Source organism: Hoplias malabaricus, chromosome 16, assembly GCF_029633855.1.
Source record: "Hoplias malabaricus isolate fHopMal1 chromosome 16, fHopMal1.hap1, whole genome shotgun sequence".
Lineage (NCBI taxonomy): Eukaryota > Metazoa > Chordata > Actinopteri > Characiformes > Erythrinidae > Hoplias > Hoplias malabaricus.
Window position 1 is genome coordinate 18,077,736 of NC_089815.1, and position 67,743 is coordinate 18,145,478.

The window sequence follows — 67,743 nt, forward strand, 5'->3', positions numbered from 1 at the left end:
AAGTGTAAAAACACAAATCAGAAATAGTTTTATTATCATTATTAGGGCTGTTAAGTTAATCCCTTTAATAGCATGTCACTAATGTTTAACTGAAATAATTGAACAGTTTTGTAATTCGACCTTTTGAACCATGAGTGCAGGATAAAACCAAGCTACTCAAATGCTGCATGTTGCTAAGATAGTCCACGTTTTAGTAGACTTTGCTGAACAGAGCTCATGGGAGACATAAGCAGCAGATCCCCAGTAAAATTCCTCTTAAAACCCTCATGGTAATAAGAGTACACAAACTGTTGGAATGAGATGGCACACCACTTAGAGCTGTAAGCAGATGAGACAAATGATGAGTGGTTTGCTATGCTAGATGTGAATATGTGAAATGTAAATATTTGAATAGACTTTTATTTATTTATTTTTAAGTCCATTACTTACTTTAGTTTCTTCTTCACTCCTTCAGGTTTCCAGATGACTACTAACACAGATACAAGAAAAAGCCTAACGTTGAGGAATCTAGTGCAGCCTGCAATCTCTGAACATTGATCTTTTTATTTTTATTTGTTTTTTTTTTGTTTTTTTTTCCATTTTCTTTTTGCTTGAGTGTAAATGTCTTGAGAAATCGACTGGTCTCCTTTCCTTTTTCACTTTCCCAGTATTCCTATCAGTTTTTAAACATTGGGTTTTGGGGAGGGAATTGCATGATTGTATTCTTGCTGTAGAAGTGTATTAGTGAAACCCTTTTTAAATGTGGGAATTAACAATTGGTGAATTCTTTAATGATGGCTTCCTCCACTGCCCCCCATAAGTCTGGCCATGATACCAAACTGTTCACAGATCAGCCACCTCTATTGTGCTTGCTTTCAGCTTGTAGACCAGACAAGTCACCCATCCATGTGTGCTAGTTCTCATGGTCACGTCTCTGGTCTCTAAGTGATCTCTCATTTTGTTTTTATCAAAATTCCTGAGCCTTGGTTTATTAAAGCAGTTGAAGGCTCTTGTGGGTTCACCTTTATAATTAATAGTTTTTCAACAATATATTTTAATGTTGCAGTTTGATATCCAGGCTGTTGTAATATTGCTTCTTTTTCTAAAACTTTCAAAAGCCTCAGATGTATTTCACATTTTGCAGCATGGTAAGTTTAAATATTGTTGATGTCTAACTGCATTAAAGCAGTGATTCTTTTTTATGTTTGGCAAAAAAACTTTAGATTCACTTGGCAATTTTTTTTTTTCTGTAAGCCTTAATGTTACTCTACTTCACTATATGCTTACGTTTTAGTAGAAATGTTAAGTTAATTATTAACTCTTGCACATACACTGTCATCCCAGTCATTTTTGCAGCGTATTGCACTGTTTTAATTAAGATGGCCGCCTTTGTTTTTCGCAGTTCTGGACAAAGACAAGTGTATGTCTTGTACTAGGCTAGCAGTTTAATCAGTTTGACTGGGTTTAGGTAGGAAACTTATCTTTTTGAGACTGTTCTGGTGGAAGGCTTCTAAGAGCACGTTTGGCTTTTGAATTCTAGCAGTAACAGTAATATCCGTTTGAGGACCAAGTGCAAAGTACGTGCCATTTGCCGCTCAGATATAAATCTAAATTACTTTTCCAGTACTATTACATAGGACCTAACTTTATGTAACATTTTAATGATTAAATAAAGGTGACATTGGAGGATTTTGTCTTGTGTATTGAAGCTCTATAAACAATTCAGCAGTCATACTTTACACAGTTTAGTATTGTGACTGAATATGTGCCATTTTTGTTAAGAGGCATGTTGACTATTAAAAACTTGTTAGAATATTTTAAGTTATTTTGCCTTAGAAACATAGAAAATCTAAAACTGACTGTACTGACTTGCACACTCTGAATAAAGATATTTGGTTTGATTTTAACATCAACTTGGTTTGAGTGCTGTTTTTTAGCTAGTTTTTTTTTTTTTTTTTTTTTTTTTTTTTTTTTTGGGGGGGGGGGGGTCATATTCATGTTTCTTCATGTTTTCAGTGAGAGTGTATGTTAAAGTACTACATTAAGATAATGCATATTTTTCACACTGAGGCCACTTTAGACCTGCAAACTCTCTACAGACTAGAAGACTTTCTCAGCTCTGGTCTTGGAGGCACATTGTCCTACACTTCTTTTTGCCTTTTCTTTCTCCCAATACACTTGCTTTAACCAATCAGTTAAGTCCCAAGTCCTTGCAGTGTTGTGGATAAGTTAATACAGGGAAATTGCTCACATGTGCAGGGCTCGGTGCCTCCAGGCCCAAGGTTGAGAAACGTGTCTAAAATTTACACAGTAGTGCCCTAACACTCCAAACCTCCAGTCAGCATTTTTTTGAGAGGCTTGTTTGTGAGATGTGTCCAAGGAGATACGACTTGTTTGAGTGGCTAGGAATACTAAAATAACATTTATATGGAGAGTGTCAAACCAGCAGCAGCAGCTTCTGATTTCTGCTGCAACATGCGGTCAACGTACACTGCCTAGTTCCAAAAGTCACTGATAATCTACACCCATTGTCTGCTTTATCAACTCCACCTCAATCTCATTGGCCACTCTACAAACCCTCCCTTGTTAGTCCACATTTTTAAATGCAAAATCAGAGACTAGCTCATCTGTTGCTGCAAGTTTAGTCAACCTGCTGCCCTTTTAATTAGGACCAACGAGCTACCATCATATTCAGCAAGTAGTTACTCCCATGCCATGGTTGGATTTGGTGGTATTTCTGTCATCATGTGTAATGGAGGAAAGTGACTTAATCTGTGGACTGAAAGTAGTAGGAAAACATCACAAAATGGAGGCAGAACTGTAGATGATCCAGTGAGAAATTCCCAACAGATCTGGCTGAATATCAGCATATACACAATCCCATAACCTTTGTAAGTGTGAGCTGCTTTGGCTCATTATTATAGATGTCAGGACCCCCATTACTCTTTAATATGAATGAATGCTCAAGTGTGAATAGGAGCATTATAAATTTGGTTTTGAAAAGAAGTGTCCGGGGGGGTGGCCTTCAGCCTTAAGAAATATCAACGAGGTCAGGTACTGATGTAGGATGAGAAGTGGTGTAACTACAGTGAATGGGGCCTGTTTAGCAAAGCAGGATAAATGATTTACTTAGATAAGCCCGAAGTTGACCACTGTCCAACAGGAAATTTTCTCTAAGCTCTGTTTCCGTTGGACTGGATTGAGTCAGGTCTTAAGTTAAACCTAAGACGTTTAGAACTAAGACGTTCTGTGTGGAATACCCAAATAACTAGTGGTCTCTGCAACTCCCTATTGAACCACACGATGGCGCCATTAACCCATTGTAGCTGGGTGGAGCTGTTTAGCATCGCACGTCAGCCCTGCTGCAAAATTAACACAACAATTAGCATTAAAAACCGATGGTTGTGTTTGCTAATAGAAATATACTTAAAACCTTAGTTTAATTCATTAGGATCCTTTTAAACTGTGATATCAGCAACCTGCCAAGAAAAAAAAAATCAGTAATAGTATTTTGGGCTATTTTGGAAACGTTTTTCGGTTTCTAGATAAATGGATGCATCGATGAATATGGGCACACCACTGTATTTCCTTTTGCTCTGCATACTTTATTAGACACCTTTCATCCAGTTCCACTGTGGTCAGGACCACCACAGGACTAGGTATTATTTGGGTGGGGGATCATAGTCAGCATTGTTAATGGGTGGCATGAGTGGTAATGTGATAGTGTGTGTTTCGCTGCTAAGAGTGGACCGGGAGTGCTGCTGGAGTTTTTAAACACCTCAGTGAGTCACTGCTGGGCTAGTCTTGTAAATGCCTGACAACCATTCGCCATTTAACGTGGCCAAGAACCGCTTACTAATGAAGGAGATATAATGACTGACATCCAAAAGACCAATCACAAGTCCGCCATTTTGTCATGACGTGTAGAAGGAGGCATATCAGTATGTAATTGATAGAATCTTGACAGAGATGCCAACTTGTCGACTTATGGGCGGAGCCTCTGTGGCTGAGATTTCTGCTGGACTGACAATTGTCCTGTGGGCAGCATTCTGTGACCACTGATGGGACTAGAGGATGGCTAACACAACCAGCAACATATGACCTACTGCCTCTGAGGTTTAAAAAAACGTTATTACGATCCTTACTCTTGTTGCAATTGCTAGCACTAATAAAGATAAACCATTTTGAGTAACACGAGCATGTTCATGAAAGTTGAGCATCGCGGTGTGTGACTGTGGATTCCAAGACGTCGTTAACCTTGCAGCCTGCTCTATGTCACCCACTCGTACCAAAGCAACACCACACGAATCAAACCTGCTCTGTGATGGTCTTTGCCTTTGAAGAGCTAGGGTGGAAGAGGACAAACAAAGTACGCAGAGCAACAGATGGACTACTGTCTTTAATGCTCCTTTATGGTTAGTGGAGCAGAGAGAATGGACAGTAAATATACAAGGAGGTGGTCATAGTGAGATTATAACAATAAAAACAATAGTCTTCAAAGTTAAAGTTTATGCTGCTTTAAAGCGGGCGAGGAGGGAACAGCTGTTGCTGCTATGGCAACGCGATAGCTGTGCGGCGGGAGTGGTGACAATGTAAAGAACAGCTAGGCTCAACCCGTATTCAGGAAGCCACGCCCTCTGGCACTATGATTGGCCAGTAGTTCATGGTTCTGACTGGGTTCTGATCATCTCAAGCGGACTCCCGTTCTAGAAACGGAACTGTCGAACTCCAAGCCAATCACAGAGCAGGGGGCGGAGGCTATGAAGAATGTATATTTTACCAAAATATTTTAGGACCTGCCATTAAGCAGGCAATTTAAATACAAAATAATGCTGGCAGGAATGTTTTGAAGAAGGCGAGGACAACATAGTAATAACAGTACCTCACCACAGTAATACTCTTATGTTTGTTCCAGTAAAACCCTTATGTTTGTTCCAGTAAAAAGCACCTTTTCACTTTCCCTAGCATAAGAGATTGAGAGGCATGTTAAATCTCAGCAGGTTCTTCAGAATCCAACCAAATAAGCTGCATTGTTATCTAATGGTGTTATTCCACTGCATGGTACATGCACTACACCACTCTACTCAGCTTTTTTGGTTTTCCTTTATGCAGGAAACTTAACTTGAGTACGTGATACATAGAAGCGGGTACATTTGAAAACCTGCTCACTCATGGTTCCAAGTCAGCCGAGTAGGGACTAAAATGTGATGTTTAAATCTTGCAGATCGCTGATTGGCCATTTCCATGCCACTCGTGGGAATTGAGACAAACACCTTCCATCAGCCCCTCTTTTACTTAACCATTAGGCCATGGCTACCCCCAATAAATACTGATTTATCTGAACGGATGCACTGCTAAGTCCCAGAAAAACAACAGCACGTGGATACATGAAGTGGAAGCAACGCATAACATCACCGCCGCTGTTGCTGTTTCCAAAGCCTGCGGTTCCCATTACACATTTGGTAGTGGAAACAGCTACCAAAAAGGGAGTATATTTGAGTTGTGTAGGAACCATGCAGTGGAAAAGCACCATAAGACTCTTTGAGGAGCAGTATTAAGTGCCCTAACGGGGACTTTAGATATGAATGCTGAGGGAGGAGAAACCATTGTTCCTTCACCACCTATCCAGAAACTTCCTGCAGGTAAAACGAATGAACCTTTGGTCTCAAACTTGCTTCTCTAATCTTTAGGCTAAGGCTGCACCCACAGACCTCAGTCAGCACATTTTCCTGACCAGGAATTGCACCGCCTATTGGGACGGTCAGTTTACTGAAACCTAGCCCTAGCAGAATTTACGTGTTATAAAGCGTAGTAAATACAAAGACCCTTGACTTGAAAAAATGGCGCCCACACCTGGAATTATCCAAGCATCCAATCAGGACCAGTGGGCGTGGCTGCAGCCCTTCAGAACGTGAGTTTAGCTCAGAGGAGGCGTGGCTTGGCGGAATACGGGTGCGGGGGAAACCATAACACAACACAATAACGTCAAGCAGCTCTGTATGTGTTTGAGTGTGAGTGTACACGAGTGTGTGAGAGCGTGTGTGTGGGTGGGTGAGTGGGTGTGAACGAGTGTGTGTATGCGTGTGCGCGCGCCTACGTGCGTGCCTGCGTCTCGTCTCCAAAAGCGTTTTTCCCCCCCATCCCGTTATGGATGAAGGGGAGGATGGGGAGGAAGACCACGGACTCCGCGGGATGAAGAATTTAGCGCCAGGAGGGGGAGCAGCGGCGGCGGCAGCGACAGGCAAGACCCCAAGCTGTGGCGTCGTCAACGGCGGCGACCACGAGCCAGAGCCCAGCTCTGGCTCCGCCTCAGGTGACCGGGACGCAGGCGAAGACGAGGCCGGCATGCGGCGCGTCCTGAACGGTGACTGCAGGAGAGACGCCCCCTGCTCCAATACCTCCACGACCTCCAGGCAACAGCAGCAACAGCACACCCCTGACCACGACCCCAACCACTACCCAGACATGGATGCTGAACCTGTGCCCACAACCACTACAATTACAACCCAGGGCGTCCCCGACAAGAAGGACCCTCGCGTGTCCTTCTCCAACGCGCCCAGCCGCAAAGCGTCCGGCCCGGTCAAGGCGCCCGAGGACCCGCCGATCGCTGCCGAAGACGGAGAAATTCGCGATGGCCAGACTTACATTCACCGGCAGTTTAGCTCCATGCTCCAGCCCGGAGTCAACAAGTTTTCCCTGCGTATGTTTGGCAGCCAGAAGGCGGTGGAGAAAGAGCAGGAGCGCGTCAAGAGCGCGGGCAACTGGATCATCCACCCGTACAGCGACTTCAGGTACCTTAATGGGGGCTCTTCACATCGACAGTGGGTTCTTTCTTTGCCCTCATGGGGGTCAGAAAGAAGAGGCAAAGGGGTGCTCAGACTGATATAGGTTAAGATTCCTGCAAAAATGGCATGAGTTGTTCAGCTTTATCTTTTTCTGCAAAAACACACTCACACACAAAAATATATGGGATAAAACTTATGGAGGGTATGAAATCTCAAAGTACCCTACTACAAATGACACTCGCATTCAAACACACACAGAGCTGCTTGACGTTGTTGTGTTATGGTTTTTCGAAAGTATACAGACTGACATAAGAGTAATTCAACTTTTGCACACCAGCTGAGACACAGACTGTCAAATGACGTATGTTTTTTTTAGTTTTAGTACAAAAATAAAAGAAGTTAAAGTAAAAAACTGACGTGAGCTATTTATGCAAGAGCTCCATATTATGCACCAAAAACTCATTCAGACACTTCGGAGTTGCTGAGATTTTGGGCAGAGGATTTTGAAGAAAGCAGATAATAGGAGTGTTCTGATTATGCATAGCCTTTTCAAACAGCTGAGCATCAAAGTTGCCTACGAAATGCTTGTTCACATGCAGGGAGTGGGCAGAGAAAAGTTTTTAATCACAGAGAAAGATGCACATTGTGTGGATAAATCCCCAAAAGTGACTTTCCATCCCTATGTCCAATTGTTCCTCAGTGCCTTTTAAGTCTGGCTCTGTTCTGTCTGAGATTTCATCACGTTGCGGTTACTGGCTTCAGCTCACAAATTGTTTTCAAGGAACACTTTCTCTGCGTTATTCTCCGCAAACCTGTCTCTGCCACATGAACTATATAAAATTATAAAATTCAAATGTAGTATCTTATAATTATGACATATATAATGATATATATATATATATATACAGCTCCACTGTGGTTCTGTCTTGATCCTTGTTTATCTGCCTTTGGCCAAATGGGAAGACACACCAGTGTTGCCCCCCAAAATAATAACAATAAAAAGACATACTAGTCATAAATTATAGCATAGTACGAGCATCCCCACATCCTTAAATGACTCCTGTCAAGCTCTGGGACGAGTCTTTTCAATTGGAGTAGGTTTCCATGCAAGCTTTTCTTAGAACCCATACACAAAATACATTTCAATTGAAGCTGATAGCCACTCTCTGAGGATTTTGCCAGCTTTCAAGCCTTTAAATAAAAGGCTTGGCTGTTTTGTCGTTTTGGCTTTTTTGCATTGCATACTGAGACTGTTTTAAAGCAGAGCAGCCAGGGAAGTGGCAGGCAAGTGAACGCACATATGGAGGTGAGTTTTGAGCGTCAACGTTCATTCCAGGACCGTGGAGAGCTCAATCATACTCAGTCATACTCAGGGGAAAAGAAACAGGGATTGGCTGATAACTGATAATTCCTTCACTGTGGAAGTGTGTCCTTGTGGTGACCTTGCACAAGAGGAGGACTCTCCACAGGACACGCCATGGAATATAGGCATCCCCCTCAAACACATAGCGTTTCACAGCAACATGCATTTTTACACAGGCTCTGTGTGGCCTCACTGCCACTGTGTGTGTGTGTGTTTGTACGCACTCAGGTTATTTATGGGGTGTAACCCTAGCTGTCTCGCCGAATGCCAAGGAACGTGAGCAAAACCTTCCCACTATCATTAAACCTCTGCATTGCTAAAAGCACAAAAGTACAAAATATACAGTTCTATAAATCCTTTTCAAAACACAAGCATGTAGTGTAAAAATGTGGGGTGATACAGTTTTACTGTACAGTTACATTTAAAGTTATGTTTAAGCCAGTGAGTTTGCAGCCAATCAAATTCATTGACCACTTCATTCATCAAATTTATTTATGACTACTTCATGCTTTTCATTTTACAGTAATTAATGTGTAAATGACTGCCATCTACAACTGACAGTACTGATAATCACCATTTTGTGTGGCTGTGTGGCTTTAAAATATATCTGTGTAGCCAACTGTGATAGCAGTAATCTACTGGAATTGTGCAAATGAAAAATTTTGCACTTCTTTTTTATTACCTATATTACGATATGAATTGGCGGCATGGTGGTGCAGCAGGTAGTGTTGCAGTCACACAGCTCCAGGGACCTGGAGATTGTGTGTTCAAGTCCCACTTTGGGTGACTGTCTGTGAGGGGTTTGGTGTGTTCTTTCCGTGTCCGCGTGGGTTTCTTCCGGGTGCTCCGGTTTCCTCCCACAGTCCAAAAACACACATATTGGTAGGTGGATTGGCAACTGAAAAGTGTCCCAAGGTGTAAGTGTGTATATCACCCTGTGATGGACTGGTGCCCCCTCCAGGGTGTGTTCCCGCCTTGCGCCCAGTGACTCCAAGTAGGCTCCGGACCCACCGCAAATCTGAATTGGATAAGCAGTTTCAGACAATGACTGAATGAATTGTATTAATTTTGATCAAATAATAATAATAATAATAATAATATTTCTTCAAATATGTTTTGTTACATTTGTGTCCACTGGCTTGTGTTCTCTGTTATTTGCAACTTCAGACAAGCATAAGCACAATACCAAGGCTAAACCAGTAATATTTGGCAAGTCTCATGATTGTTTAAATATTCTTTATATTATCAGTGAATTTAGATATTTCACTGTGTACACATTGTAGACAAAATGGCCAAACATTGACCGGAGGGGTATAAATCCCTCCAGCACTGGGTTATGTAGTAATATAATTGTGATCTTTGTCACCATGGTGCAACTAATACCTTTAGGTTTAAAGGTATACCTTCTGGATTTTAGGATCTAGAACTAACCAACCTTCATCAGTACCCAGCATCACAATCACTCTTGTGGATGGCTGCCATCAAATCCCCACAGCCAGTGTAAAAGCATCACAGAAAAGTTTGTCTTTCCCTCTCTGCCCTGTAGGTTCTACTGGGACTTCACGATGCTGATGTTTATGGTTGGCAACCTTATTATCATTCCAGTGGGCATCACCTTCTTCAAAGACGAGACCACCACGCCCTGGATTATCTTCAACGTGGTGTCGGACACTTTCTTCCTCATGGACCTGGTGCTGAACTTCCGCACGGGCATCGTCTTCGAGGACAACACAGAAATCATTCTGGACCCCAAAAAGATCAAGAAGAAGTACTTGCGGACCTGGTTTGTAGTAGACTTCATCTCATCCATCCCGGTGGATTATATTTTTCTCATCGTGGAGAAAGGGATCGACTCTGAGGTTTACAAGACAGCGAGAGCGCTGCGAATCGTACGCTTCACAAAAATACTGAGTCTTTTACGACTCCTCAGACTCTCCAGACTTATCCGTTACATTCATCAGTGGGAGGAGGTAAGAGAAACCACACTTACACACCACTCGTTAACACACGCGAAAATGTTTAAGGCACCACGGCCAATGCGTCAGTCACGAACGATCGGTCAATCACACCGTGCACTTTAGTAAATTGCCCCATAATGATGTTTGCATTACATAAAACAGGCTATGAAATTGCATCACTTTCTTACTGCCTGTGGTGGCAGGCAGGTCTCTGCGATTGACTGATGTGAAATGTAGCCACTGTGTGTGTAAGACTGCATAAGTATCCAGCAACCAAAATGAGGCTTCAATATTCAGGGAATTCAGGGAACAAAAAGTAGTAAACAGTCCAAGGTCAAAGCACAGAAGAAAACATAGGCAAACAAGTATAATTGGTAAATAGAAAAGGCAGAGACAAAATATGTCGGTACACAAGAAAAGAACAAAAAATGCTCAGCATGCATCTAGAGATAGTCAATACTTTGCAAACAGCTTGTAAAGGCTAAAACATGTAAAATTCGAGTGCTGAAGAGTTCTCTGATTGGGCGGTGAGCATGTGGTACAGAGGGGATTTTTGAGAGTAGGAGTTTTCTCAGTTTAGTGTGTTTTTCTTAAATTAAATAATTAATGGTGGTGTAGCAGGTAGTATTGCAGTCACACAGCTCTAGGGACCTGGGGTTGTGGGTTCAAGCCCTGCTCCAGGTGACTATCTATGAGGATTTTGGTGTGTTTTCCCTGTGTCTGCATGGATTTCCTCCAGGTGCTCCGGTTTCCTCCCACAGTCTAAAAACACACGTTGGTAGGTGGATTGGCGACTCAAGTGTCCCATTGTGTGAGTGTGTGAGTGAATGTGTGAGTGTATGTCACCCTGCGAAGGACTGGTGCCCCCTCCAGGGTGTGTTCCCACCTTGCGCCCAGTGATTCAAGGTATCCTCTGGACCCACTGAGACTCTGAACTGGATAATTGGTTACAAACAATGAATGAATTAATTAATTAATGTTTTCCCTGTAATACAGATATCAATATACACTACTGATTTTTTATAATGTAGATCACAATGAAAGGTCCATTGGAAAAGCAGATCTCAAGCCAAAAAACCCCATGGGGACACCTGGTTTAAGGCATGTTGAACTAACACACATTAAAAGATTTAAGTAGCCTTTTAACATTTAACTTGTGGATCATAGGTCTAGAAGCAAAGCTTATCTTGCCCTTTCTACTAGTGCCTTTCATACTTGATCTGTGCTTCAGAGGCTTTGTAGTCTTAATATCATCTTAAATGGCAGAGAGAGTGTTTAATGTAATACTCACTTTACCATCCAGCAATGATTGTAATGCCACGACACCTAAACCTATCCCAGACCCATGATCCTTTATGTGGGGCCACAGTCCTATACATCAGCTAAGGTGCAGGAAAACCTAATGCATGGTAGGACATATTAATGTAACCAATATAAATTATGGTAAAAAATGTTGCATTATTTATTTACATTATTAGTGAATTCAGTTACGTTAAGGTAAATTCACTATGGACTCAGAGACTCATCTGTGTGTGCAGAGCTTGTATAATCTGCAGAGAACACAAATTAAATGACTGGCTCTGGAGCAGTTGCCCATGACCCTATGGTCACAAAGCTTAATGCTAACTGTCAACTGCAGTAGAAGGGTTTAAAGCTGTGCATTCTCTGGAAAGATTGAGCCATATCCAATACCTCAGGGATAAATTGGTGTTTGTCATTCGAGGGTGGCACAGTGGTAGGAGTAGTGTTGCTGTCACACAGCTGCAGGGTCCCAGGGTTGTGGGTTTGGTTTGTGTCGCACCTCGGGTGACTGTCTGTGAGGAGATGTTCTCCCTGTGTCTGTGTGGGTTTCCTCTGGGCGCTCCAGTTTCCTCCAACAGTCTAAAACATCTCCACACGGTTGTAGGTGGTTTGACCATAAAAAAGTATCTGTAACTGTGGGTGTGTGAGTGGTGCCCTGTGATGGATTGGTGGCCCGTCGAGTGTGTGTCCCTGCCTTGTGCCCGGGGATTCCAGGTAGGCTCTGGACCCACCGTGCCCCTGACCTGCAAAATTGGTGACAATGAATGAAGGAACGATTGTCGTCCAGAAATAATGCTTCCCCCCAGACATGTAAATCTAGCCACTGCATCTTTGTAAACCGCTGTTAACACAACATTATTCGTCATCTCAGCATCCTTGGGGGAGAATACTAACTGTGCAGTTTTATTGTGTACGATAACAGATGCACGTATAGGTTGTCATTTCTTTTAGATAGGGGATGGAGGAAAAAAGTTGCATTATCCCAAAGATAACACTTAGACAAACACTAGTTTGGAATTTTAAATGATATTTATCCTAGGGGTGGGTGAAATGGCCCTAAAATAATATCACAATACTTTTTTTTCTGTATTTGAATATTTTACATATTTTTCTGATAACTATATTCTTGGACAAAAACTGAAAATGTATTTTAGTATAAATATCGCAGTAGAATAAAAATAGAAACAAAAAAATCTGTAAAGATTTGTTTATTTTGTAAAAAAAAAAGTAACTTTCCAAGATTAAAATTTTGTATAGGGGCGGCAGCAGGTAGTGTCACACAGCTGCCGCCCCTATACTGACTGTCTGTGATGTGTGTACTCCCTGTGCCTGTGTTGGTTTTCTCTGGGTACTCCGGTTTCTTCCCACAGTCCAAAAACACATGTTGGTAGTCCATAAAAGTGAGTGTGTGAGTGTGTGTCGCCCTGTGAAGGACTGGCGCCCCCTCCAGGGTCCAGTGCATATAAACAGCAACCCTGAATAATTATGCAAAAAAAAAAATCCTTAAAATGTCACAGTAAATATTAAAACAAATACAAAATAGATTATGCTGAGACAGTGTGGTCTGTCTGCTTGGGTTAGAGCTCACATTGGCTGCTGAGCTCTCCTCGCGGCAGTTTTTTATTACTTTCCTCATACTCAGCTGGGTGGTTCAGCCCGATTGTGAAACAGATTACTTGTGTTCCTCTTTTGTTGTTAAGAGCTTCTAGAGTATCTTACATAGGCCATTAATGTGGTTTATTGTACATCTGATATTTTGTAACCATACCACTTGCGCATGATTGAATTCATTCCCATTTTTGGAAAGGCCACTTTTGCCATACATGTTGTTGTGCCTAAATGACTCACATAATGAACGTATGCCATATTATGGGCACCTGCATGACATCATTACATAAACAAGTCAGAAAATTTCTATTATCACAATATAGATTTTTTTTTATCATTTTAAACTATACTGATATTATTGCAAAAGATATATGGCACAGCCCTCTGTAACACAATTTGTCAAACAATTTAATACAATTTCATACATAGCAAGGAAAATATGTTCATATGATGTGGACACTGTAAGTCTAATTCTCTGAAATCTGGTTGTCTGTTATTTGCCCAACTACTTTGACTGCCCACCCTTGATGCACAAACATAGTAGTGGAATGCAATACTCAGTAAATTGCTGGAGCAAGTTTGTTTGTGTCGTGCAGAAAACCTCTGTCTGAGTTTTACTATTAGAAATGACACTAATAGCTCGCTGCGCTGGGCAGGACATGGACATTAGCCTTCAGCCTACCAGTACAGACGCTGAATAAGCAGTAGGAATAACTCATCAGTGTGTCTCCTCACAGTTTATGACAGCGTCAATCCAGGAACTAAACGGTGGGGTGATGTTGCTTACAGGGTAAGCCTGGGAACATTTTTTTGAACTGGGACAAAATATTAGACCTTACCTTTACCTTTACTATTTTGAAAATAGGATTTATAGATTTAACACTGAAATGTACACAGATGAGCCAAAATATTAAAACCACACAAATGAATTTTATGTTATTCATGACTTTATTTAACCAGGAAGTCTCATAGAGATCATAAAATCTCTTTAACAAGGGAGACCTGGACAAAACAACATTCGTACAGACTCACATCACATCAAATACACCATATATAACAATAAAAAAAACATAGCTAACACATTACAAATCAGCTACTTAAATTTATGTTAATACTGATTATCTCAAGGTTTAGTAATATAGTACTGTATACTCTCTGTTCTTGTAGTTGGTGTGATATACATAGGCGCTAGACCTGCACCACCCTGACAGGGGCCGCATCGTTATGTCTAGTCGGTTTGGCTCTTGGCATGAGGAATGCTTCTGGTCAGCAGCAGTGTGTTTATGCTAACAGTGGTCAGATAAGGGACAAACTATAAACTGAACACATTAACATCTGTTTATCCTGCCTAGAGCAGTGTAGCGTGGTCATTAATAGTTATAAGGAGGGATTCAGCGTGGATTGTTTTTTGAATGAGCCATATCGCATGGTGCACTAACCAAATAAAAAATGGGCACCCTGGCCAAGAAGGCAGCAAACAACAGTTTTGACAGGACAAGGATAACAACATTCAGCAGAGTATTGAATAAACTCATCTTGGTAATGTAATACCATTTGTAACATGTGCAGATATATTGCTACAATTCTTTAACCTTTAATTTAAAATCTGTCAAAGAGATGAACTGCTCCTGTTTGAAGAATTTCTTCAAATTATCTCTAGTTCAAGGGGCACTGTAAATAAAAGCTGCTTTACCACAATCAGTTCTCACCACTTGAACATCAAATTTAATATATTCATTAGAACGTACATCAAACTGGGAAAAAAAAAATCAAGGAATATCAAGGAAGCCAATGAAAGATTTGTACACAAATCTAATGTTTGTCTTTGCACTCACTCAAACTGGAGGCCAACACTTTTCATAAGATTCAAAGAGACTAGCTAAATTTCAAACTCATGTTATAATTTTTTAAGGCTGAATGGATCCAATAATTGCAAAGCTGTTTTTGTGACATACACATGGAAGATACTGACATATTCTAAAACAGCAGAGAAACAGCATCTGGAGATGTTTAAACAGTGAAGAGACCTCCAAACTTTAAAAAGCATGAACTGAGATGAGGATATTGCTTTATTCCTGCACCATAGGTAGGTAATATTAACTTATTAATATTGGTTGTAAAAAGTAAACACAGATGGAAAGTACTGCAAAAATAAACAATTCAAGTTACAGATGAGCTTCTGTGGTAGTCGAAAATTTAAACTTCAGCCAGTAAAAGAAGCAGGGGCAGTAAACCTGGGATAAAATGAGTTGTTATGATTTTTTGCTACAAACTACGTAGAGTAAAAGCACTTTAGAATTGTCCAGAGTATCACCATACACAGCACTGGACCTGTGTTTCTGTGAGAGTGCTAAGATTAAATTGAGCAAAACATACACACAGTATTGAATATGGTGAAAACGAGAACACAGAAAGAAAAACTGAGCAAAAATGTATATCTCCTTTTAAAAAGCTGTACATTCACTTTATGTTGTACATTCACAAATACCTGCATTCATTCATTCATTGTCTGAAACTACTTATCCAGTTCAGGGGCACCAGTCCTTCACAGGGTCACTCACACATTCACTCATGGACACTTATGGACTACCAACGTGTGTTTTTGGACCATGGGAGGAAACCGGAGCACCCGGAGGAAAGCCACGCAGACATGAGGAGAACATTTCAAACTCCTCACAGACAAATACATTCAATGCATTTAAAAGAGCCTCTGCTGGTGTTGGTGCAAAACAATTTATATCATTTCAAATAAACAGATGTTGTGATATTCTTTGTCCTTTTGTTTCTTGTCTTTATGTTGATCATTTTTAACCTAGCTGGCCAGAGTACTGCTTGCAGGTCGCTTCATTGTCAGCAGCCTCCACACAAAGTGACACAGTGGGACAAAATGGCTGAATTGCCAGCTCCTTTTTCCACTTTCTCTTCTCCAATAGGCCCCATTCTGTAAAATCAGTGTGTCCAGAACAAAACTCTTGATCTGTCTGAGTGCTTCTGTGGAAAAGAAAGAAGCCTTCTGCCCATGGAGCTGCGAGCCTTCACCTTTCCCCACCTTTATAATGTTCCACAGTGCAGTTTTAATGGGAAATTCTACTTATTGCAGCAGCCCCGTTTTGCATTACAAAAGCAAGTCCACCGTTAGTCTTAGATGAAAAAGGAAGGTCATTTTCTGAAGCCCCTGAGCCTTTTTTGACTGGCAGCCCAGCCATGTCCCTTTGAGAGTAGCAAAACCCTTTGCTTTGTCTGCACTAAAGCAGCTCAGGAAGTTCCAGAACGGTCACCAAAGCTGGATTTTGCACATTAAAAAACATTAATAAGAAATAAGATAATGAAACAGAAGATAATGAAACAAACCCCAGAGGTGATTGTAGGATTACTGTTCTTAAACTAATCCTGTCAGCCTTGAAGTTCCTACTAGAAACAGCTCAATTGTTATTTGAAGCTAAAGTCTGTACCATTGCAGTAATAAAAACTGGCCTCACTGGTGCCTTTGGTGTTTCACTGTATGGCTAAAGCAAAGTAGTGAGTGGTGATTTAAACACTCCAATGTTAAAGCTTTCTTCCTTTATTTGTAGACTTCCCTCTCAGGAGATGCTGTTTGATTAGTAAAAATATTCATGTTTTTTTTTTCTTTTTCGTTTTCATGGCTGTCTAATTGGAACTTTGTATTCAGGTGGCTAATTAGGATTTTGGGCTAATTAGCATAGATTAGAATAACTGCTCGTCTTAAGTAGTAAAAACACAAAGCAAAAGCATCTTAAAGCAGATATCTGGGGAAAAAAACAGGGTCTTAGCCTTTTCATTCATTCATTTATTCATACATTCTTTGTAACCACTTTTTTTGTTGAGGGCTTGAGGGTTGTGCTGGGTCTGGAGCCCACCCTGAATCATTGGGCAGAATACATACGGGACAGGATGCCAGCCCATTACTGGGAAGGTCTCAGCAACTGAAAACATTAATTGTAATACTCTAATGGTTGGAATTTGCCTTTAATAGGATTATGAAGTTTTGGGTGCTTTTATATTTCTGAAGAATGCTGTCCTGAATTCAGAGTGCCACATCAGGTCAGACCCTGCATTTAAAACTCATATCTTGTCCAATAGACTGGTCTCATTTTGCTATACTATTACAATGCATTTTTTGTATCATATTTATTTGTGTTTTTATCTGTGTGTTTTCTTAATAAATTATATATCTGACTTGTTTCCGCAAACCCCCCCAAAAACTACATCCAATAGTTAATAGTTATTTACACAATTAACTGCATTTACATTTAGTTCATTTTATACATTGGCAGATTGGAAAAACTGTGCAGCATTGAAACGACCTTTTCTGGAGTCATGGAGCACCATTCTCTACTTTTGGAATGAGTTGGAGTAGGGCTAGTCATTCATTCATTTTCCATATATATCGCAATATAAAATGTTTCAATAACAATGACATAATCTTTTAACATATTTTAAATAATAATCTTTCCCCAAACTGGATAAGCGGTTACAGACAATGAATTAATGAAGGAATGAATATTAATATTGATAAAGCCAAGAGGTTTATGTGTCACAGTTATGTCATGTTTCTTGTTTGTTCTTGACATTTTATCTGTGGTTTTATATTATTCATATCAATTTTGGAATTATATTTTATTTAGGTCTCATGGCTGAATGCTATCAACTGCTCACAGAAATTGTGAAACCTTTAATTTGCAGTCAGCTGACATGAACTAAATGACTAAATAAATAAGAACTAAACTGGGGCGGCACGGTGGCGCAGCAGGTAGTGTCACAGTCACACAGCTCCAGGGACCTGGAGGTTGTGGGTTTGATTCCCGCTCCGGGTGACTGTCAGTTGTTGGTAGGAGTTGGTATGTTCTCCCAGTGTCTGTGTGGGTTTGCTCCGGTTTCCTCCCACAGTCCAAAAACACATGTTGGTAGGTGGATTAAAAGTGGCGACTCAAAAGTGCCTGAGTGTGTGAGTGAGTGTGTGTTGCCCTGTGAAGAACTGGCACCCCCTCCAGGGTGTATTCCCGCCTTGCACCCAATGATTCCAGGTAGGCTCTGGACCCATTGTGACCCTGAATTGGATAAGCGGTTACAGATAATGGATGGAAGGATAAGAACTAAACTGACATCAACTAAATAATTTCAATAAATGTGTTCATATTATGTAGGACTAAGAACACCAGTTTTTCTGCAACAAATGTGGCTTGTAAGGGTTAAATTATTGTATGTATGGCATAATATGCTTGCTCAAATATCAGTAATTCATATATATTTAATATACTTGCCCTGGTCCATGGTTGTGGTCTACTATGGTCTAATAATAAATGGGCAGAATTGGTGGATCCTCCAGGCCCTTTATATACAGATTCCTCAGGTTCATTACTCTTAACAATGGTTTGGACAGTGGTTCTGAGGATTTGAAGTGTTTCAAAGTAGCTGTCAGACCATTGACCCTTTTCTCACAGGGTTGTGGTAGTAGTGGGAGAAATGAGACAATCAGAGTGAAGCGGCTCCACACCCCCTATATAGCTGTTAATGGTAAATGACAGCATATATGTGTGCTGTAGGGGAGATGCGTTTATGAAGTGACAGAAAAGTGAATGTGCAGAGAAATTTTTTTTATCCTGTCTTCAAGAGGAAATCCCTACCCGAGGCTAATTGTTAAAAATAAAAGCAGTCCTTTCACCCTTTACCCTCACTCTGTTATATTCAGTGACACAGCATCAGAATGAAGCTTGTGAGAAATTCTACTGTACACACTATACACAGACAGTATATTTCCCATAATTTAAATATATTTTCTTAATCTCCACAATGTCAGCTTTACAAGCAAAAGCAAAAGGCAAAAAGTTACCTTCTCTCTAGTGAAAGTTAATAATAAGAAAAAGAGATTCTTAGCCATTTTGAAGCAGTTTGTTTGTTTGTTTGATTTTTTGAGAATTTCATACAATTTAAAGAAAAATAGTTCAAATTATCAAATAGATTTTTTAATATAATTTATAAATACCATATTGATTTGTACACACTAGCATGTCAACATTGGCCAATCCTTAAAAAAATATAAATATTTTTATTGAAACATGCTGGTGCTCTAAAGAGACTCCCCTCCAGCTTGACCCACCATCACAACTTCATGACTCCATGTGGTGGCACTAATCATATTAATTGGGTAAACCTGTGGTGAATACAAAGAAATTCAGGCAAACAAATCCTCTTTCACAAGAATGAAGGCACAAATGAAATCGACAAAGACAACTTTGTGATTGGCAACTTTACTGTTAAAATAGAGTACACAGGCAAGGCAAAGAACCAACATAACCACTACAGAACTGTTCTGCTTTTTGGCAGTTTAAGGCTGCTTTCATTGGAATGATGACCCACTTAGATATGGACAAGTATACGGCAGAGGCATGAAGCTAAGCTGTGCACTTTGTTGTACATTGTCTCATATTAGTTGTCAGATGCTGTGAAATCGAAACTTATAAATACATAATCCCTGCTATTTGCATATTTACAAGTATTTTAACTTCTTCAGCTACATGTGTCATAGGGGATTGTCTTGTAATATATTGAGTATCACAGAATTGCAGTATTGTGATATCATTTTGCTTGTCCCAGTTTTTGAAACTATATAAAGCAGGAAAAATTCAATTTGTTTATTCTTATTTTCACTTAGAATATCATCCTATCTTAGAACATGATGAGTGTTCAAACATCTGCTTACAACTCCTTGACAGCTTTACTTGTAAATGTATCTTTCCAATTAAAAAAAAAAAAAGTCTTCCATTTACAGCAAAACCATGACCTTGTCTCTATTTGAGGCCTTTCTGGGCCAACTGCTATGTGGGGCACTTTAGATTTTCTGAGGTGTGACAGTGCCCTTTTCTGACATTATAGGGAAGTGTCCACAAACGACGCAAGGCAAGTGATCCTGAACCTTAGCCAGAACACTCAGAGATAGGAACCTTCTCTACTTTGTAACCACAAACAAACTGCATACACACATACGCTGCAGTCTCCTAGATACCGTCACTAGGCTCCTCACCACTTTCTTCCTTAACTCTTAAAATTAAAGACCACTGGAGACTGTATGCACCCCTGTATGCTTGATTTTTATGTTTTCCTTTTCTCAGTAAAGTCTTCTTGGCAGCTGCACCTAATTTCAGACCCTCGCAGTGATAGAAGTGGATTGGTTTTGTTTGTATATATATATATATATATATATATATATATATATATATATATATATATATATATATATATATATATATATATATATATATATATTTTTTTTTTTTTTTTTTTTTTTTTTTTTGATTTGTATAATTTTGTATTTCTTTATGTGATTTGTCAGAGTTGTCTCTGATTTGTGCACATTATTATTATTGTAAACTGTATTTACACAAATCAGCCAAAATATTTAAACCTCCTTGTTCCTACACTCATTCTACAAGCCCCATATCCAGAAATGTTGGGATGCTGTGCAAAATGTAAATAAAAACAGAATGCAATAATGCATTTGCAGAATGCAAATAATTAAACCCAACATTAAATTGAAAATATAGCAATAACAATAATAAGAACACTGAAATTATTCATTTTTAAAAGATATATGCCCATTTATATTTGATGCCTGCAACACATTTAACATTGGGATGGGACAACAAAAGACTGGGAAAGTGTGTAATGCTGCAAAAATAAAATGAGGTAATTTGGCAAAAGGTCAATGACATGATTCCGTTTGAAAACGAGGATCTTCTGAAAGAAGTAAGGATAGTGTGGTTTGGACCACAAATTTTGCTTGAGCAAATAATGCACATCCACATGTACCAAAGCAAGTTGACTAACACACCAGCACCACATCAGTGTCACTGCAGGGCTAAAATGTACAACTAGCCAAATAATACCTGCTCTGTGGTGGTCCTCTGACGGCCTTAAACATTAAATTATGGGGCAAAGAGTGACTGAAGTATACAGACCATCAGGTTATACAGGATTACATTCTGTAAATATAGAACTGCAAAGTGTTCCTAAAGAGTCAGTGAAGCTGATAAAAATGACAGTGAAATACAAGGAGGTCATTATAAAGTAATGGCTGGATCAGAGTATATGAAAATTATGCATAGATTGTTCACTTGTAACAATCAGAAACGGTTGTTTTCAGGCTTTTAATAATATGGCAGATGCCATACTGGAAATGCATAAGGCCTTTTGCTGTTTACAGATATGACTTGTATTAAACATAATAGCTCTCTATTCAAAGAGCTCTCAGATTGGACTCATTTGGACTTCTCTGGGTTTTTTAATAGATCTTTCACATGACCTATGACCTGGCCAGTGCTGTGATGAGGATTTTTAACCTGATTGGGATGATGCTGCTGCTGTGCCATTGGGATGGATGCCTGCAGTTCCTGGTGCCCATGTTACAGGACTTCCCCTCTGACTGCTGGGTGTCCCTCAACAAGATGGTGGTAAGGTCTACCAACTTCTAACATAGCATTGAATGTATATGATTCGTAAAACTGGACGCAAACTGGCTGTGCTTGTTTCCTCAACGTTCAGTTTTTGTAAACAGGTTTTCACCTCTTCCCTTTCAACCCACATTGCTCATTAGAAGCTCAACATTAACACAGCATTTCACACACAGAGCCAGCATTATATATATTACTTTCTTTTCTGAAATATGGCAGTGTTAAAATTCTGAACCAACAATTAGTACTACGATGTGTACATTATTAGTCAAAATCGACCATATTTTCCAACCTGTACGAGTGTACTGATTTTATCTGCTGCTACTGAAATGCACTCTTAAATATACATTGCATAAATGGAATCTTAGCAACTTAGCGTCTAAAAATGTAGTCAATATATCTAATCACTCCATTGTGAGATTGTTGTAAGATTTTTGTAAGAATATTTATAATCTTTATAATATTCATAATCTATTGATATGGCAATTTTATCCAGTATCCACAAAGACTCATTCTCAGACTCAAAGGTCTCATTCCATATATTCCAGGTAATTTGACTTGAACATAATTGTCCAGAAATAGCTTGAATAATTAAATAGTATTTTTCCTCCTAATGTTTTAATAATATATTACAATCTCCCTTTCTAGAAAAAAACTGGGACATTTTATAAAATGCAATAAACCAATAATCTGTGATTTTTAATTCTCTTGAATGTATATTTAACTGGTAAACTTACAGAAATCCAAGAGTTTTCATAGAACACCTTGATCGTGTTTAGTAAATATAAAGAAATTTGGGATTTAATGCTGTCAACAAACTCCAATAATTTGTGCTAGGTGCAAAATAAAAGTGACACCCTTAAATACAGGACACAGTTTCAAAACATTACACTATAGGCAGGTGAATATTGAATGTATAAAATGAGCTTTCTCCAAAGGATTACTCTTTGTAAGCTAGAATAGATCTTTGCTTCATGAGAGAATTATGAAATAGTTTATACAGAGCATTTTTGAATGTAATATTGCAAATAACTTAGGTCTTTTATCATCTACCATACTTAACACTGTAAAATGATTCACATCTGGAAATACCAGTCAATAAAAGGTAAGGCTGGACATCATTGTTGGATGCTACATGGGCTTGGGAGTGCTTCAAAAAACTTGTTGTCACTTTATACAGTTTGTCATTACATCATAGAATGCAACCTGAAACTCTATTATGCAAAGCAATACATCAATTCTGTGCAAAAGCGCTACTTAGTTTTCTGGGCCAAGCTTATCTCGGATGGTCCAAAAGACAGTATAAATGTGTACTGTGGTCAGGGCTCCAAGTTTCAGCTTGTTTTCCTGAAAAAAGAACATTGAGTAATGACAAAAGGGACCGTCCCTGCTGTTAATAGATATTATAAGACATGAACTATTATGAAATATTATTTAACATTTATACTATGTTACTCTCCTATTGTGCTTTAGAGTAGCGTGACAAAATAATCCCGTTTTTTTCTTGAAAGAAACTTTCAAATGGTCTGCTGCACCATTTAAGGTGGAGCATCAAACTGTTAGTTATATGTATAACCTGAATATCCTAAAGCCAAACGTTTGTTGTGCTATATTCTGTTTTAAAATTCTGTTTTTAAAATATTTCTTCTGGATTTTTGTTCGACTTCTTCCTCATTAACAGTAGATGCACGTACCTCTTTTTGAGTTTGTTGTTTTACTTAGTTGTTTTTTTTTTTTTAGGTACATGTCCATTCCTTTGAGCATGGTTTATGACTCCTCAGCCCACCTCTGCGTTTATTAGTCATATTCTACTGCTGTTCCTCCCTGTTATCCCAGGAAATGAGAGCTATGAGACTCGCTATACCGAAAAAACTCACTAAAACTTACCTCAAAGGCCCTGTCGCTCTGTGCGGAGTTGAGGAGGAGAAGTTTGTCTTGCAGCCTGTCCCCTGTGTATTGTGTAACTCCGTTCACAGCCTTTGCACTGAATTTGGGAGCAGCTTCTGCCCACCTGCTGATGTGCAAATGTCTAAGCCTTAGTGCTTGCACCTTTTTTATTACGTTGATATCAGACTCTGCTCTTATGTCAGATGATATGATGTCATCACTGTAGTGATGCAAAAACTAGTTTGAAAGCAATACCTTTCCCAGTGGTAATGGAAGGAATGCCAAATTTTGGGGACTTACTTCTCTAACTCCTCTAACTCACGCTTGGCATTTGGCATGGTGAACTTAAATTCATGTGCAGCTGCATCAGAACATCCCATTTTATTTAATGCTTTTATGTGGAGGTTATAAAAATGTGCGGGCATTTTGAACATCTTTGTGTCTGATGTATTGTCTAATCCAGTCAAGTTCTTCCACACCCAACTCACTCATCCATGTGGATCTAATGGACCTTGCTTTGTGCCCTGGTGCACAGTCATGTTGGAACAAGAAGAGTCCATCGCCTGATCTCTGAAAGGAATGGGAGCAAGAAATTGTTCAAAATCTCTTTGTATGCTGAAGCATTAAAGTACCTTTCACTGGAACTAAGAGGCCAAGCCCTACTCCTGAAAAACAATACCACACCATAATCCCCCCTCCAGCAAATTTTACATTTGGCCCAATGCAGCAAGACAAGTATCATTATCCTGGGAACTGCCAAACCCAGACTCATCCATCGGATTGCCAGATGGAGGAGAGTGATTTGTCACTCAAGAAAATGTTGCTTTGCTCTTGGTGATGTAAGGCTTGGATGCAGCTGCTCAGCCGTGGAAACCCATTCCTCTCTATGCACTATTCTTGAGCTAATTTGAAGACCACATGAAGTTATAGATCTGTAGTGATTGACGCTGTGTCATTTTACACAGCCTTCCACTTTGTGGCTGAGTTGCTGTCGTTCCCAGTTGCTTCCACTTTGTTACAATACCACTGACAGATGGCTGAGGAATATTCATTAAAGAGAAAATTTGACAACTGGACTGTACAGGTGGCATCCTATCATGGGACCACACTAGAATTCACTGAGCGCCACAAGTTCCTGAGAGCCACCCATTCTTTCACAAATGTTTGTATAAACATTGCATGCCTAGGTGCATGGTTTTACACAACTGTGGCAGTGATTTGAAGTGATTGGAACACCTGAATTCAATGATTTGGATAGGTGAGTGAATACACTTGGCAATATAGTGTATAATATAATGGATATGCACTGCACACTATTATACACTACTGTATCTGTGACAGGGTATTGCAGCTAAATACGAAAAACACGTTTCTCTCCTTCAGCTGATGTCATCAGTGTTTGACAGTGTTAATCTCATGGCCTAGTGGGGGGGGGGCCATGCCATCACCTGCTCCTCTCACCTACTTCAGCCTGCCAGTGCCAGATTCTTAGCCTCCCTTCTACTCTTCATTCCACTTCACTTTTTTCTCTTCTCTCCTCCCTTTCTTTCCTCTCCTCCCCTCTTCTCTCCTCTTCTGTCTCCTGTGCTTTTATGGCACTGCCTCGAAACCTCCACCTATCCAACCTATCCATCTCCTCCCAAATCTCTTTTACAAACTTGTAAAAGCTATGGATAACCTACATCTTAGGTAATACACAGTATACATTTAATATGTGTTGGTTTAACACTCTAAGGTTATTTGATCATTACATTAGCTGCCAGTGTTAAAATTAAGATGCTAAATTCCATCAAACGTTTGATTTCTGTGGTTTAACCAATGCTTCAAATGCAATTCCCTGCTGAATGGCCTCTGAAGCACAAACCACTAATGATGCAGCCTTTGTTCAAACTTCTTCCGCACAACCAGACACATGCCTTAGAGACTGAAACTCTGCAGTCTACCGCACTCTTATCCCTGATGACTTTCCATCCCAGTGAAGAAGCTGCCAGTTCTGTCCTTATGCCTTGTTTATACTAGGTATTAAAATGCATCCTGTATCTGAATGTTGGATATTGATACAAATGTAACAGTATCTATGAATGGAATGTGTTTGTATATAGCTCCTGATCCTCATGATACAAGAACATATTGCATTTAATCTGCATGTGTAAACACACTGGAACTGTATGTGTGTATAAACAAATTATGATCACATCTGTGCATGTATAAATAAATTGTGATCATATCTTTCTCTCTGTATTAAACACAGTGTAAGTATATTGTGGGTGTATAAACACATTGTGATTGGAAATCATATATATATGTGTGTGTGTGTGTGTGTGTGTGTGTGTGTGTGTGTGTGTGTGTGTAAACACATAATGATCAGATCTGTGATCTCTGAATCTTTAGGCATTAGACAGGAACACACCCTGGGTGCCAGTTCATTGCAGGGCATCAGACCCTTATACACACCCATGAGCCAGATTTCTCAGCCAATTCGCCTGCCAACATGTGTACTTGTCCTGTGGATTTAAATTGGAGCCCACTTAGGAAACCCACACAGACACAAGAAGAACACAACAAACTCTAATATATAATTAATATTCACTAATTATATATTATTTGTCAAATAATGTAAGATCTTTCACATAACATTTCCATCCGTCCAGAAACATTGAGAGAAAGAAAATGGTTGGACAGAGGTGAGGAAGCGAGACTTTTGAAAGGTTTGAAAAATGAAAAATGCATTGACAGGTGATGTCAGGCTTGTGCTCACAAAGCATGAAAGGAATTTAACAGCAGAAAAGCAGCCAGACATTCAGGTAGAAAAAAAAGATAAGGATAAGACATACATTTTGTATTTTATTTTTTATTTTTCTTCTTCAGCAGAAGAAGTTTAAAATTCTTTGGTGTGAACTGACAACCATAACATGAAAAGGTACAGCGTGTTAAGTGACTGCTTCTTCCATTGTAGGAGTTAAACCTTAAAAATAAGGCTGAGATATGATATGGCTTGAAATTATTGCTACAGGCTAATCAAAATAAATTTTAATTCTTGTGAATCAGATCCAGATGGTATGGGTGTAATTTACTCAGCACCTTATTTTTGCTCAGACAGATCAGTGCAATGCATAAAACCCTTTGATCTTCTTTGATCCATGTAGTCCCTGTGATCCATGACCTAGCATTTTCTAATCTGTCCACGGTGCATGACAACCATTGCGTATGAAGGCCTATGTCACTCAAATGACTTTCAGTTACTGACCAAAAACTCACCAAACATATGGTAGTCTATATAAACATATTCAAATCCTCTCAATCTCTCTGTCTCACACACACACACACACACACACACACTATATGGCTCATAGTAAAATCAATGCAGTCAATAGTTTGTCCTCTGTTGCAGCAGTATCATATTCTAATATTCTGGGAACTAGATATTAGAATGTTTCTGTGAGGATTAAAAAGAATACAGCCATGACAACATTGAATGGAGCTACATCACTCCAGAGATCACTGTTTTCATGGTGCCACAGCCTAATGGCTAGGGTGGCTTTATATATTTCTTGGCATTGTGCATGGCAAACTTAGGGTAAATCCCATTAGCCCCTTTTCCCTTTAGCCCTACCCGTATAATTTGCCTAGGAGTAGGAGGCCTCAAATCTTGTTGGGAATTAGGGGTAGGGTTAGGGCTACATGGTCTTTCAAACTAAGATTTTTCAGGGGCAAACAAACCAAGCAGAATGTCGTGAATTTCTTGTGGATAACTGACAAAATGTCTGCACATGTAATGATAAAATGATAAATATTTTCAGCTTTAAAAACTATGATAACAATTATATCTCAGTTTAATGTAGTTTCAATGTATTATGATATTTTACTTCATAAATATCCAGTTCCACCTTAAATGGTGAAGCACTGACACTACTGCAGAACCTAAGGTGGAACTGGAAATATCAAAGAAAAATATGCAGAATAACAATGGGTGAGTTTAGTGAGTTAATCTACGGAAATCATACAAAATATGTGTGAATCACTTGTAAGAATAGGTGTCTACATTGGACTTATTAATGTAAAAAAATTAAATGCCTTGAAAACTTTCCTCACATTTTCCACACAAAGTAAACGGCCCACACATAGAGTCTAACTGGCAAACAGCACCACAGGAAAGCCCTCATGCATTACAGCTAATTAGGCCCTGTTATTTACTCAATTACAAGAGGCACTGCAATGCCTCGCTGAGCCATCACAACACATAAGAGTAATGGACAGTGCATGCTTCAGCCTTTGCTTATTTCCTTGTTCAGGCTTTAAGTCCAGCACAGTCCAGCGCCACACCATCAATGACCAATGAACCAGACTTAGCCTTAGGACAAATACATGTAAGCCTACACTGAATATACAAATATTTGTAGATTATACCTTGCAGTCAGTGAATTCAGCTAGTTTAAATTGCACCCATTATAGACACATAGGTACAGTTGTGCAAACACAAGTTGTATAATCAGCTTAAGAAACATTAAAGGAACACTATAGGTAAGACAGTTGCAGAGTGTCCTCCACATTAACAGCTGTCCTGAAATCAGAAGGGGAGAGTGGGAGGGGGAGAGAGGTGGTTTTCTACCCTCTTCCAAATGTTACACATTGCAGTTTCTGCAGTGCTGAGCCTGGAGTAGGAATTACAGGTCGGTGAAGCCCCACAATGATTTTAAGGTAACAATACAATCTAGTGTTCCTTTAAAATGAAATGGAAAGAAGCTGCACAAGAACCCAAAGTCACCATGCTTAAGCATTGCTAAACCCCTTAGCATTGGGCTGTGAAGCAGGTGAACTGTGTTTTCAAGGTGGGATAAAGCTCCATCCAATAACAACACTGCCTGACCTCACTAATTCTCTTAGAGCTGAATGTCATAAAATCCTCACAGCAATGTTCAAATGTCTAGTGTACAGCCTACACAGAAGAGTAGGGGCTGTTACTGCAGCATATGTAGCCTTGATAAACACATGTCTATAAATGGACTGGCTGTTTGGAACTGCCCACAGGTGTGAGTATGTGAGTGAACGGGTGAGTGATGACCTGTAATGGACCCATTATTTCAACTAGGCTCTGGATCCATTGTAACTCCTACCACGGTAAATTGGTTATAGTGAATGAAATAATGACTAACTGACTGAATGAATGAATGTAGTTATCAGAGTATCCTAAGTTTCTGTTGCTGCAAGAGGAAAGCAATGTAAATACTTACTCATTCTCTGGCAGGCTGGCAATGTTGTCACTAGCAAATCAAGACTTGGCAGGGCTAATTTAGCTGGACCACCACTGGCTGAATTATGTTTCAGTTACACAAATGTTCACAGTACATATGTACAAATATTGTGGCATTTTTGGCCTCAGACGTTGAGCAGCACACATTGAGCTGTGTGTGTGTGTGCTAGATCAAGGAGAGAAGTGAGAGGTTAGTGCTGTGATGACTCGTTAATACCCTGTAGCAGTAGTCCATCTCTGTTTGGAACCAAACTTGGGAACTGAATGATAGAGGCAGTGGTGTTTTCCACTATGCAATTCCTTTCTTCTACTGCTAAGTGAATTTAAAATGGCTGATCGATGACTCCCACACAGCTTCAAGAAAAGCGTCAATCCAAAGGATCGGCTCTATTGATGAAGCTAATATCCCTTTGATGTGCTGTGGTCCAGATCAGTTTCAGTATGTAAACAAACAAAGGAGGTTTCAGGAGGACTAGATCACATTAACTTTACGTACTGATGCATCATATAGAAACATAAGGTTTGTAGAAACTGCTTGTAAATAGTGAATTCAATTCTGCATAAACAGCTTATATGCATTATCTCCATAGAAAAGCATTGACCAATAGTGTATACCTGACACCTTCAGCTCTGGAGCCACATGAGTCTAAAGTCACATAACCTTTGCCAAGAGTTTGCCAGGGGTCAGTTACACTGTCTTGGACACCCAGCAATAGATAGTTGATCTACCCATGGTAGGATGCAGCGGTGGAAATTCCTCGCAGGGATTTTTTACATTACAGATGTAAGAAATTCATTATTAGATTTTGAAGAATTGCATTCCCCTTTAATATGCCTCACAGTGATTTGTTGCATCCACTGCCATCGCGAGGGTTGCCAGGTCGGCACATTTAAAGAGATATTGGGCTTTTTTCTGAGGATTTCTTTCACAAATGTTGGTAGTCAGTTTCAGTACCTTTTGTAAACCTGCATTAGCCAAACAGAGTACAATCCATTTCCCAATTTTGAATGATATAACTAAATGTTCACAGACCTTTCTGGGGCTGTGTTCAAGCTGGGTCCACTGTTCACAGAGCTGCTGTCTGTTTTAACCAGGACAGCACCAGAGCCTTAGTTAAACAGATTAAACAGTCAGAAAAGAGTCATGGTTAATCTGCTGTTCACAGCATTTTCAAATCATAGTGATATTCACTTAGAAATGATTCTGAGCTTTGTTTGTTTTTTTCCACTCTGAATCATTGGCCAGAGTTGATCTCAACTTCTAGATGCTCAAAGAATTGATTCTTGGGAGAGGACTCCTAATCAGTAGACTTTATTCTGCCCACTCTCACTGTGCAGAGAGACACTGGATAGCATTTTGGATTTGAAACCATACTCTGAAAATATTTTTTTATATTTTACAGCAATATCTAGCCCATGAGGGAGAAATAGTTTTCTTTATAAGATACAACCTCAGAAACACTCACTATGGTGGCACTTATTACAGTAACTGTGGTGGTACCACCAAGGGTACATATTTAATAACTTTAATTAGGGAGCATAACTGTAGGATATTCTATATTAATTGTAGATTTACATTAGTGTTGATTTAATATGCCCAGTTTCACCTCCAGGATGTACTATGTTCTTTTACATTGTTTAATTTACATAGTTTTGTAATGAAAGCTTAGAGATATATATCTCTCATTCTGAAGAAGAGAATGTAATGTACCTTTAGGGAACACAACTGTTGTACCTTTTTTGAGATTGTAAGAACAGACGACTAAATTTTAGACCCAAATCTCCTCACCTAAAGGAAAACATTCTTTCTTCCCTGTATTCAAGTGACATAGTGGCAGATACTGCTGTGTCTTTTTTGAGTCTTGTTTTGTGGTTTTGTTTCACATCTGTGTCCTTCTCAATTTTTATACTGCAGAATTTGAAACAGAAAACCAAGTAATGAAATGTACCCAAACTTTGCATCCAAAATTGAAATGAAATTTACACCCAAGTAGGATGAACACTAAGACAGTTGCCTTGGACACTAAGATGTCTTGGAAGCTGTCTTGTAAATCCTGACAGAGATTAGCTATGCATTTGTGCCAGATGAAGGTCTGGAAATGGCGAAAGCTAAAAACCTACAGAGATCTACTCGGTTGCATTCTCTAGCCTCTGAGGGGACCACATGACCTCTTTATTCTCGTTCAGAGTGTCTGCAGGCAAAAATAGCCTTTGTTGCTCATTCTTTATGCATATGTCTTTTGAAAATGTGAGCAAATGTGTAAGCCTATGTGTACATGACAGGCCCACATGTACTCCGAGGGACTGCCATCTTTGGCCTGTTTACCCAGTGGGCAGCAAACACAAGCAGCTTAAGGATGGGATGGAATTCTCTCATACATCTTTGGCAACCCGAGTCCTGTATTCTCCTCTCCTCTCCTTACCTCCCCAACACTAACATTCCCCAAATTATCTATCAGTCTTTTTTGCATCCCCTTCTATCTCGCTCTTCTGCCTTGCTCCTTATTTAGAGTCAATCACAGCCTCCTTGACTTTATTTCCCTGATACGGCGGTCTGATCTCCCCACCTAAGCCCCCTTGCAGAAACGAAATGCAAATCGCAATGGGTGAAATTTGCGTAGAAACTCATCAGACTGGTCCAGGAGAAATCAGACGCTTTTATAACAAGGAGGCAGACAGCTCCAAGCAGCAGCTGAGGCCATATACAGATATGTGGGAGAGAGAGAGGGAGAGAGGGACTGATATCAGCCTGGCTGAAAAGATAAACACTCCTTGGCTGCCTTTTTAAGGTTGAATAAAAGAGTGTGGGTAATGAATCTATCAGGTCGACTCAACACGAAACATGGAGATATCAGGCTTTAAGACTCCCAGTCACAGAGGCTGGGGGAGAGTTCCTCCTGAGCCAAGATTATGACACAAAGGTTATACCATCCTAGAGAAAGCCATGGTAAGAAACATGTGCAGACTCCTGGCAGTCGAAGAATCTGCTCAGATACACGTCATACACTGACACTTATCTGTTTTTTGATTTGTCTGAAGTGATCTGTCATATGGAAAATCACAAGAAACCCAAATGCTTCAAAAAGACAAATCATCAAATGAGAGTGTGGTTTGAGGAACTGGAAATTAAGGTGATGATACATCTAGCACAGAATATACATTTAAGATGAGAACACACTGGGACAGCATTGGGAAATGGGGGCCATGAATATGTAGCCTATTTCTTCAAGTGGCTTTTTTTTGGTACATATAATGGAAATCCACTGTATATTCACTGTAAATTTGTTGTCAGCATACAGATATTGTTGACTCTTTTTGTGTGGAATTTTGTGATAGTATTGAGCTGCTAGTGAGCAATGAGGGATGAAAAGTGAGGGGTGTGAACCTCCTGCTGTATTGGAATGCAATAAAAATGTAAATATCCATTTTATTGCATGGCTAATGTGACAAAGAGAAAGTCTGAGACATTGTGACAAAGCACTTTTCTATTCCAGCTTCATTGTTGTCATGTTTACATTCATCTGCAAATGACTCTTGAATTAATTCTGTCTGTCCTTTTAATAACTGCACATACCTCCTGACTCTGTTTCTCTCCTCGTTTTGTGTCTGTGCAGAATGACTCGTGGAGTGAGCTGTACTCCTTCGCCCTGTTCAAGGCTATGAGCCATATGCTGTGTATCGGGTATGGGCGCCAGGCCCCGGAGAGCATGTCTGATATCTGGCTCACTATGCTCAGCATGATAGTGGGAGCCACCTGTTACGCCATGTTCATCGGCCATGCCACCGCCCTCATCCAGTCCTTGGACTCCTCACGCCGCCAGTACCAAGAAAAGGTGGGTCCAGTCAAGATTGTCTATTTTAAATTTTTTCATCTGAACCTCAGTATAGGTATAGAACATTCCAATACTGTTCATGTTATGAAGTTTGGAATTTAAGCCCAAGAAAAGTATGGAAGAATTTAACCAAAAAGCAGTAAAACTTCATCCCTGATACTGATAATGATAGCATTTGTTACACTATGCTATCATGTAGTGACAATGAGTGCAGTTATCAATTGGGCTGAGACATAATATAGCCCTTTTCTACATGTTAACACACTTCACCAGGGTCCCGTGGGATCTGTGACATGCTTTGGCTAAAATACCACAAGGCTCAAACGGCATAAGTTTGCCTTCTGTCTAAACAGCCATGTTCATAATTCAGAGCCTGTTCCTTAAAATGAGAATGAGTCACAGCTCTGTTCAGTGTGAGAGCCCAGAAGTGAGGACAGAGGAACACAAGCTCTGGTTTTTAGCCATTTTTACTTGGTTCTCTTTCTTCTTAATTCTTTTTTTTTCCACCTTTTTAAATCAATACACATACTTCCCACATGATATTTGTTTTGCTCTGTTTAACTTCATCACTGTGCTTTCACATAAAGGTGGGTCCAACACCGTGATTAGCGAACCACAGATGGGGAGGTGGGACAGTTCCAAACTCCTGCAACCTACTATCCCTTTGAATTTTATCCCATGTCCCTGACTTGTGCAGACCACAAAAAAATGACTGGTAATGTGGTAAATCACTGAAAAATTGTATTTATTTATTTTTAATAACAATAATTCACCTTTAAAATGTAATTCCTATAAGGTACTGACTGCATTACTTACTTATAAATACCCATTAGCTAGCCTCAATTATATCGATCAAGAACATGTTTTTAGGCTTGGCATCCATGAGCCAATAAGAATCCTTACTCCAGAACCTAGACAACTAATTAGCTGTCTGAATTACAATTTTTTATGCATGCTATGAAGGTCAGTGCTTCTTGATTTTTATGCAGTTTGTTGCCACCATTATACACCCACTTCTTGTACTTATTCTGGTTTCTGGTTTAAGCCACAACCACGATATGCTTGAGAAAGCAGGCATATTTTGTACTCTGAAAATCGAGTGCCTCAGCGTTTGTACATTGGCAAGTATGCATTGTTAAGGACATGTTGTTAAAGACATGGCTTGACAGATGGAGACAGCATGGCACTGGCTTTGCTTTATCACTCGCATATATAAGTTCCCACTAGCTGATGATTACTTGTATGATGCCACATCATCCAACGATGACAAAAGAACTCATATGAAATGAGTCCTCTGGTGCTGTATAGTTTGCTTTAGCTGTTTGACTCATCTAGCTTCGTCTCCATTATTCATTCAGCATGAAACTGTAGCAATTCCCCTCGACAGTTTTGAACTTGAAATGATTAATGTATGATTCATGAGTGAACAATTCATTCACAAATGTACTCCTTTGTGGACTACCACACACATAAAAGCATACACCTACAGTTCTACATTTATTTATCTATTTTTTTACTTTGTTTTATCTTTGTCACATAGCTCCAGGGTCCTGGGATTGTGGGTTCAAGCCCTGGATGCTCCCAAATTCCTTGCACCCAGTGATTCTGATTAGGCTCCAGACACACCCAAACCCTGAACTGGATACGACATTACAGACAATGAATGAATGAGTGAATCAATGAATGAATTAAAAATAAGCTAAGCTGACCCAGTAATGAATGTCTTTGAATGTCCTTTCCTTCTCATATTGATTTTGCAAGAGCCTTTTGGCCCAACCAGATTTTTTGTGTGTTTTGATGTCTGATATTACCATTATTTATAATTATAAACACAACCTTACTGATCATAACACTTCTGCCGAAGCATCTACACCATTCTACATCAGACTGCTTGAAATGCTGCTAGCAAAAAGACACCAGCTGTCAGATACTGCTCTACCAGGCAGTTGTGATGGGATATTAATATGAGCTTCTGTCTTGTACTTGTATGAAATGGAAACAAGACAGGGACACACTGGGAGCCTACAATGTTGGTATGATGTACTTGTACCTGCAGTAATATCATTTAAATTGAATTGCCTTCTAAAACCAACAGATGTAGAAATGCTGAGCAGGGCACATGCTTGAATGGACAGTAAACCTCATGGTATGTTTTTTTTTTTCCCTGTGTAAAGTGCACCTGCAGACCAGCGTTTCATGTGTCATGCTTGGTTTGATCTAGGTGGATCAAAGGCGACGGGCGAGGCCTGTTAAGTGAGGCCGAGTCTGCTCAGGTGCAGCAGGGAACTCTGGGTATTCTCCCCGACCTGGCATCCCTCTCATCTGATCCATTGGTCGCTCCTCCTGCCACAGTAATTGGTGGCTCTTTGATTCTAATAGCGGCATCTGGCATTTGTTTACCACAGTGTCGCCGCTTTGCAGTGCCTCTCCTCATGTCGCCAACTATTTGGCTTGCCGTCAGATCTCCATGTTGTTTTGTTTTGTATCCCTGCTCCTCTTCCTTGAGAGAGGTAATCTGTGCATTTTCTGGGTCACTGTATGACCTCAAAGAAAAGCAACTTTCAAGAGGCAGTGTTTTTCCACAGAGACGAGGCCGCCAGGAAAACTGGAAAGCGTGTATGTTCTAATATTACTGGAGGTTTTTTGGGGTCAGCAGTCGGCTCGAATCAGAGAGGTGGCAGTGATGTGGACAATGCGGACAAAAAGGCAAAGAGAGTTTCCTCTGGTTTTCCTACCCAAGGAAATGGAACACATGACTTAATCATCCTCAGATATGGTAAAAACAGTGCCCTGGACATGAACTCTCACGTCCTCATCTGTCCTCTTATGTCCTCATATGTCACATATAAGAACTGAGCTGTGTCTTCACCTCAGAGATGCTCGACGTTAGCATTATGGATTTGCCTGACCTTTCAAGACGTGCTGCTTACTAAGACATTGCATAGCCACGTTGCATGTTCCAACGTGACATACAGATTACGCACTAAAGGATTTATTTGAAGGGATAGAGCTTGACGTGGATCAGTTCGCTTGGTATGCTTCTTGAAGGATTTTTAGTTCAACTTAGCTGGGAACACCAGACACTCCAGACCCCCTGCTCTAAATAACAGACATTAGCGCATGTAAAAAAAATTCGGTGGGCCAGTCTTCTTAATGGCAAGCTTTGTTTGTCTTAGTAGGAAAGCACTATGAGTGAGGTAAATCACGTAAACTGGGACGCTAATTGCTAAGTGGATATTTAATGTGTGTATGTATGTGTGTGTGCTGGGAGTCTGGAGGTTTCCAGACTCAGTTTAAACCTAATGTTGTGGGCCAAATTTCCTGGTTAATGGGGATTCTCCATTGCAAATCCCTTTTTTTTTTTACCTGGATTAGGCTTAAGCTGTGTCCGTAAACATGGCCTTTCAGTCTCCTAGCATCACCACAACAAGAGGTTGTTTCCCAGAATCCTGCTCGGCAAGCTGCAGATTGTTTGATAAAGTCTGAGATAATGATGTAACATAGCGCGGCAAAGGGCCTGTCATGAGAGCTCATCAAATCTCTCCGCAGGCGACAGGCATTTCTCTTTATTAATCATTATCTAGCGGAGCTGCAGAGCAGCACACAGCCGGGGATCCGTCTAACGCTTGGACGGTTATGGCAGCACACGCACACGCACGCACACACACACACACACACACACACACACACACACACACCACACACATAGAGAGAGAGCCTTTAGAGCCTGACAAAAGCCATTCTTTGAACAAGATAACATGTACGCCAGAGAATGCTGCCAGTTTTGTTTCCATGATACAGAGCAAACAGGCTCTAATGATTCTTGTGGTGGAGATGAATGAAGCTGAGAGAGGAGATGCTGGAATGAGGCACTAGACTGAGAGGGCTAGTAATTAGGGGAACTCCTAGCACTACCAGCACTACCAGCCTACTTGTGGATAACCTTATTAATACAGCATGAACACTAGCTTTTACAAGTTCTCCGCTATTTAAATATGATTTGAATAATGTATAAAACAATTTGTCAATAAATAAGTGGTTGTTATGGCACAGTGTGTAATATCGCTGACCTCTGTGGTACAAGGCATGCTTGAGCATGAGTGTGTGTCACCCTGCGAAGGACTGGCACCCCCTCCAGGGTGTGTTCCCACCTTGTGCCTAGTGTTTCCCGGTAGGCTCTGGACCCACATCGACTCTGAAGTGATTATAGATGATGAATGAATGAATAATTACAATAAAATCAACATGATTTAACATATTGAAGTTTTATTAACCTCACTATTATGAGGTATTAGATGATAACCTCAAATAATACTGGACTGCCATGAGCAGAGATTTGAATGTTAAACCAACACATTCACACATGGAATATCACGTCTTACAGTAATAATGTTATTTGTGTTTATTCTAATATTACATTTTTTGTCCTGTTCATTTTTTCTCTTACTGATCAGATAAATAGCTTTTTAAATCATGTTTTCTCAAGTGCTGAAAACTTTTGCACAGTACTGTACATCTACAATAACTGGCCTAAGGACTGTGGATATCTGCTCCATTTCTTCTCAAATCAATGATATTAATAGGTAGTTTATCCTCTTTTATTAGAACATTTCAGTGAGGATTTGATGAAAATTTTTCATGAGATCATGAGAGTTTGGACTGAAAGTGAATGAGCAGAAGTGATTTTAGACCTTGGAAATGAGTACAGCTTGTTCACGTCAGATCAAAGAGGTGCTCATTACTGATATTGAGCACATGGCAGACGGGAAGGTATTTGGAAAGTGTCAGGAGGTGCATAGCAGAGGAGCCAGGCACAAGTGAGTGTTTACATTTCCAAGAGAATTCCCACTTTGTTGAGTAAGAACAGTATGTCCTTACAGCTGTATGTAAATCTCAACACACACACACACACACCTTCATGCATAAAGCATTCACAGAAAGTCTTACCAAATGTGTGTTTGTGTCTGGGATCTTGTTTTCTCACATCACACCAATGTGATGAGACAGCAGTCCACTGTCCCTCATAGTCCCCCCACCCCTTTTGTCCAATCACATCGCAGTCCTCTGCTGTTCTGTAAAGACCGATGCTATGCCAGAGGACATCAGAGAGCTCGGACATTACCATTACGTAACGGCATTACTCTCCTCGGCGCCTGGAACTGTTCCCAGAACAGCATCCACACCATAAATGACCATAGTGAGTATTACCAAAAGTTATAGCTTGCTTGCCTCAGATCTGCCTCGACTCGAGACTCTAGTTTCTATCTGGCTGAAGCCTGTTGGTCTTGTAATAACTGACAGTGGTTTTACAGACAGTTTATATTCATACAGTGAAGAGCTGAAGCTTTTCTATTCTATCATATTCCAAAGCTTTTCTGTTACATTTTGTGTAAAAAAAATCACTACTCAAAATGGTTCTGGAGGCAGCACTGCCTTCAAGGCAGAAGGAACGTAATTGGTTACCATCCAGCAGGCGGGGATGAATGTAACTTTTTAAAATGCATTGAGTGGATGGATTGGGTTTTCAAATACAGTGACATAATCCAGGAAATTTGTATTGTGTTCCTCTGAAGCAGCAGTTATAACACAAGTGTGCAGGAAAGTATGTTTTCAGAATCTGCCTCAGAGGCAGCAGAGATTATGACCTTTGATATAATACCTGCTTAAATATCTTAATACCGATACTGAAAGGATACTATTGCAAAAACCTAAAATATCAGGAAAAGTAATGTACTTTCTCTAAAAGCTGAGGGCGATCAGCAAATTCGCTAGTATTTGTTTGTTAAGTGTGATGCCACACATGATGGTTTGCCATTTCTGGGTCCAGTTGCGCCTTCAGTCCTGTATCATACATTCATGAGACATGTTTACTGCTGAATGCTTCAATCAATTATATGATCTTAGTTCAGGAGTTCAGAAAAAATGAAAAATATTAACATAAAAGGAAGCAAACGTGTTTTTGTTAGCACTTTTTGCACATTCACAGCTCATTCTGATCTGTGTGAGCTGTCTTGTGCATCGACTGTGCTGCTCCATCTCTGGGATGCTCCGTCTCCAGGAACAGAGAAGCCACAGAGAGAGAGATGTCTCTCCTGCTTACTGTCAGTCCTGGTGTTCTAACTAGTTGTGCTACCGGCGACTCTCTTCTATATAAAGTAGCTAAGGTTTGTACAAAAAGTCATTGGTGCAAGTGTTTTTTGTTTTTTAAATAACTTGCTAGAAGGTATGTCGCTAAAACTAGCGACAAAATAATTAAGGGAGGAACAGGAGTCAAAGCACTATGGCCACACACTGCCCTCCTGTAGCACTTGTTGGAAATATTGCTCTTATTTTGGTACTTATTATATGGGGTATTGTACTATTTTTAATGATAGTATTGAGATAAGTAAAAAGTATTGAGATACTTTTCTAGTATCTGTATACCATGCAACACTAATAAGCATGGCTTCACTGATTCATGATGATGATCTCCACCCAATGTGTGCTAACCAATCACATTCATCCCTGCCTGTGGGCTGGTAACCGATAACCGATAACTTGACCCATTCTCAATAGTTCTTTGTACTCACAAATATTGATTTTCATCAATATTTGGTGTTAAGAACTTTAAAAACATAATATTTTAGCCTTTGGGCTTGGTCAATTTTTTATATTTTTTACACAGGAGTTTATATAAATTCACATTTACATTATATTTCTGAACTTATAAAAATGAGATCCTAACCTGAGCAACAAACAGCAATAAAGTCAAGAATCTGTGATTTTTTTTTTAATTCTCTTAAATGTTTACTTAAATGACAAAGTAAAAAGAAATTATTTCCAATGTGTTTACTGACCAAAAGAACAGCAATTGTAAAGGTACCCTTGATGCAAAGCAGTAGATATTTGCTGCATTCAGGGTGATATATTTTCCCAGGAAGCCCTTAGTTATTTCAGCCAGACAATGCCTAATTCTGCATGTGTTACAACACTGTGGCTTCATAGACAGAGTGCATGTGCCTGCCTGCATGGTGCAACATGAAGTGAAAAACCAGACGATGGTGACCCCAGACTGCTGAGCAGCTGAGGTTTGGTATCAAGCAAGGTCTACACTTGTGGAAACAATTCCCCATACAGAACTTTAACAACTAGTATCCTCTGTTCCCAAAAGAAACAGTGCAATTAGAAATTAATTAGGAAGTCATCGATTCTTATGTTTTACTATATTTTATAAAAGGGCCCAACTTTTCCAGAAACTGGGTTTGAAATTAAGAATGAACTTAAATATGCCAAATTATATAAGTGCTGTTGCATCAAAACAAAATCTCCAAAATAATAGTTTTATAAGAGAAGAAAAGCACTTGAATTAAAAGTTATCCATAAGGAGTTATATTGCCCTACAAACCTGATTTCATGAAGCATATAGTTTGCATTAAAAAGGATTTGACCGGGCAAAATAAAGTATTATTTGTTCTGCATAATGCATGGTTAAAACACTTATATTTCATTACCTTGATTTCTACTGTACATTATTATTATCCAGCTAAAATCTAACGATTTCAATACTGTAAAGATATTTTGTTAAGAGGATGAAGGGGATTATCTGTAACATGTCATGATTATGGTGATTAAGCTTTAAAATGACCTCTTGAATAATCTGATGTGCTCTGCTTTGACTTTTGTAGCACAAGACAATCACTGTTTCCTGAGAACAATACAGAATTAGGTTTAAACTTTCTGACCAAATTAATTCATCAGTGTACGCATACATTACTGCATGTGGCCCTGAGGCAAATTGCATAGCATCAGTTTGTACTCAATCTCAAACTGCTCAAGCAAGCCCTTGACATGTAATAGATGATTACCACCAAAATGGGGGCAGCCATGTTTAAAATTGAATCTCGTATAGACATATATTTCTATCTCTCTCATTCTATCTATCTATCTATGACCTTGAGGAATTTAATGCTCAGTTTGATACATTACAGAAAATGAGCCAGAAAGGTAAGGGTGGGGGCAGAGGAAGAAAAAATTGGGGAGAAACAGAAGAGAATATAGGAGATGAAAACACAAAACAAAAGAATTTGAAGGGGAAGAAAGAGAAAAGAACTGGTGAGAAAGATAACTAGAAAAGGAGTGCAGAAGATTAGAAGATAGAATTAGAAGAGAGAACGTAAGAGCAGAAGAGAAGAGTCTAAGGAAAGGGAGGAGATGAAGAAAAGAAAAAAAACAAGAATAGCATGAAGGGAAGGGAAGAGAAGACGAGGGATTAGAAGATAAGGAAAGAAAAGCCTCCAGAATTGAAAGGTTCTCTAAGTTGCTTTAGGAAAGTGTAAGATGTGCTTTGTCTGGAAATGTTTTAAGAGCAGCTGAGGCAGTAATTGTAAGAGAGTGCGGGTAATTGTGTTTGAACCTCTGTTCTTATCTCTGGCCTGATTGAGTGAAGCCCAGAGGAGGAGGAAAACACACACTGATCTGATAGAGACAGACAAACAGTAAATTACTCAGACTTTCACCAGCTTGATGAAACAGGCTGTAGCTGCTTGTGTTTGGAGCTGAGACTCAGTGCCATTAGAGATTCTCCTTCTATTAACTTGTCCTTATTAACCCTTATCATTTGAGACTTACTTCTTATTAACATTATTTTTATGCCATTTTCTCCTCTTGTAAAGCATTCATTTTATCATATGTGAAGCCAGCCACTTCTTCTTTTCACTCTGTAGCTAACTCAAGTGCTGCAAAACAACTTTAAGTTGTGTTTTTGTCATAAAATGACAATTGTGATTTTTAATACTATGCAATAAAATTCCATGAGAATGACAAGAAAGCGAGACTTTGAATTTTATTAATTTTACAGTATTTTAAATTATGTTACATACAGAACACTTTAAAAATGGTTTGTATGCCACACAAATAATTATACACATTAATTTAATTGTGTATTATGAATCCAATAATCCACTGAAGACTGACTGTTATAGAGCTGTAATTTCACTTAAAATTGTATTAGAATTTTAAAGTGTTGTCTAGAATGTTAGACAGATAAAGCAAGAAATTATTTGGCAGAGGCATGGACAGTATCCACATTTCTCATACTGGTATTACTGTGGGTTGGGGGTGTGCACTGTCTGGGTGCATGAGCCTCATGATTGAAGGGTTTTCGGTGCTGTGCAGTTTAGCTCAGCACAGCCTGACAGTGCACACCGACACACTTTTAGACGATAAAAAGCCCATTTCTGAGAGAGCAAATTTCTGCGACTGGTGCTGGAGCTAAATACAGTGTTTGGAAGCATAGCTGTCCAGCTAACAGGCACTTGTGGTTTAGCACACTATAGTAAAGGATTTTCCAGCGAACTGAGGTTCAAAACACACATATTTAGATATAAAGCCTCATACCCATGTGCATAAAGTCTGTTTTCAACTTCTTTCCTCTCCCTTTTAGCCCAAACTCAGTGCTAAACACATAACTGCAGTGGGCTACTGGGCTTGTGTTTTTCCCCCACCTGTTTTCAGTATGACATCACCAGTCAGTGAGCTCCCACAGTGCCCCCTTACCGTGGCTCTCTTAAATGCATATAAAATAAATGTTTTGGCTTTGAACTTATCAACACAGAACAGAAATTTGACACACACGTCATAAATACCACCCTCATGTAGAGACACCATCCACATTTTAAATACCACCACATACAGCATTACCATTATACTGCTCAATCCTAGTTTGTCACAGTGTGTCTACCAGCGTGTGTTCGATCACCAGTGTGTGAAGGGTTTGTACTCCTCAGGTTTGTGTGGATTTATTCTGGGTGCTCTGGTTTCTTCCAGCAGTCCAGAAACACATTGGTAGGTGGACTGGCTGTGTGAAATTGCTCAGTGGTCTGGTGTGAGAGTGTGAGTAACTGGTTGAGTGTGTGATGCCCTGTCCAGTTCCTGTCTTGCACCTGTAGATTCTGTTTTGGCTCCAGATCCACCTCAACCCTGAAAATGAATGAATGAAATTAATAAAACAAGAAATATATAACATCTACAAGCTTAAATAAGCCAAAGACCAGCGCGGTTTATAGCTGCATGGCCCAAAAAACTGAACTACAAGTATAAACACACTGTAAAATGACAGTTGTTCAGGGAGTAGCTACTGCAAGGCAGCTTTCATTGTTATTGATCCTGTGGAGCAGAAGAGTCATGACTTTTCCTCGTGTTCTGAGCCCCTAGCTATGGGATTATCAGAGAGACAGAGGCAGGACTGCATAGTGGTTAAGGAGGAAGGGCATTTTGGAAGCCTCTTGGCTTATTGCACTCAGACAAAGCTCTTATCCAATTGTAATTAATTAAGATTTAATTCGATTAGGATTTGATGCGGATTACAGAAACAAAAGGTTTCATGAAATTGTTTCATAATAGGGATTTCCATTATTTCACCTCTGAACGTTGGATCCCTCTGCCAGAGGGGATGATGAGTAATAACCTGTGTGTGTGCGTGTGGGTGTATGTGTTTTTCGTTTCACTATAAAGCACCCTTCACACTCACTGTAACACAGACTTTGTGTTTTTTGTGTGTGTGTGTGTGTGTGTGTGTGTGTGTGTGTGTGTGTGTGTGTGTGTGTAGCAGGAGTGGGTTAGTTAGGGTATCTTTTGTTACAATTTAATGCACATTTCTCACTCACTATAATGTATACTGTGCAGTTGTGATTGTATCTGTTTGTGTCTCAGTACAACGCACCCTTCACACTCACTGTAACACTGCATTAAAAGTAAGAGTGTGCATGTCTGTATGTGTGTGTGTATGCGTGTGTGTGTGTGTGTGTGTGTGTGTGTGTGTGTGTGTGTGTGTGGATGTTGGTATACAGATATTTCACTATAATGCACAGTTTTCACTCCCTATATTGTAAACTGTGTGTGATTCTGTGATATCTGTTTGTGTCTCTATAACGAAGACTTAATTACATATATAAAAAACTACACTTCATCCACATTCACTGTGTTGCTGAATTGTCAGGATACTCCTCATTGTGCAGGAATTCTAGGAGCGCTGGATATTTGATGGGACTGATAAAGCACAGACCTATATTGTTTATAAACTGCTTGGCCAGAGAAGAAAGGGTTCACCTTGTGAGTCTCAGTTCCTTCCAAAATATCTTCCTCTAGCTTTTTATTTGTCCCTGTCTCACCTGGAGTTATTAACTTAGATGTGTGTTTAAAGTCAACATTCACGATTTTAATCAGGAAACACTTTTTATAATATTCTGAGGATATTTCCTCACTATTTGATACCTCTCCAGTCTGTTTGCATGCTCAAAACCAGTCTAATGTCTTAACAAAGCCCCTTTGTCTGTGAATGGGTAAGAAAACAAAGAGTCTCAGTCTGATATGATCGGCTCAATCTATCTATGGGCACGGCAGAGCAATGACATCTGGAGGTTTTTAAAGACCTCCAAACATTTAAAATCATGAACCCAGTTGAGGACATTGCCCTATTCCTGCTCCAAAAGTGGGTATCATTATCATTCATTATCTGTAACCACTTATCAAGTTCAGGGTTGCAGTGGGTCTAGAGCCTACCTGGAATCATTGGGCGCAAGGTGGGAATACACCCTGGAGGGGGCTCCATAAGTGGTAATGTTGACTTATTTTTGCTGTAGATGGAACTGACCCTAAATTTGGGAAATTGCTAACAGAATGAATGTAAACTCAGACACAAAAACTAAACAAATGTGTTTCTGTTGTAATTTAACCAGTAAATAAAAACTTACAAAGAAGTTAAACTTCAACCACGTACAAACAACAGTTGTTCTTTCCCCTCAAACATACCATTCCACATTAAAAGATGCTGAACTTCTTAACATAAACAAATGAGATAACAGATTTTCCCCTCAATGATAGATGTTGCCTTTGATTCTCAATATCTGTAAAGCTGCTTTGTGACACCATCAGGCTGTAGAAAGTGCTATACAAATGAATTTGACTTGACTTGACTTGACTAGGCCACACCTTGAATCTAAATGTATTCAGCTATTTTTAATGAACCCAAAAGACTTCACAGTTTGATTTGGTATAATGCTTAACTGATGCTACATCAGCATTGATCAAGCTGATTCATTCCCGGTATAACATATATAGGAGTTGGACAATGAAACTGAAACATCTGGTTTTAGACCACAATAATTTATTAGTATGGTGTAGGGCCTCCTTTTGCGGCCGATACAGCGTCAATTCGTCTTGGGAATGACATACAAGTCCTGCACAGTGGTCAGAGGGATTTTAAGCCATTCTTCTTGCAGGACAGTGGCCAGGTCACTAAGTGATGCTGGTGGAGGAAAACGTTTCCTGACGCTCCTCCAAAACACCCCAAAGTGGCTCAATAATATTTAGATCTGGTGACTGTGCAGGTCATGGGAAATGTTCAACTTCACTTTCATGTTCATCAAACCAATCTTTCACCAGTCTTGCTGTGTGTATTGGTGCATTGTCGTCCTGATACACGGCACCGCCTTCAGGATACAATGTTTGAACCATTGGATGCACATGGTCCTCCAGAATGGTTCGGTAGCCCTTGGCAGTGACAAGTATTGGGCGAAGGGAATGCCATGATATGGCAGCCCAAAACATCACTGATCCACCCCCATGCTTCACTTTGGGCATGCAACAGTCTGGGTGGTACGCTTCTTTGGGGTTTCTCCACACCGTAACTCTCCCGGATGTGGGGAAAACAGTAAAGGTGGACTCATCAACAATACATGTTTCATATTGTTCACAGCCCAAGATTTGCGCTCCTTGCACCTTTGAAATTGACGTTTGGCATTGGCATGAATGACCAAAGGTTTGGCTATAGCAGCCCGGCCGTGTATATTGACCCTGAGGAGCTCCCGACGGACAGTTCTGGTGGAAACAAGAGAGTTGAGGTGAACATTTAATTCTGCCGTGATTTGGGCAGCCGTGGTTTTATGTTTTTTCCATACAATCCGGGTTAGCACCCGAACATCCCTTTCAGACAGCTGAATTGCTGACATGCTGACATTACCCTGGATACCGTGGCTCTTGATACATCACAAAGACTTGCTGTCTTGGTCACAGATGCGCCAGCAAGACGCCACCAACAATTTGTCCTCTTTTGAACTCTGGTATGTCACCCATAATGTTGTGTGCATTGCAATATTTTGAGCAAAACGGTGCTCTTACCCTCTGCTAATTGACCCTTCACACTCTGTTCTTACTGGTGCAATGTGCAATTAATGAAGATTGGCCACCAGGCTGCTCCAATTTAGCCATGAAACCTCCCACACAAAAATGACAGGTGTTTCAGTTTCATTGTCCAACCCCTGTATAATGTACAGTATATCTGAGTGGATATCAGAGGTTTTTAATGCGCTGCATTTCTTGATGCTCTTCTCCTAAAAAGAACAAGCCAAAGAAATAGAGTCATTTAAGTCTGTTAATGAGAGTAAATGTCTCTTTTCAGCTAATCTCTGAAAGTCACATACCATGACATTAGGGGGTTCTAGTGGCACTACACCCCCTAACCCCCCCACCAACACCACCACCACCCGCTGAAATAACACTTCAGTCAGATGTGGAATTTAAAAGGCCATTAAAATTGCTTTAATAACAGAAAGAGAAAGAGTCTACAATGAGTGGGGCCCACCAAGGCACATTAGATCTATTCTATCTGATTGTTGGAAAATGAGAAGGGGGTGTGACCTTCAAAAACCATCCACCACTCGTACCTGAACAGCTACACATTGCCATGACAACCTCCTCCACATCTGCTGCAACACCTCTGGCAGCTTCATTTACATTTCCCCTCACATCCACTGCACTCTTACATTCCTTCTCTTTCTCTCTCTCTCTCTCTCCCCCCTTTTAGAAAGGCTAATCTCCTTCAAGGAACAAAGATGAAAATGTAGAGATATTGTTTCTTTTTTATTCTTATCAGTTTCACAACACAATGATGCAAATGTAATAAATACATTTTTTGATATTAGCTGATAACAAGATAAAACAAAAGAATGTCCAGTGGCTAGAGCAAACAAATAGCATTGTTAGAAGATCATAATTAAGAATTCAGATATTATAGGAATCACACAGTGTAGTCACAAGCATTCAGCTGTGCACACACAGTTTGTTAAATCTCCACAGAAATGAAGGTGAATGAGAAGGGATGCTCTAGAGCAGCCAGACATGACCTTATATACACTATGCTCAGTATCAAATGTTAGCTACAGGCTAGGAAGCCCCCAACATTGGACTTGTTAGCAAGTTGTTTAGCAAGTTATTAGTGCCCATTTACTGTTATCTGTTTAATTTTGATTACAATAATCACATTATATGAGCCACAATCTGAGGCTGATTACCTTGTTTCTTCAGTTTCTAATTCTGTGGTGATACATGCATCCATGTCATGTTTGAGTTGTTGAGGTGAAATAGCAACAGAGTTAGCTCATATAGCACTTCATATAGCCGATTCTTTGTAGACACCCAGTAAGATTGGTGAATTTGGCTACTTTAAGTTGCACAGATGTTCAACATTTAGTCTAGGTTTACTTAATGAAGTATTTTGAAAATGGTAAGCGAAAAGAACGTAATCCTCACTGCATTTGTTATGCATTCTGTCAAGTACAAAAACTGTTGTAAAAGCATGTGTATTGATTTGTTCTATTCTTGGGGAAAATATTTTAAGCAAATGTACATGTGGGGTTTTATTTAGATGATTTAAAGATGGTTATATTGATGTTAGACTTTGTGAACATATATGTGTATAGTACTTTATTTTAAAGTTTTTATTATTATTATTATTATTTTTATTATTTTTAAATAATTAATTCTTTCATTCATTATCTGTAACTGCTTTTCCAACTCAGGGTTGCGGTGGGTCCGGAGCCTACCCGGAATCACTGGGTGCATGGCGGGAACACATCCTGGAGGGGGTGCCAGTCCTTCACAGGGCAACACACACTCACACATTCACTCACACCTATGGACACTTTTGAGTCACCAATCCACCTACCAATGTGTGTTTTTGGACCGTGGGAGGAAACCCACGTGGACACGGGGAGAACACACCAAACTCCTCATTCCTCCTCGTCACCGGGAGCAGGACTTGAGCCCACAACCTTCAGGTCCCTGGGGCTGTGTGATCTCGACACTACCTGCTAATACCTGTTAATTGTCATATTAGAATTGATATTAATCAACAATTTCCATGAAAGGCCAAAAAAGTGTGAGAATGTTCGAATTTTGAATTTCAAATATACATTACACAACCACACTTTGAAACGTACTGAAACACCTAATAGTAACATTACTTTGGATAATTTCTGTTGTTCCATTCATTATGGAATTAAACAATAGTTTTATTATAAAATTAGCCTTGGTCTTGGTCAGAATCCCCCTTGTTGTCCCGAAATATTAGAACATACCTTGGAACCTTAATGTGTTCAGAATTCAGTCTTTTTCTGATGCCCATTGAACCCCATAGAGCGCTTGATAGAAAGCAGTGTTTGTTGCACAGCTGATATAATGCTCCATCAGAAATAGTCAATCTTCTGTTTACCTTGAAGGAAGAAATCAAGAGCAGAAGCTTAGCTCTTTATAGTAGGCGTCTCTGACACACAGCAGCACTTCTGTGTGTGTGTGTGTGTGTGCGCGAGTGTGTGGGGGTGTGTGTGAGCACACGCTCCTGTGGAGGAGTGAGTGGACTTTTGTCAGGCTTTGAGGGATTGACCTCTGACCTCAGTGTGTGTGAGTGCTCTGTGTGTCTGTGTGTGTGTGTGTGACAGAGTGTAGCTTATTAATGCACACACATCTTCATTCCACAGCTAGAGAGATGGAGAGAGAAACCTACTTATATAAGGACATACTTTCCCAGGCTCAGGACTTGTGCTGTGTCTATATCTATAGCTATAAATAAACTGATCAGGAATAACATCAAAATAGCCTTTTTATTTGTAAACTCACTCTCCATTTCTATATAGATGTGCTTTGTTCTTTAAAAATCTCAGTGTTACTGCAGGAATGATAATAATCCACTAACCAAAAGCCATCTACAAGATGGACCAACAAGGTAGCTGTATCTAATACAGTGGCTAGTAAGTGGGCACAGTGTTTAAATACTCCAACACCACTGCTGTGTCAGATCCACTAATTGTCAATATCACTGCAACCCTGAGAATGATCCATCACACAAGTGTAAAAAGGCTTTCCATTGGCCAGTTTTCAAACAATGATAAAGTATCGTAGTTTGTTCTCAAATGGTGAGACAGGAATGGCCATGTTTATGATTGAAATCAGTTTATTACAGAATCCTTGATTCTTCCAGTATAATTGGTGTTAGAAGCATCACTGGAGAAAATGACTGATTGTTCCTTTAAATTCATTCAGCTGCAATAATACTTTGAATAAAACAATACGAAGCAAAACAATAATGTCAAGTGAACAAGAGCTATGTTTAATTCATTCTTCAGAAACACTTCATGTGGACCGGTGTCCTGTTCCACTGTTTATAGTGGGGTGTGATGTAGTAGGTCTTTGTCAGTGGAATATAGTCGTAGTGCACCAGCGAATGGTTGGTGGTTAAGTATTTAGCAGGAGAACAGAAATAGAAAAACGCTTTCTTCATTTACTTTCCTCTGCTTTTGCCAACGTCAGAATCTCACATGCTTCAGTGTCTACCACATCCACCAGAAATAACCCTCTCTGATGCCTCCTGAAATAGAAACAAAAAGCCCATGCAGGAAATCGGCCTTGCCTTTTTTAATGATGATATGTTGTTAAGTGAAAATGCCTTAAATCATTATGAGGTTGTTGTAAGAATACCCGGATTATTACACTGCTCTTGTAGTTACAGTTTTCTCTTTGCTAGTTTTCTCTAGCAAGACGCTGACATGTAGTAAACACACATTAGTACTTGGAAAATTTTCTATTAATTATGAAACAATTGATCATTCTTTAGGTGAAATGTCTAAAAATGTATAAAAAGCTCAGGAACACCCCCCCCCCCATTTGGTGCAGTCCGTAAATGTATGAAACTGAGTTTATTCATTAATTATTTATTTATGCATTTAATTCATTCATTCATTCATTCATTCATTGCTGTAACCACTTATCCAATGCAGGGTCACCTTGGGTCTGAAGCCTACCCAGATTCACTGGGCACAAGGAGGGAACACACCCTAGAGGAGACGCCATATTATAATATTATATAAATATATAATAATGTGTGTGTATATTTTATATATATATAATGACAGAGTATGTATGTGTGTGAGTATGCATGTGAGTAAGTACTGTGAGTACAATAAGGAGTGAGTTATGTATAACTGGGGGGGTTAATAAGGTAAATGAGTGAGTGACTGAGTTAATGAATGTATGTGTGTATGTCAAGCCGTTGAGGTTCTTTGCATCTGCAAATTTCTGGAAAGAAGTTGATTAATCTTATAATATCAACTATCTCCTAATAAGAAATATGAGACCTGTTGACTGGAATTTCCCTTGGTATCATTTTTGCAGTGTTCTCGTTGAAGTGAAGATGGGAGATGGAAAATGACAAGCTGTCACTCTGACATTAAGGAGTGACATGCCCAATGAAAATGAAGCTTGTACAGAATGTAAAGCTGAATAACCTTCATGTTGTCTGTCTTCTTCTCTTTGTTCTCTTTAGTACAAGCAAGTGGAGCAGTACATGTCCTTTCACAAACTTCCAGCAGATTTCCGACAAAAGATCCATGATTATTATGAGCACAGATACCAAGGCAAGATGTTTGATGAGGAGAGTATTCTGGAAGAGCTCAACGAGCCACTGAGAGAGGTACAGTTCTATATTCTTCATCCACATAATCAGGTCTAACTGCTATAAATGAGCTTTTTGATCCAATGATAACGTTCCTGCTGCTATTAATGTGTCTAAGAGTGTGTGCTCTGAAACCCTGTATTCCTATGTCTACTCTGGCAGTGCTACCTTTTACTGTTGTATTGTTGTAGTAGTATGATTAAATGTTCTAAACATATAGTTTTTGCAAAACTGCATTTTCTTTTGGCTGTATTTGTTTATGTGTGTATCTGTGTGGGGCATGCACGTGTGTAAGTGTCAGGATGCACAAGAAACTGTTAACTGAAGTCGGCAACAGATATTGGCTATATATTCATATAATATACATTCGTGTCATATTGTATTTGTAAAGTATAAAAAACAAAACAAAACAAAAAAACACTGAGGAAGCAGGATTTCCATTGCATTTACTCTTCAGTGGTGTGACAACGCTTACTGACAAGCAGCATGTGGACAATGACCCTGAGCTAAATCTTAGTTTTCATGCAGAACATAAAAAGACATGACAATGGAAAACACAAAAGGGCAAAACAGCAAAAAATACAAATAGTAGAGGACAAATATGTAATACATAACATCAAAACAGCCATTAACAACAGCTGTAAACAGATCTCTTTTTTCTACGCTACACCCAAATGTTCAAAGTAGTTAACTGGACTGGATTCTAACTTAAAATATATTCCAAAATTACATTCAATTTAACAAAATATCTAAAATATAATCTACATTTTGGACTTGTGAAACTGCATAGTTTTGTTTTCAGCAAGGTTCTGTTTGTGGTTTATTTAGGGTTCACTGCTATTAATGTATTTTATGTGGGGACACAGCAGGTGGTGCGGTGGCAAATTTATGTATAAATTAGAAGAATTCTTACATAAGTTTAGACAACATTAAATATTTAGTTAAAATACTTAAAACAGATGATTTATTAGTCTTCAATTGAGTAACAGAAATACATATTTTTGAGTTATTTCAAGCATTAACTGATGTAGTAGATACTTAAAGTATATGGTTATGTGCATACTTCTGATTTTGAGTTAACAAACCTACAAATATTAAGGCCTTAAATTTTGCCTTAAGTTTTTGAGTTCTGCTAACTTATTTGGGTTTACAGTCTTCAACTTTATTCTCTTTCAGGAAATTGTCAACTTCAACTGCCGCAAGCTGGTGGCCTCCATGCCGCTGTTCGCCAACGCTGATCCCAACTTTGTGACTGCCATGTTGACCAAACTCCGCTTTGAGGTCTTCCAGCCAGGAGACTACATCGTCCGGGAGGGAACCATCGGCAAGAAGATGTACTTCATCCAGCATGGGGTTGTGAGCGTCCTTACCAAAGGCAGCATAGGCATGAAATTATCTGACGGATCTTACTTTGGAGGTAAAGTCTAGATTTTTTATACTCTGGCACAGATGAACAATACAGCCAGTAACTATTGGTCCTTTTGCTTAAATAGTGCTGAAATAGTCTCTAAAGCAGGGTTCTCAGCGAAGTTTCATATGCCCGGTCATGTATTCACAATTTATATTTAAATCTGGCTCACAAATCTTTTTTCTGTTACAAATACAACATTACCTATGCAAACAACTGTAAATACATCAAAAGCCCCTGAATAAATGAGAGGGCACCAGTGCATCATGGAAGCCATAATGCCATCTGCTGCTCTCTCTCCTTCCCTTTTTCTTGCTCTCACACACAGCTCAACATGTGCTGCTCAACATTATATATATATATATATATATATATATATATATATATATATATATATATATATAATATATATATAATGCTTTAGGTTTAATAGTTTTAATTAGGTTTAATAAAAAGGCTAGATCAATTTGTTGAACTAGCTAGTGATTAGTTTAAGGTAACATTAAAAATGTCTGCGGTGGGTATTAGGTATTTTTAATGTTCAGCACGTTCCAGGCTCAGTGAGACTTCAAATTTCAAAGACATGAATGTTTGGACAGTCACACTTGAATCATGGAAACTACAGAACACTATTAATGAAAAAGAGGTGGGGGGTGGGAAACAATGCTGACATTTCCACACAACTCCTCTGACTCCCCCTCCAGCGAGCTGTGTCCCATTTTAAGGGTTGTCCTTGAAGCTCCTTTGAAGGGTCTGGGTGCTGTTGATCCAGAAAATAGCCAAAGCCCCCTTTCCAGAGTGTTTAGGGGAGAGTATGTGAAAGGGCAGGAGTTCACTACAGTTGAGTATGTGCCAAGCTAGGAATACCAAAGCAATGGCACAGATACTGAGCACACAAGGCCAATTAATAACACCTAATTAGTCCAGCCAGATGTCCATAACAGAGCAATTTGTTATGTCAGCTGTGGAGATTCCCCCTATTCTAAAACCCATTAGAGCATTAGGTAGCCAACCTTTACAATGCATGAATGGGTAAGACTTAATCAGAATGCCTGCCTAATTTTCCATGGCTCCTATCCTGAAAACAAAACAATCTGATGGTCTCACTTTCTGTTTGAACACTGAAATGGCCTGTCCATGCGATTTTCATATTGCAATAGCTGCGAATATTTAAGAGTATTGATAGGTGTTATTTGACTTAGACGAATGAGAAGCAGCCAAACATGATTATAAATTTTCCTTCTAGATGACCAAGTACGTCATAACATCATAACATAACATAAATTAACGTGTAAATATTGGTAGTGCAGCAGGTAGTGTCGCAGTCACACTACTCCAGGATCCTGGGGTTGTGGGTTCAAGTCCCACTCTGGGTGACTGTCTGACTATGAGGAGTTCTCCATGTGTCCCCTGTGTATCCTCCGGGTGCTCCGGTTTTCTCCCACAGTCCAAAAACACAAATTGGTAGGTGGATTGGTGGCTCAAAGTGTCCGTAGGTGTGATTATATGAGTGAATGTGTGAGTGTGTGTCACACTGTGAAGGACTGGCGCCCCCTCCAGGGTGTATTCCCGCCTGCGCCCAATGATTCTGGATAGGCTCTGGACCCACCGCAACCCTGAACTGGATAATCGCTTACAGACAATTAATGAATGAATGTTTTTGAATTTTTTTTTTTTACACTGTGACCTAACCACAATTGATGTGAAGTAGTATTACTGTAAAAACTAAATGCTGCTTATATAATTGGTACAGCTATCTACATTGGCAATGCACTGTTTCTCCCAATTTATATTTTTGATTTATATTAATATTTTTGAATATATTCACTAAAGCTATTGATCTCCAATGGCCACTCGGGCTGAAACATTAAGATTTCTGGGTGTGGTGAGATATGAATTTTAAATAAGCAAATATTAGGATAGCCAATATTTACATGGATAGAAGAAACAAATTTTAGTGAGAAAGCTTCACACACACACATTCTCATGCAGATGTTCAAGGTCATATGTTAATATTCCCACAGGCAATCCTTCTTATTTTTTTCTAAAGAATGAAGGGCTTTGTAGCAACATGAAGCACCTGTTCTGGATATTGATCTTTTAGTGTATGGCTTTGTTTAGCTTTAATAGGTTTTGATGGCACACAGCCTTTAAGCTGATATTACAGGTAAATTGCCGAAGGGGTTTCTGTAGAATCTGTATGTAGTTGAGGTTTAGAGATGTTGATATCTGGGCTTTAGTGTGGCCAGGCTTAATGGCTGTTTTGACCTGAAATTAAACAAATTAAAGGATATGGACTTTGTACATTGCTGTGCACTGAAGAAATTTTACATTCCAGCAACGGCGAAAGGATGGTGTAGCTCTTTCCGGCCTCAGATAATAGCGCTCCAACCTTTATCTTTCAATGATTTTCTTCCAGAACCGTCAAAGATGACTAATGGCAGACTGTATTCCTTCCTTGGATACAGGATGTAAATGTTAATGTAATGTATTCCTATTTAATTAAATACACAATTATGTAATTTCCTTGCCGTAGAATATCATAATAACCATAATCAATCTTGACTTCTAAGACTTAATAAGATTATGGCATCAGAGCATACATACCCTTCCAAGAAAGTTGCACTAATTAAGACACAGACATGATCCATAAACAAATATTTATTCAGTTTAACAACTTGTGTCCACAGAAGACATTATATCCTCCAAAGATTTTGTCCTGCAGCAACAACATCAACTTCAGTGACTGTGAAATGTGCCAGCAGTCACTTTGAAGTGCAGCCACATCTCCAGCGGTGTGGATCCCACTTGTACAGCATCCTCTTGACTGTGTGATAATTGAGCTGACTCTTCTCAGCACAGTGTATCGCCTCCCTGACCTCGCCTCCTCTCATGGAGAACAGAGGAACTGAGGCAGCAGGGCCATTCCTGAATATTTGAGAGCCTCCAGCCTTCTCCGTTGTATGATTTTTGCATTGAAGAGTGAAGTCGGAAAAAAAAGAAAGAGAATTTTAATAAATGCTAACTGAAAGTAATAACAGAAGAAAAACCCAGAAGCAAATCAGATCCTTGTCTTTGTAGGGTAGCAAGATAATAAAAAAGTATAAAAGTATTTAAGTGCTGTTTTTTATTGTTGCAGTTCGTTTGCTATTTTTCACATAAAGAAAACCACATTTGTTTCAGAACCAATGTCTATGTGGAGAGGTGTGACTTCTTTACACACCTCTCCACATTATCACTCCTCCCTTCTGAATCCTCATTGCTCATTAGCAGCTCAACAAACTGTCACAAAAGGAAAAATTAATTACATTACCCTAGACTCTGATACTTACTACTTTTTCCAGAAATAAGTGTCAGCTATCTTGAAGAAGCTCAGAAGTAAGCCTGCTAACACCATCAGTCCAAGATACCTCCTATTTGGAATGTAATTGGAATAGAATAGTTCATTTGAACTATAACTTTTGTTAGACAAAGGAACACACACCTATGGACACTTTTAAGTTGCCAATCCACCTACCAATGTGTATTTTTGGACTGTGGGAGGAAACCGGAGCACCCAGAGGAAACCCACACAGACACGGGGAGAACACACCACACTCTTCACAGACATTCACCCGAAGCAGGACTTGAACCCACAACCTCCAGGTCCCTGGAGCTGTGCGACTGTGACACTACCTGCTGTGCTCCCGTGCCACCTACTCTAGATATTATTATTATTATTATTATTATTATTATTATTATTATTATTATTATTATTATACTACTTTGGCTTGACATATCTGTACATTTTGGTACCTTTAGACTCTGTTTTTCATTCTTCTTTACCCACAGGTCCTTTATGATTCCCTACATAGATTTTTTTTTTTGTACATATAAGAAGGGTATGTAATAGTCTGGCAAAGTATATTTAACTATAATAAGGTATAGTTCAGAGGACCTAAATAACAGTTAATTCTAAATAAAGCAAGAAACTGGTTAGATCAAAGCAACATTATTTCCAGAAGTGTGTGGGATTTTAAACCCTGCAGGTTTGGCCATACTCTGGTGCTGATGATAATGAGATGCATTCATTAACGTGCTGGGGAAAAACAGGGCTGGCTGTTCTATGGCAGTGTAAGGGCATCCTGAGAACTTCCTTTGAGCCTATTAACATTAAGATCATCAAAAGTTGTTAAGATCTTTTTAATTACTAGAGAGTGTGATCAAAGTGATATATGTTCTGCCATCTTATGATGTTGGAAAACTCTCCCTTTAATGTTATTTTTGGGCTGCAGAACTCGGAATGGCTCTCTGCTTAATGACAGGAGAGATATACAAGTATTATAAACAATGTACATATATACTTTAACAGTATAAAAATTCATTCATTCATTCATTATCTGTAACTGCTTATCCAAGTCAGGGTCGCGGTGGGTCCAGAGCCTACCTGGAATCATCGGGCGCAAGGCGGGAGGGGACCAGTATAAAAATATAAAATTATATAAATATCTAAAAATATATTCTTCACATCATGAAACATTCATTACACTGACTCCTAGCCTCCCTCTACTGTTGTAGAGTGTAATTCATTTAAACTGCACTGTCTTGAAATCCAGGGGGAGCTGGGTGTGGTGTTTTACCCTCCCCTAAAGTTACATAGTGCAGTTTCAGCAGTGCTGAGACAACAGTAGATGCTGTTTTCTTCCTATTACAGGGCAGTGAAGCACACAGTCATTTTAAAGATGATATTTTAAGGTAGAAATACTACCTAGTGTTCCTTTAAATATTACCCAGAGGATAGAGTGTTTCATTTAGACATGTGTGTGTCTGCAAAGCAATTCGCTTCTTCATTACAGGTAAATCCTATTTTACTCATGGTATCCATGCAACCATTCTGTTGCTGTAAACTCAGTAGAATCATGTGTCCCTCTGTCTCTGTCTTTCTGGTTTTATAGAGATTTGTCTCCTGACCCGAGGGAGGCGCACGGCCAGTGTTAGAGCAGACACTTATTGCCGCCTCTACTCACTCTCTGTGGACAACTTTAATGAAGTTCTGGAGGAGTATCCAATGATGAGGAGAGCCTTTGAGACGGTGGCCATTGACAGACTGGACCGCATAGGTAAGAATAGTTTGAAATCTCTATATATCGGCATGTGTGTGTGTGTGTGTGGGAGAGAGAGAGAGAAAGAGAGTGAGAGAGAAAGAGAAAGAGAAAGAGAGTGTGTGTGTGAGAGAGGTGATCTGTTACTGTTTGTGTTAGTCATTCATCAGAGGTCAAAGGATGCTGCCCATAGTGTGCTATGAGTGAGCAGTTCTTAATCCAGCTGTGACATTGAGGAGAGGTGTGTAAAAAAATCCAGCAGCACTGCTGTGTCTGATCCACTTGAACCAGAGCAACACACACTAACACACCACCACCACCTCAGTGGGACTGGAGCGCTGATAATGATCCACTACTCAAATAACCCCTGCTCTTTTGTGGCATATAAGATGCTGACCTCTGAATAAGTATGCAGAGCAACGGGTGAACTAAAGTCTGTAATTGTAGAACTACACTGTGCACCTATATAGTCTGTGGACAATGACATTGGACAATGAATGTAGAGGCCATTTTGATGTTTTAGTTGATTGGAATGTATTATACTGTACCATCTATTTTACTACTCTTGATTTAGAAAGTAATTTCAGACAAGAAGGTGTCTGCAAACCTTGCGTCATATGGTGTATCTACGCTTCGACTTGCGTGCTAAAGATGACAAAGTTGGTCATTTAATGATAACACGAAGACTGCGTTTGCTTTACGTCTTTGCTGGAGTTCCATTCATTTTCCTTTGCCATTCACCTATTCCTTGAATGGAAATGAGGTGACAGCAGTATGTAAACATGTCATTTGCTAAGCCCCCTCCTCTTCTTTTTTGCTACATATTCCGCTCTTCTCTCAAGGTCAGCGTGCAGCTGATGTCACTCCCAGTCACATGACCGCCTCAGCTGTTTACACAGGGCCCGCACAGAGGGCCGCTGTTGCCATGGCAGCCACATTCCATACATGATCCGTTCAGCGAAGAGATGACTTGGGATTCAAGACACTGCTGCAGCTCCTCCTGCAATATTTGGATATTTGACATCAGGAGGGAATCTGCTGCTGGAAGTGTTAGCAAACATATGAGGGGAAAAAACAACAACAAAAAAAGGATTGACGCAAGATGAATCGCATTGAAAGTTTGGGAACACATGGTAATGATGGAATAATGCCACTAGAACATGACTGAAGATGTACTCATGCTGCATTAACTTCTGGATCGCAAATGCCTTTCCTACTCATCTCAGTGGTAGTGGAGAGTGCCCCATCACTTTAGAGATCCCAGTGCCCAACAGCCAAATGCCTGGGGATTAATCCCTTACTTGGCAATGGGCATGATAGTCCTAAGATGCTATGCCTTTAAGGTCACGTTTTATAATAATAATAATAATAATACAATTGACCAAAGCAAAGTTCAAACATTTGCACACTGATATTTTTAAAGCAAACTGCACTTTACATGTTCCAGAAAGTTCCACCCACTGTTGCTTTGTTTAATTTAGAAAGACAGGGAGATGGATGGGGAGGGGCAGGAACCCCCTGCAGTTTTATTTTTGAGAGGAGTAAGGGGATGTCGGGAGTCTAGAGAGAGAGTGAGAGGCACATCAAATTCTACTCTGCAGGAGGTGGAAGCAGTGGGCAAGCTGTGGCCACACACTCTCATGTTAGTGTTAGCAGTACAATGACTCAGCAGAAGTGGAATAAAATGGCCCCATCTCCTGTTGCACTGGGTGGGGCACCTGCTGCAAATTTGTCCTTGTGGGACTGAAGAGGAATTTGCATCAGTAAAAACAGGTAGTCTGCTGGCTGGGACTAAATTTGAGTAAATTTATCTTTAAACAGAACACCCTCAAGGAAAACCACATTTAAATTCATAGTAATTGGTCACATGTTTTTTTTTTTTTTGATGGTCCAGGGTAGATGATTTACAGATACCAACATGATTAACATTTTAATTACGATAGTTGGGGGTTAGGTTTAGAATTAGGGGTAGGTTGTGTGTTATACTTAATGTAAATAGATACATCTCTTTGATTTGTATTTAAAGAAGGAGTATAGCCGTAAAAGCATATTCTGGTGTAACTAGTGTTTACTGTTTTTAGCTCTTTACTTAGAATCTACAATACATTAGCAGTCTACCTTCAAAATAAATGCCTCAGAGGTGGCAAATTCTGGTACAGATTGTAGAAATATTTCTCAGAATTTTGTTTCAAAGTGTATTTACCTGAAAATTACAGCTTCATAATTATTGTGATGCTTCACTGAAATGAAATAGGGTGAATAGCACCTCTGTTGATGCTACTCTGGGCTGAGCACTGCAGAAACTGTGTAACGTTTGGAGGAGGGTAGGAAACAACACTCCACAAATGTAACCACTGATATCGCAAAACACCATCTCTAACGGGAACCACTGGCTTTGGTAACTACAACAAAAGTTAAGCATTGTTTACTTATTGTGTATTTGCATGTTGTTGTTTGGGAATGCACATAGTTCCGCGCGTAAGTTCAAACAGATCAGTAGAGTTCCTTGCTGTTCCATCTGGCTCTATCTGGATTCTTTTGTCTGTCACCAATCCAAGGAGTGTTTGAACTTGTTCAAAACATCACTGCACACTTTTACGAGAATGAAGTTGTAAGTTTGATAGGACCGGCTAACAGATTTGCCTAATGAAAATGCAAATAAGCAGAGCCAAGTAGGTACCATGCAGTGGAAAAGTAGGGAAAAACATTCATAAAATTTAACTCTGTCCACTACTTCTCCCATTTTCAGGCAAGAAGAACTCCATCCTGATGCACAAAGTCCAGCACGACCTGAATTCTGGAGTCTTCAACAACCATGAGAACGAGTTGATCCAGGAGATTGTGAAGTATGACAGAGAGATGGTGAAGTTAGTGGACTTTCAGAGACCTCGGGCTATGTCAGCCACTCTCTCCACCCATGGGACCACGTTTCCTTCCTCTAGCCAGCCCCCAACAAGCTCTGCCATTGCCACGCTCCAACAGGCCGTGGCCATGAGCTTTTGCCCCCAGATGGCCAACCCACTGACAAGCCACGGAGCTCTCCAGTCCCCTCGCATGGTGCGGCGCTTCCAGGTTGTCCAAAGTCTCTCCAGTCCTGGGACTCAACCCCCTCCAGGTTCCCAGTACACTGCCGGAGCTTTGGCCTCAGCCCTTGCTGGGACCCCCATCCAGAGTCCCTTGGCCACGGCTGGTCGAACATTCCAGTACAGCTGCAGCCCCATGGGGGCCCCATCGGCGTCCCAACTCTCCCTGGCACAACAGCACGTCCCCAGCCCTACTCACCGAGTGGCCATCTCCAGGAGCACAATCAGCCAGGATGCCAGAGCCTTGTCAGCCTCCCAGCCATCTCTGCCCCAAGAAGGGGTGCAGGCAGCCGCCCCTAGCCCACCCCAGTCCACAAGAGTCTCCTCTACTTCCATTGGACCCCCTCAGAATCTCTCGGGACCCTCAGGCTTCCGGGCCGCCATCCCGCCTAGGATGGCTCTTCCACACCAGATGTCCGTGGGGGCATTCCCACCTGCTGCCTTGCCTCAAATGAGGCCAAGCCAGGACTCGGGACTGCTCAAAAAGGATTCAGTAATCAGCCTTCCAGACACGGACCATCACGTCAGATCTAGATTATCTTCCAATTTGTGACCTTGTGACAGAGCTGGGGGGGATGCCGGCCATGTGTTTAGCTGGCCCTTTCTTCCTTCAGCAAAGGACGCACCCTGATCTAACACTAAGAATGTATGCGGTGCGATTGGTGACAAGGGGACGGGACAACTACAGCTACCAGACTTGACAACTATTAACATGAACAAAGTCCGTGAAATCGAAGCTTCAAATGTCACAGAGGTGTTTCTGTTGTACCCACAAGCCTAAACATCAATGTAGCTTCCTCCCGCACAGTTTGCCTCTCTTGCTTTCTTGCTGTTGCTTTCTTTACTGTGGTTGTATTCACAAAAGTTGCAAGAAAAAGAGACAATAAATATATATATATATATATATATATTTATATATATATATATATATATATATACTTCTCCCTATCATATACTGTAGTCCAGATGATGCAATGTAGAGTGGGCTGTGACACAGGGGGAAAGGTGACTCGCCTCTGATAACAATGTCAGAGCCAACACTGCACAAAAGTGTTTTCTGATGCAATGTAGAGTGGGGCTGGAACATGGGGGAAAGATGACATACTTCTGATAAAACTGTAGAAGCTCACTCTTTTCAAAGTTTACATGGAGTGGTTAAACAGTAGGTCTTTGTCCTATGACACAGAAGTACAAAACTGCTATTAAAAGTAGGGCGGAACTACATGGTATAAAATATCAACCCTTTGCATAGTTTTTATTTCTTTTCTCAGATTAATTTAGTTGAGGAAAACTCACACTTTTTGTGGTGGAACATAGGTGTAGTCAACAAGCAGCTTAAGCTGAGCTTACTAAAAAAATGGGAACTGGCAGTGACTACATTGAAAATAGAAGTAATTTTTTTGCTTATAAGATATAAACCACCTTTGATTTTTTTTCATTAAGCTCAACTTAAAACTTACAAGACTAAAAGCCACTCAGGTGAAGTAAATAAGATTATCTTGTTAGAGAGATTGGGATATAATCATGCAGCTAGTGAAGAGTCAGTCCTTATGTGTTAGAAGCAGGAAGTGTAACAATCTGAGCTCCTTTGACCAGGGCCAAATTATGATAGCCATGTTTTCGTCAAAGCAGCTACAACAGCTGTTGTGTGGTCTTACCAGTATGCAGTGGCTAGTACGAAAACTTGTGTATCAGTGACAGGTTCATGGGTGCCCAAGGCTCATTAATATGCCAGGGAGCAAAGGGGTCAGCATTGAACCCTAGACCTGTAGAAAGCCTTCACACCACATGCGTATCAACAAGAAGTGGGTGCTCCTTCTTTTTTTTACAAAAACAATATAACTATCATAATTTGGCCCTTGTCGCAGTGGCTCAGATGATTATGCTGCCCCCATGTCCCTGCTTCTAACACATCAACATTAAGAACTGCCTGATATATCCCACCCCTTGTAAAGTGCCATTGTATTAGATGTACAAATAAGTTTTAAAATGTTTTTCTATAAAATAATAATAATTAAAAATTCAAACATTCTCCCATGGTACTGTTGGTTAGTACTAAAAATTACAATAGTCATTTTATTCAACAATAAAAATCTAAAAATGGACTAGTTTGAAAATGACACGAGAATCATTTATTTGTCACTGCATTCGGTATGAGTTACATCAAGGAATAACCACTCTGTTCTGTTATTTGGGATAAAATTGTATCCGAAATATACGTGAGTTCTGGTTGAGATGATTTAAAAATTGTAATTATGAGGTCAGACATTGTGTAGGTAGTGTATAAAAATGACAATTTTCACTTTTAAAAGTATGCAACAATTACCATAAAATGACAAACAGGTGGAAGAATGTTTGAATTACAAATATGTGTTACAAAAAAAAAAAACACTTAAAAATAATTTGTACACCTAATAACAAGATAAATTAATTTTTCACTTTACGTGAGGTTCTTGGTTCTTGATCTTTTGCAGAAGGTTCATTTTAAATTTCAGCTTCTTCCTTTAATTTTTTTAAAGTGTAGGACAGCTAATCAATCTGAAAGTACACACATTTTTGCTCCTGACCAAAGTTGGGCCAAACCACAACAAATTATCTGTATATTTCAATGAAAAGATGGATACAAATATCATTTCTTTGCCTTCACTTCCACTTAGAAGCCATATACTTTGCCCAGGCCTGTGTGTGTGTGTGTGTCTGTATGTCTGTGTATTCAATATTCAGATAATTAAGCCTATATTTATGAACCCTGATGAATTTATATTGGTCATATTACTCTTGATATCTATTCAAAAATAAGCAAGAAACTATTGGATTTTGATAAAATAAAAAGAGCTGGAAGTGATGAGAGGCATTGTGCTGATAAGGGATTGTGAAATATTAACAATACTGTAAATACATTTTTAATCTGTTCTTATTGGTGGGTGTAACACATAGTCAACACTCATTCAGGGTACTGCTGCATCAAAATACATCCACATTTCACTTCTTTACATGGATATTCAACGGGAATTAATGCAATTATTCACGCAGGCTAACCTCTCGGACTCAGTCACGTACTTCCCATCATAATGTGAAGAGAATTTAGCAGCATCCAATGTGTGAAGACCCCTCCCCCTTCCCACCCATGCAGAAACTAAGAGTCACATGGGACACTAGGCGCCGAATGCTCAGAGCTAGCTCTCTGGTCCACAGCCCTGCCATGGCAAATGAGGTCATATGAGCACTGGCCACTTTCACTGTATGTCCACACATTTGTAGACAGCCCTCGTAATTGTTCAATTCACAAATTTTAAGGTGCACCCATTGTAGACACAATGCCTACAACAATATGGGATGCTCTGGAGCAGCTGCACATGAGCCCAAGATCCCCATGCTTAATATCAATGGTCAGTCAGTATTGAAAACGTCAAATAAACCCTCGTTAGTGTAATTGTGTGAATATAGCTGCAACATTTAAGGTGGAATTGAAACCTCCAAGAACTCAACTTAGCACTTGGAATTAACTGCTTTATGAGATGGAATAGTAAAGAATTTTCTTTAGAGTGTGCTGGTGTATTTGGGGGAGTTTTTTCCACTTCTCATATCCTGAAGGGAGGCCTTTGTTAATGTTTGTGCCCTGCTCAATGTGTACTGAGCATATAGGGCAGTCTGGGTCTGGTCAGAAGGGTATAAACCCCACCCATTAAAGAGGGAACGAGCACCTTTCTATGTTTTCAGGATAAGTTAGGATGCCATTTGTGATCCAGAACTTATTACCCAACATCATACAACACATGCCACCAAATTTTCAAAGATATTCCCTTCCCAGAAGAAATACAACAGCGAAGGAGGCCTTAGTAGAGAACTAATGTTGGACAAGCATGTGTCCAAACACTTTAGGCCATGTAGTGTATTTTTATTTTATTTTTTTGTCCTGTTTGAATTCGATTAATAGTTGCGTAATGGGGTGACATCCAGTCAGTTGCTTAATTTTTAGCCCTGTGCTGTTTGAAGATTACCTCCACTGTACCCTCTTCCCTCACCACGCTCCATTCCCTTTGCTTTGGTAATGTGTTGTCTACCCAGCCGGACCATCTGTAATTGTACAAGTGTACAGGTGAAGGCCTATTATGTGTTATACTCTCAGTCCACTGTGAGGAGGCCTGCAGTATAAAGTACAAGTTTAGTCTTGGTCATGATCATTAAGAGTGGCTTATATCTGGGAACATGGCTACAGTTAAATATGGATCATTTAATGGGGTGGGCATAAGGGCAAACATGACGTAATGACATATATTCAGACCTTTTGCATCATAATATTAGATCATGGATTTGAGAAATTGAAACTGAACTGGTGGTGGCACATTAAATATAACTACCATGTTTCAGAGACAATGTTCTAAAAGTAGTAGAATATTTTTTTTTTATTATTATTGTTTCTTTTTAAAGTACTGGCAATGACCAAAACACATTTGCAAAGTTGTATTATGGCATTGTATCTCTTATAACCAATAACCTTTGTCGTTAAGCCCACCCCTAATTACTAGTACCATACAAGAGTCAGACCATTCTTCATTTCTTTCATTTCCAGTCAAAAACAGCCAAACATTATAATATACTAATGTGTCCAAAGAAATTAGACTTAAGACTTAAGGCTAACTGCATAAGAAATATAAGGGAAAAATATGGAAAATATATATACAGAGAAATTGGGACCCCTAACAGCCATGGAAGAGCTGGTATACATCAAAAACTATTAAAAATCAGATGAACAGTAATTAATGTTTTCATCTCTGAGAGACAAGAGGAAATCAATCTCTGTTCTTCTATCTAATGTAAAAGAAAAATCACTGTTTTACCCAATTGTTTCTTTCCATACTTTCACTGTAAGAGGAGTAATTGTAACTCAGTGCTATGGATCTAAAAGGTTATGTAGTGACCAAGAAGCTGTTATTGAGAAATTTAAATGGGCAAAAAAAAAAAAACCTGAAAAACATGCAATGTACTATATACAATGCTATATTTTAACATAATTTAATATTCATTCATTCATACTCTGTAACCGCTTATCCAGTTCAGGTCCGGAGCCTACCTGGAATCATTGGGCGCAAGGCGGGAATACACCCTGGAGGGGGCTTAAATCATCAATGCACTGCTGTACAAAGAAATTCGGACTTCATATTTAACCTATCTGCAGAAATGAACTCATACACAAACATACACACACACACGAAAAGAAAGCACCGTTCCCTCACTCCCCCTGCCCTTCAGGCCCAAGACTGCGTCTCTAAACTTTAGGCCACAGCTTAATCTAGAGATGTGACTGGAAATGAAATGGAAGGTCTCTGACTTTTGCACAGTTTTGTACAAGTATAACGAACTGATTTTACTATGATTTTAATGGACAGAAAACACTTCCCCTTAAGCAAACTTAACAAACAGTAAAGCTCAAAACAGTATTGCTACTTCCAATTCCTGACCCAAAGAACCACAGACACCCCCACAAAGCACTGCTTATACTATTAACCCGGTGAGGTCTTCTTTCTCATACTATGAGATGATCGCTGGCCTAGATCTCACTATATAGATCTTGTCTAATGTTACACTTTGCCAAATTCAAATGTCTGAAGCAATAAAAATCTTTTAACGTTTCTTGTCCACAAGGGAGGCAAAGAAAAATGTCGACAGAATTGTTGCTGATTCATTGTAAAGAAAATGTGCCACAAGTTTTGCTATGCATTCAGGCTGGGGACAGTTTCTTATGTTGTGTAGTTTGATTTCATCTTTGAATAAAGAGGACAAGTTTGGTGAAATCTATGTTTCTCTTCCTCTTGCATTTTATTCTCTCTAATAATCTAAGGTCTTTTTCGGTTCACATGCTCAAATTTTTTAAATTGTTTCTGTTGTTTTGTTTTTACTTTAACTCTGTGTTTCATTTCAGACATACACTACTGTTTGGAACATCATTAATAATTAAATACAGTACTAACTTAAGAAGTGCTTGAATCTAGTGAAAAGTGAACGTAAGCTCTGATTATGGTTATCAGTTAAAGCCTTAAAACTCTTCTCTATTCACAAGTCTGTCACAAAATAATGCCTTAAAACTGGATTTAACTCATTCATTCATCTATGAATGTGCATTAGTCTTCAGGTCTATAACCCCACCCCCACCTCACACCACTAGTATGCAGCTTGAAACCCCCACACAGCATGTCAATGAGATTGTTTCCTTAGGTTATTAATGTAATAAGCCCTGGTTCTCTTATTAGAGCACTCCGGATCTGTTCTATTTTGTCGAACAATGAGCTGGAGTAGGTGTAAGCCAACCAAAAAGTTCCCACCCATTACGTTCATATTCAGCCCAAAGCCACTCCTCTCAAACACAGGAACACCTGTAAATATTGAAGATTTAGTGGTGAGGTGGCAAGGGAAGCTGGTTCAGGCTCATATAGGACATAAACCCATCTGAAGACAGCCACCAATTCCTTTGGAACTGCTGCCACTGAAGTTGGAGGAGAGCACTCCGGATCTGTTCTATTTCGTCCAACAATGAGCTGGAGTAGGTGTAATCCAACCAAAACATTCCCACCCATTACGTTCATATTCAGCCCAAAGCCACTCCTCTCAAACACAGGAACACCTGTAAATATTGAAGATTTAGTGGTGAGGTGGCAAGGGAAGCTGGTTCAGGCTCATATAGGACATAAACCCATCTGAAGACAGCCACCAATTCCTTTGGAACTGCTGCCACTGAAGTTGGAGGAGAGCACTCCGGATCTGTTCTATTTCATCCAACAATGAGCTGGAGTAGGTGTAATCCAACCAAAACGTTCCCACCCATTACGTTCATATTCAGCCCAAAGCCATTCCTCTCAAACACAGGCACACCATACGTCACACAGAGAGAGGAGCACAATGCTTTGCTTGCAAACACCATCCTTCTACTTCATGTCTCATTCACATGTAAGAAAACACCCAAATCTACACCAAGTTTCACTTTGGTTTGCCCTCTGGCCTTATCTGGCCTCTTTTCATTGGAAGCCTTCTCTACCTCTGTCCTTCTTTGTTTAGCTGCAGTGTCTGCACCAATCTCTGCCTCAAGGCAAAAATGCAGTGTGCATGCATGATTTACTGACTATTGTCAGGATATAAAGAGTATTTCAAGAAACATAACAAAAAATGTTCTTAAGACAAATCACCTCCTCTAGCTTTAAGATACAATACCAATTGTGAAATGAAGTTTCCTCACAGTTTATAGTAAACTGAGACACTGGTGTCGTCCCATCGCTTCACGCGATCACTCAGGTGTGTTGACGGTGGAACGGAGTGTGTTTCAGGACGCTCTCGCAACTGTGTGTCCTTCTGGTTCTGTCCTTTTAGTTAAGGCTGTTATAGTCAGATCTGCTAAAAAAGTTCACATTCTCTGCTTCACATATACCCAATCAGATCAAAACTTATTCCATTCCTCTATCTTTTTCTGCGTAAACGACCCAGTTGGACACTGATGGATGACCAGCTGCCCCCGCTCCAGCGACTACCACTTGCCTTGGAACTGCCCACCCTTCATTGAAGTTTTCATGGACTCCTAACTATTATTACCAGTAGATTGACTGGAGGAGGATAGGTCCCTCACCTTGTGAGCCTTGGTTCCTCCCAAGGTTTCTTCCTCAGCTCTGAGGTTGTTTCTCCTTGCCACTGTCGCCCCTGACTTGTTCTCCTGCAGGTTTTTTTTTTTGCATTCTTTGCATTTTCATATTTCATGTCAAAACTTTGTCTTTACTGGAATCCTGTGAAACTGCTGTGAAATTAAATTTGATTTAATTTCATCTAGTTTATAAGAATTAAAAGAACACTAAGTAGTATTTTCCCTTTAAAAGTGAAAATCATTGAGATGTTTCACTGGCCTGTAATAGTGAGAACTGAGCAACAGTTGTTCTTACAGAAACTCATCTGTAACTCAAGTTATTTAGTTTTGTAGCACTTTCGGTATGGGC

General features: G+C 39.7%; 2 protein-coding genes across 3 annotated transcripts in view; both read left to right on the forward strand.

Annotated features, from left to right (window-relative positions):
• bsg (basigin) overlaps positions 1–1,881 on the forward strand; it is a 10,581-nt gene extending 8,700 nt beyond the window's left edge. For both annotated transcript variants that reach the window (XM_066647578.1, XM_066647577.1), the window contains one exon: positions 455–1,881. The gene's annotated coding sequence lies outside the window, so the exon portion shown is untranslated. The remainder of the gene's footprint in view (positions 1–454) is intronic.
• Positions 1,882–6,045: 4,164 nt separating this feature from the next.
• On the forward strand, positions 6,046–60,579 carry hcn2b (hyperpolarization activated cyclic nucleotide-gated potassium channel 2b). Its single transcript, XM_066647650.1, has 8 exons — positions 6,046–6,770; positions 9,674–10,097; positions 21,302–21,463; positions 32,216–32,434; positions 50,067–50,213; positions 51,372–51,612; positions 56,538–56,702; positions 59,434–60,579. The coding sequence occupies exons 1-8, from the start codon at positions 6,127–6,129 to the stop codon at positions 60,318–60,320; spliced, it is 2,889 nt and encodes a 962-aa protein (XP_066503747.1). The 5' UTR covers positions 6,046–6,126; the 3' UTR covers positions 60,321–60,579.
• The last annotated feature ends 7,164 nt before the right edge of the window (positions 60,580–67,743 follow it).

Coding starts and splice junctions, on each gene's coding strand:
- hcn2b (XM_066647650.1), top strand. CDS start 6,127: ATGGATGAAGGGGAGGATGGGGAGGAAGACCACGGACTCCGCGGGATG. Junction 50,214..51,371: donor TCAACGAGCCACTGAGAGAG/GTACAGTTCTAT, acceptor ATTCTCTTTCAG/GAAATTGTCAACTTCAACTG. Junction 56,703..59,433: donor TGACAGACTGGACCGCATAG/GTAAGAATAGTT, acceptor TCCCATTTTCAG/GCAAGAAGAACTCCATCCTG.